We start from the raw sequence: 68,091 nt of genomic DNA, 5'->3' as shown, positions 1-68,091 counted from the left end.
AGTGCTGCCCACAGGAGCTGGGCTGCAGAAAGCGAGATTTTCTGTCCCTCCTGACTCCAGTAAGAGTCCTTTCTGTTTTGAGGGCTGAATGGGTTAATATTCTTAATTCCTTCTCTCCTGTGTGAGTGTTTTTCCAGTGCATTAATTGATATCTATTACGGCCTGCTAACATTCAGCTCTAGACTGCGGTGCCTTCCCTCGGTCTGCCACTCTCAGCCCCTACCCATGCAGCTGGTACGCCCAGCAGCGTCACAGCAGCCACGTGCTGGAAGGAGCTGGAAGAAGAGAGCACTGGAGGCTGCGGGGACTGCCTTGCTGATGGGCAAAGCTTGGCAAAGTGTTGGCCAAGAGCTGAAGAGGAAGTGAAACCCTGCATGAGCATCTGCAAGGGTGTGATGCCAAGAGGGGGAAGAGAATTGTTTAGTTTCAGGCTTTAGTACAACTGTGCGCTCCTGAAGTCAAAAAAAAGAGAAGTTGAGGCTGAAGTTCAGCTCTAGAAGAGGGATGCTATGCTGTGCAGTGCAGCACAGCGCAGGGATGCTCGAGATGGCAGAAACCTCTCTGGATGCAGCTGCGCAACCTTCGGATTGCATCAGCCTGGTGCCAGGCCATGGCAGCGAGGGCGAAGGGAGGCTCAGGGCTGACGCTCAGAAGTGCAGTGTGCTGGAGCATCTCAGGCTGTGGTTCGTGCTAGCTGAGCACTCTGTGGGTTGTGAGCCAGTGTAGTTGTTAGTCAGAGGTGGGAAGCCCTTAATAGAAGCTCATTCCAGTTCTTCTCTCACCTCTTAAATCTGGGCTGGTTTTCTGCACAGTGGCACTAGCTGACAGCAGTAACAGCCGGTGCCAAGACTGAAGTGCTCACCCTGAAGTTAGCTGATGGGGAGAGGGGAACAGCACGGTCGCTGAGCTATCCCTGTGTGCCACTGCGTTGGCTGTCTGCATAACTGCTTGGAGCCAAAGAGCAGGAGAGCTGAGGTCCTTTGCTTGCCAGCTTTGTTCAGCTCAGCTCTTTGCTCTTCCTGGGAACTTTGGGAGTGCCCTGTTTGTTTTGAAGCTTGTTATCAAGTGTGTCCAGGGTGTGTGTATGGAGCTGGGATGGCCTGTTTCTGCCTGACCCTGCCTGTGGCAGCTGGTGCCGTTCTCCCAGAAGGACTCCTGGCAGGGGGAACCAGGAGCTGGGAGCGCAGGCTGAGCAAATAAACCGCAGGATCGTGAGCGCTAGCTCCTGGAGACTGGCCATGGGGAGCGAGCCCATCCCACTGACCTCTAGACATTCTCAGTGCAGAAGCAAGGGAGGGGAAAAAAGATCCACTCAGCTTGTGGGAAAAGAGGCTCCAAGGGCTTAACGTCTTCCTTCTGCTTTCTGTGAGGCAAAGCCCATGGCGGTACAGATGTGGTCGGGGCTCCAGTGACTATGTTTCGTTTTTCCCTGCAGACCCCTGGTGCTTGGAGATGTGTGAACACATGAGAGTGCAGGCCAGGCCTTTTACTGCTTTAGTTTGTATTGCAATTATTTTTAAGATTGCTTCCCAGGCAAGTCACTTCATTTTCAGCCTTTGTAATTTCTCCTGGCTATTTCCTCAGTGTGAGAACTATTCTAATCCTGCCTGCCGCGCTGAGCTCATTCTTGCTGTGATACGTACACACACGAAGTCTCTTTAGATCCTGCAGCCTTACATCCCCTTTTATTTTCAAATAAATTACATACTACATAAATTATATATTCGGGTGAAATATGAGTCACAAAGGCATCTGCTATCTCCCTGTCCTACCTACATCGTCCCCTTGGCTGTGCTTTCTTTGTAGTTCAAAGCTCTCCTGAGTCTCTGTATTAAGTTGTGTGAAGTCCTGGAAATGTAGATGAGCAGTATTGGAAATGCCCATCTGGACCAGTGGTAATCTCCCTCTGCCCAAGGCCTGCTGTAAAAAATGTCAGGGAGGTTTATGGCTTTTAGGATTCCATCAATGCTTAGAGGCTCCGGCTGCTCAGAGGAGCTGATGCCAGCTGGGACCAGACAGTAATGGAAGAAGCATCAGAGCCTTCAGGAGCTGGTATTTGCCCTGTTTTGTAGGCAGTGGGCTGAATCAAGGCAGCAGGGGTTAAATGCCAAGTGATGCAGCTGGCCTGCAGCAAAGCCTTGCTGCTGTGATTGCACAGCGCTGCGATGAGCAGGAGTGTGTCATCATGACAGCCAGAGAGGTGCTCTCTGAGATGATCTCTCGGCTCCCGGCGGCTGCGCTTGCAGTCCCGACTTTGTGTAGATGGGTTCTGCGACACGGCTGGAACAGTGCTCTGGAGCCCTTAGCTGGAGCACGTGGAAGGGAAACTGCTCGCGTCTCACTCCCGAGATTAATATCTTTGCTGTTCATCTGCTTACTTTAAAGAGCTCTCCTCCCCTTGAAAGGAGCCCTTGGCAGAGCATGTATTTATGAGGGAACTGGATATCAGAGAGGACAGTTATTTAACAAGACTTGGTGCTTTTTCTGGGCGGTTAATCCAGGCGCATGCTTGGGAAGGACTCCAGGTCTACTGAGCAGCTGAACGCTCTGGATCTGCTCTAGTCTGCCGGCAGCCCTGGGGCTGACACTTCAGAAGCTCAGACCAGGCCCACAGAGACGAGCAAGTCAGAGGTATGTTTTCTGTGTACACTCCAGCACTGTCACATTGATATGTTTGGGATCCTGCTAACCATCACTGTGCAGCAGGAGCGTGTCCTCTTGTCACTTGGGTAAGACTCGTCTGCCCTGCCCCACCACACTCGGCTCACAGCAGGTTCACAGCATTTGACTTCAGAGCAATTTAAACAAACCAGAAGTGACTGGATGGGGCCCAGCGTTCCTCTTCCTCAGTGCCTGCTCTGTTCAGCCTGCTGGTCCTCGAACAGAAAGGCTGCATGCCATCTCATAGCTGTGTGATGGCATTATTTTCAGCAGCTCTCATTAATGTCGGTGAAAGCCTTTCTGTTTGAGGTGGTAGGGCCAGTCCTCAGCAGCTGCTCAGAGGCTCCGGCCGGTGCCAGGCATTTCTCTGCCTGGTTTGAATGGCCAGTGTCATCTGAACATCTCCCTTCTCCTCCCGTGGTCACACTGTCATGGGCAGGTGTCAGTCAATAGCAGAATTGTTCTCTTGGTAAACAAGTGATGGCGTTATTGGAGCTGCCCTTCATGTAGCAGCAGCGCAGTGGGTGCCTGGGGTTGCTAACGAGGGATATATCATGGGGCTTGTTAGTCTGAAAGCTTAATGAACCATCCTATGCTTCTTTGCAAAGCGTGTGGACGCTTCTTGACGTGTACTGTTCCTGTGCTGTGTCTTGCACTTGGCCGTGTTTGGTACTGAAGCGTGTCCCTGCAAGGTAGAGCTCACAGCAGAGATGCGGGTGTTTTGGGGGACTCGGATCCCATCTATCACGACATGAATGACAGTGGACATCCAGGAAATGTCTGGGTGAGACCCCTGCTCTTGCTTCCTCAGACACCCTGCGTACACCCAAGGGCTGAGCTAATTTGTGGCAGCAGTGAATCCGTGTGTATTGGGCACCCAGACCCTGTCCCCTAGGGGTTTAGGGCTTTCCCTTCATGACAAATAACTATTTTTCTTTCTTATTTTTCAAAAAATAAAATAATTAGGGCATCCACCCACCTCTTGGCTGGCATCCTGCAGTAATAGGCCAGCATGTGTTTTTTCCGGTGAGGAAAGCAGGTCTTGCTTTGTATTTGTAAGGCAATGGTTTATAAATGAGCCTGAAAAGAAAACTGATTTCCCTACTTATGGCAAAATTACATCAGGAAAGAGTCACATCAAAATTTCTTAAAGCTGGGCCATGAATTTGGCCTGATGCTGTTGGTTTGATCACGTACAGTGGGAATAGCGTGTTCCAGGGGTGTGCAGGTGAGGGAGCGTGTTCCCTCTGTGCACAGAAAACCAGACCTCGTCCGTCCTTGCCCTGTCCCTCAGCACTGGAGGTGAGAAATACTCATGTTACAGATTTTTCTTTCCCTTTGTATACACCCTGAGGCTGGAGATAAGAAGGGAAAGAACTTGACTTTGTGTAGTCTGTAGCATGCGAGGCTGCGGTGAGCCGTGGGCAGCCACGTCGGGGCAGAACCGTGCCTCTGGGGTAAGCTGGGTGCGTGTGGGTTGGGGACTTGGAGGGGGGCTGCCGAGCCTGGCCCGTACAGTGTGGCATTTAGCATGGCTGTGAGGGGATGGCACGTTTCTGACAGGCCTGTGAGGGGCAGTGGGCGAGATCCCACAGCAAAACATGACTAGAGAATAAATCCCAGAAAACAAATCCCAAGAGATTACTGTTTGGCTTGGCAAGTCAGAGCCCAGGCTGGGAGCCCAAGAGAATCCCTCCCTGTTCTGCATGTGACGCTGGTTCCTGGATTTGCATGGAGATGGTTAGCCTTGGATTCTTCAGAATGGATGTGAGGGCGATCTGGCTGCGAGATCTGTCACCCCATTGATCGCCAGGGTTGATTTGGCTGATCTGGCTGGCTAGGCGGGTGTCCCCTTCCTCCCTCACTGCTCCATGTGCGTCCCTCCTGAAGCTGTGTGCTCGGTCGAAGAGGACGACCTTCCGGTTCCGATAGAGACGTACCGTTCATCGGTCAAGGGTATACGGTAGCTGCGCTCCCCTGCTAGAACCTCCAAACAAGCTCAAGGTCCATTTGTAGGAGAACATAGGGTAGTCAAGCTTCCAAGGCTGCAGACACATCCAAGTGAGGCACTGCATGGGTCAGTCTGCCATAAAGAAAAAAATATTTTTTTTTTTAGTCTAGTCTACCCTTGATTGGCTTAGAGTAGACTTGGTAGTGTAGGTTAATGGTTGGACTGGATGATCTTAAAGGTCTTTTCCAACCTAAACGATTCTATGATTCTATGAAAAATATAAAGGTTTGACTTGATGCTGTTCTGCAGGTCCCAAGAGCTATTAATGAGTTTCTAATTTGATTTTGCACCCTGTTCTTGTTAAAGGGCTGTGAGTGACAAGTTCCTCTTGGCCTGCTGTGGCTGTCACTTGAGCTGACACTGCATGGGGGTGGTGGCTGTCTGCGAACCTATTGACTGAGCTGAGTGTTCCTCATCCTGCCCTGCTCCTCCTCCTTACCTGTGCGGCTGTTTCCATTTCCTTCGGGTTGCCTTGTAGGAAAGCACAATCTAGTAAATGCAATTTTTCTACTCCATTGCTTCCAAGTTCTTTCTAACATTGGGTATTGCTGTGCCTTGTGAGTCCAACAACCACAGCGTTTACAGTCAAATGACTTTCTGTCTTGTCTAATATCTTCTTTAGTCCAGTTTCATTTCTCTGACTTCCAGAAATCCATTATAATCATTTCCAAGGTGACATTTCCATGAACTCTGGTCTTCCAGTGCCTGCTGTGTTAACATTTCCCATCTTACATCTCGTACACTTTACCATTCTTGTTATTTTCAGGGGGAGCCCAGAAAGAAATCAGTGAAATCAGCAATACCACTAAAAAAATCCACAAGAGCAAGCAGTTTACAATTAGCCGTTCCTTGATCAGGACTGTATTAATGAGTCGTCGTTAGCAGTTTTGCTACAGGGCAAGTAGAGATTATATTGATGACTGTGATCGGATGAACTTTATAGTGGAAATCAAGACTGAAATAGCAGCAAGACCAGTAGCACAGCAATGTTATCTGCAAAGAACAGATGTTATCAAGAACCCAGTTTGTTCAGTGTGATGGGGCTGGTCCCTGAGGCACTGACATTAGTTATTCAGCTTGGGGCACTAAACTTTTGTGATTGCTTTCTCACTTAATTTTTCAGGGGAGAAATTGTTATCTTAAGGTGGAAAGGATTTTAGGAGGAGTGGGGCAATATGATTTAGAATGTGTGTCCTTTAATGACCCTCTGCAAAATTTAGGGCTTCAGTCTCTGTCTCCTGCAATCCAGTTGTGTGCTAAGGTTTGTTCCTAAGGCTGTGATTTTTGACGAGGAGAGAAGAAAAATGGTGCTCTCAAATCAGGTAGCAAACATCATTCCTGAGACTTTGTCAGGACAGTATCCAGGCCTGTCTGGTCAAAGTGGGTTGCCTGGTCTGGCCGCAGTATTTTATACAGAACTGTCACTGGTGAAATTTGCCAACATGGCAGAGTTGGGTTGTAAACCCCACGCCTGTTTTGGGAAGGTCATAACAGCAGCTCCAATGTTCTTGTTCCTAGTGCTAAGCTCAGCGGGGCCTCATGGCGCGATGGCGGGGTGTTTGCACGGTGACGGTATCTGTGAAGCCCTCTCCTGGGCCACAGCCCTGCAGTTTCGCGTTGTGCCAGCCCAGAGCTGCGGGTTGTCCCTGCCCCAAATTGAGCGATCCCACTTGCAGCGTCTCTGAGACTGTGGGCATGTTCTGGATTAACCAAGGACCTGACACGTTCCTCTGGTCTGGGTTGGTGGTGTGGAGATGAAAGACAATAGGATGAAACAGCAGCTTTTCCACAAAGGCCATTGTGCAGTATAGTTATTTTAAAGGCAAATTTTGTAGGCAGTTTGCAACAATACAAACCAAGGGCCCTCCTTCTTTAAATATGAACGAAAGTGCCCAAGTCCTTTGAAACTGAGAGGAGCTAGGCACCTCCTGTATTTTAAAAAATTTGGCTCTGGTGGGCAGCCTCGCCACTGTTCTCCCACCACCACCACTGTAGCTTATTTCAGTTGCTGTCTAGTAAAAGCTCTCACCATCTCCCATGAGCAGGCTGCTGCAGAGGAATTTGCACACCTGGTGCCAGGCTTACAGTTGCCTTTCATGTGCTGTGGTCCATGGATTAGGTCCAGGAAAGGGGCTAGCGAAGGAAAATAACTAGGAAAATACTGCAGGAGGTAGGTTCCAGGCTGCTCTGAATGGCCCTTTCATCTTTGTCTCAAAAAAATCAGCGAGAGCCGTAGCTCTGTGCAGATGGCTTTGAAAGGATACCAGCCATGCTCAGGAGATAGACCCATCTAACATTTTGGTTTCTTTATTGGAACTGAAACTTTTACAATGCTGCTTCTTTTTTAGGGACTTTGTTTGGCAGAGATGCTCCATTGTGGATTAGTGTTTTTAACATCTCATCCCACCTTGTTTCTTTTGAAAATTGTCCTCTTTACCCTTCTCTAAACTCTTCCTTAAACCGCTCCTGTGCGTACTTTGCAGCAGTTAGCTAGTGGGTGGTTGCTGTTTATCACATTAGCTGTGCTACCTTCTGACTGATCTGTGCGCCTGTTAGTTTTCTTGTGTGCTTCCGATTGCAAGCCCTTTGGGGCTGGGATTGCCTTTGCGCTCCGGTTCAGCACCCTGCACATGGGGGTGGGCTCTCCCAGAGCGTGTAGCAGATTGCAACCCCCTCCCTCGATGACATATCCGGGGCTGAAGAGCTAGGCAGTGCTTTTACCCTGAGGCTGGATGCTTCTGCATCCCATGTGCCGGTCTCTGCTTCACCTGCACTCGTCACAGCATGAAAAACTCATGCAGGCTTTGCTATTGCAGGTCTCCTACCTTTTGCGGTGTTGATAATTGAGGCCGTTCTTGCCTGGTTGAACTCCTCCTGTGCCCTGCTCTTTCTGGATGTGCCAGTGACAGCAAGGATGGCAGGGGAAAGAATTTGAGAGCAGTGCAATGAAGCAGCTGTTTGCTGTAGCAAGAACGTCTGTATTGACTGGGCTCCCGGCAGCTTGGGACTGGCTGCTTTCACCTTTAAAATCCAACTCTAAGGCTTTTCGTAAACAGTGAAATAGGATCTGGTCTCAGGGGAACAGTTTATATAGTTAAATCTAAGTATTACTGGAAAAGGAAAATACAAACTTCGTCATCTCTAACTCTGCCAGGGCACTGGTGTCCTTAAGTCTGTGGAATTCCTTTGCACAGAGGAAGCCTGGTTTGCCTGGGAAAAGAGTTTTTTCTTGAATTAGGTTACTTTCTGTTGCTCTTAATATACTAATAATTTCACATCATCTCTTCCATATGCTCAGATCTTGCTGTCCAGAACATTCAACAGACCCTCAGCAGATCTTTCCAGCCTATAGTTTTGGAAAATATAGGGTGTGATTTTTGTATGTTTACCTGTATGTTATCTGCAAGTTCCTCAAACACAGTACAGTCTGATTCTTGTTAAGCTGCCCTCACTGAAGCCTTTGCTTTCATTCTGAATGGCTTTTGCCTGTATATTGAGCAATTTAAAAATAAACCCCAGAAAAACAATAACATACATGAAAACTCTGTGGGAGTGTTGGCGCATGCCTGCTCTCACTTGCAGGATTATTCATGTACAATTGTTTGTGGCAAAAGGCTGTCCATTCTGCACACAAGGAGCAGCTGAGCGCTGGAAGAGTGTGAAGCGTGTATCCCAAGCAGGAGTCTCCTGCAGACGGTGTTGCTGGGGGGGCTGGGGACAGAGAAGGTGGCTCGGAGCTCTCCAGGGTGTCTGGCTGCAGGGTGAAGAGCACAGCCCTTCCCGAATGCCTTCCAGCCCGGGATCCTCGAGCGCTTGGCAGGCATTGCTGGCTCAGCCAGGGCAGCTGTGGGGGTTTGCAGTGAAGTTCTCCCCACTGCTGCTTTAGGGGTGGTAGAACTGAAGCCCAGGACAGAAATGCCTCTAGAATGAGGGGTTATGTCTGGAGGCCGTGATTTTTAGGGATGCACAGCAGCTGCTTTGGTGAAGGAGTGGCTCCGCTCCTCTGTGAGTCAGTCACGCCACAACTGAAGCTTCTCCAAGGCGTTTGAGCCTCAGGAATCCCCTTAGCCCGAATGTTCAACTTCAGACCTGTCCCGTCTGCGTAGCGGTTGGTGTTTCTCGGGGCGGCGGGGTGCGACGCGCGCCCTGCTCACTCCCTGCGGTCGGAGCGCTCCTGTTGGGAGCCTGCGGGCGCTGCCCGGTGGGAGGGCCGGGGTCCGACAGGGCAGCCTCTCTCTTCGACATTTGCTTCCCCGCCAGGTCCTCGCTACATCGATGACTTCTGCTGGCGTCTTACCAAGTTACTGCCGGAACTGGGAGAAGGACGCTGGTGGGAATGCAGCCAGGTGGGAGCAGCCTGCGGCTTCCTCTGCTGAAGCGTGTCTGTCCCGCAGCCTGTTTATTCCTAGGCTGTGCTGAAGAGGAACCACCTGTACAGCCCAGGTCTGTGCCTGGCGCCAGGATTTAAGAGAGGTTCTTTTCACTGGTGCCCGCTGCTTCTAGAAGGGCTGTAGCCCACAAGGAAGAAAGTTCTTGCTTTTATCGAGGTTTTGGCTGGTTGGTATCCAGGGCTGGCCTCTGGAAAGAGGCTGGGCAGCAAAGTGCTCTCCGGGAGAAGCAGTCATGCTGTGCTTCTCCCGCTGTTCAGCCCCAGGGGTGTCGTGTGATTCAGAGAAACTAGCACCGGATTGCCAGTGCACGTGGTCCTGGGTTCCAGTCTTCCATCTGCTTGAAGAAAGTCCTAGAAATATGCAGCATGTGATCTATAGCTGTGCACACAAGCATACTCTTGCCCCTTGTGCTTCTCTATCCATTGAATTTGCAATAGCTCCTGTTATCCCACGGTACTGAGAAGGTATCGTGCCCGGCGTTGCTTTGGCCAGCTGCAGCTGTGGCACACGTGAGGCCAAGGGCATGTGTGTGGGCTGCAGTTGGATTGGGTCCAAACTGTACGGATCGCAGTGGCTGCATTTGCTGACAAAATGGCCCCGTCCAATGGCTGCCATTGCAATGAGACTGGGAATTCTGGAAGAGACCTGCAAAACCTCAGTGCCTTCCTGTGTAGAGCAAAATCTGGGGTGAGGGAAAAAAACATGATGCTGTGGGAGGGAGCTGTGTGACAGCGATGTGTCTTGGCCGTTACCTCTTGAGGCACTGTTGGATACTGCGGTCGGTTCAGTGCTTCCAAGAATGAGACACTGATTCATCTGTGGTCAGTGTGTTTTTAAAATGATGCCGCTAAACGTCAGTCTGGTTTCTGCTGGCCAAGTGTGGCCATTGCAAGGCTCTTTTCCTTAGGACTCCCCTGTGCTGGTGACCTGAATTTCCATCCTCCTTGCTCAGCCTGGTTCCTCAGGCGCTGGATTAAGTACGGCCTGATCCAGATGGGAGAATCCTGCTGCCACCTTGGCCAGCGTGGCCACCTGGACAGCGGGGAATGGGGCTGCGCTGGGGAGGCCACAGGGCTGTGGTGTTGGTGCTCAGTGCTGCGTGCAGAGGATCGGTTGCCAGTACAAACCATTTCCAACACTGTGTGCATGGGGAGAAAGACTTGGGCTGCTGCAGTGCAGGCACTTGAAGGCCAGCGGTTGGAGCTGGGCACACGGTGGAGCGGTGTGGCTGAGCTAATCTGACAGCACCAAGCTGCGATTTCTCCCCACTGCTCTGTTTGGGTTGGATTTGGGGAGCTGGGGGGCGAGTGCAGCCTTGTGCAGCTCATGCACATACCCTGCTATTAATTCAAAGCGGTTCCTGCCAGGTTTGTTCTTGCAGGGGAAGGAGGGAGGGAGGAGGTTCAGATGGCAGCCGACAGGGAGGCAGAGATTAATGAAATGTTGAGCTCTTAATGGGGAACATACTCTGTTGATTTGGGTTTCCCTCCCCACCCATCCCACTCCCTTTAATCTGTGGCACAGTCTCGAGAGCAGCTTGAGAACGGAAGTGATTTCAGACTGGAGGTGACCTCATCCGTCTCCAGCTCCGAGGTGGAGCAGCGTTTGGAGCCACGGCCGCAGCTTATGCCGCTCTCAGAACAACGCAGGCGTGAGGGGCTGAGGCTCTGGGGAGAGCCCCGTGCTTCCTGCTCGTCGGGGTGCTCTTGGTATGTGTGGGGTAGGATCTCACCCCGAGGCCTCCTGCGGTCTGCCAACCCCCCGAGTGTGGGTATTGGTAAGCCGCAGCTCAGCCCTGCGAGGCCCTGGCGTCTCACCCCAATTGTCAGGATTTAGGGCTGCTTGGCAGTGCCTGAGCTGTTGTGCTGCTCTCTCCAATGGCCGTGACCTCTGTGGGGAGAGCACGGTGGGTGCAGTGTAGCCCCTGTTGTGCTGGGGGAGGGAACGGCCCCGTGGAGGAACTGCACCGGTGTTGGGAACCAGCCCTGTGCGTCTGCTGGAGGAAGGGGTGTACCTGGGTGCTGGGCTGCGGCACGGTGCTCCCCAGCCCCACGACTGAGGGGCAGTGCCCCGCTGCCAGGCGGTATGGCTGTGCAAGTGGGGTGGGAAGTGCAGATGGGCTGTGGGGTTTTTCAGCTTTCTGTTTTCACCTTTCTACATGCTAGAGTGGGGGAAAGTAGGAAGGAGAAGACAACAGAGCAGAGTCCAAAAAACACAGCTGGACAAGAGGCGCCTTTCTGGAAATGGCAGATATGGGAGCAGTTTCCTGATGAAAAGTTCATGCCTGTCCTGCAGGGTGCAGAGCCATGTCTGGCTGGAAGACGTGCGCAGTGCGATCGTGTCTTGGTGCAGGAAGGTGCTGAGGGCATGTGCAATGGAAGAGTCCCTGCTGGGATCTTTGTGTCCGAGGGCCCTGTGGATCGGTGGAAAAGGTGATCAGAGCCCTCCTGGAAGCTTTGCTTTCTAGGAGCGGAGATGTCTGTGGGAGTGCTGAGGATCTGGAGCATGGGGTGGGAGCCAGCTGGGGTGTCAGCTCCAGGTCCCAGGCAGTGGCGGGGAGGTCAGGAGACCACAGGCAGATGCTGCTTGCAGAAACTACCAGAGAGTTCTCCCAACATGGCAAAGGGCCCTTCTTCCTCCTGTCTGCTACTCTGAGATGGCCAAGATTTTCTCTTGCACAGTTGGAGCCTGGAGTCTTTGGCTTGTATCAGGAATAGTGTGGCCAGCAGGAGCAGGGCAGGGATCGTCCCCCTGCACTCGGCGCTGGTGAGGCCGCACCTGGAATCCTGTGTCCAGTTTTGGGCCCCTCAATACAAGAAGGACATTGGGGTGCTGGAGCGTGTCCAGGGAAGGGCAGCGGAGCTGGTGAAGGGTCTGGAGCACAGGGCTGGTGGGGAGCGGCTGAGGGAGCTGGGGGTGTTCAGCCTGGAGAAGAGGAGGCTGAGGGGAGACCTCATCGCTCTCTGCAACTGCCTGACAGGAGGGGGCAGTGAGGTGGGTGTTGGTCTCTTCTCCCACGGAGTTAGCAATAGGACGAGAGGAAATGGGCTCAAGCTGCGCCAGGGGAGGTTCAGGTTGGATATTAGGAAAAATTTCTTTACGGAAAGGGTAGTCAAGCATTGGAACAGGCTGCCCAGAGAGGTGGTGGAGTCCCCATCCCTGGAAGTGTTCAAAAAATGGGTAGATGTGGCACTTGGGGACATGGTTTAGTCTAGTCTACCCTTGATTGGTTTAGTGTGGACTTGGTAGTGTAGGTTAATGGTTGGACTGGATGATCTTAAAGGGCTTTTCCAACCTAAACAATTCTATGATTCTGTGACTCTGCCAGTGTCCAGCAAGCCCAGCTCTACTCTGGCTGCTGGAGCTGGTCTGCCAGGCGCAGCTCTGGACTTCGGTACATGACCATGTGCTCCAGTAAGGACAGCTTCCAAGCGCTGTCTCGCAAGCTGTGTGGGGGAGTCCAGCCACTTCCCCTTAAGCCTAGTTGTCTTCTGGCTTGAGCTCAAGCTGAAGAGATGCTGGGCTGTGGCGGGCCATGGGTGGGAAAATAAAAGCAGTCTTTTCTCATGTCCCTGTGGCTGTGTGGCTGCAGGGGAAACTCCCTGTAGCTGGGTAGGCAGTGTTGGAGGGGGATAAGTTCGCTGGAGGAATTTGCTTTTCTCTTGGCCTCATCCCAGGTGGTATCAAGATTCTTGCTTGGAGATAAATCCTCTCCCACCGCTGCTAAATAGGGAGAGTTTAACCATTTGTGGGATCTAGCAAGAGACCTCCCCCAGCCCTCCTGCCCCTCTTCCCTGTTGCACTGGGAGCAGGGACTGGAAACAGATCCCATCGTGACTGTGTCACAGTGAGGACAAGAGTTTACAGTCCCATTTTCCTCCTTCCTGCCTCAGAGTTGTCTCTGTGCCTGTACGTGATGGAACAATCTGAAAGTGCATGGACAGGCAGGGATTTTGCACAAAAATGTCCTTTTTGTCCCCTCTGCTCAGCATCCCACAGCTGTGCCCTCGACACTGGAGTGCAGTGGCAGGTGACTGTGGCTGGCTGGGTGACAGAGGAGCTCTGCCGTGTCTGTGAGAAGGGGTTTGGGTCAGCAGAGCCCAGGGGAGGCTTGTGGTGCTGTCAACAGTGAAGGACACGCAGTGCCAGCGCTCGCTGCTTGGCAGGGCTCAGGACCTTGGCAGTCCCTTGCCATCTGTGGCCTCCTGTGTGTGAGCCCTAGCAGCATCCACGAAAGGGGCCACTGAGCCCTGAGCCCTGCCTGTTGCCGGAGTCAGGAGGGCACAATAAAGATGTGTCCGGCTGGCAGCCTGGAATGGGCTCGTGTGTCGGGAACAAATGAGCCTTTGTGCCAGGCGCTGCCTTCAGCGGGAGGTTTGTCAGCTCTGGAGCTGGGATGCTAATGCGCGGCTCTGTGCCCGGCCTCGCTGCGCTGCTCGGGGCCCCCCCCCCCCGGTTCAGGACTAGCCGTCAGCCTGGTACCAGGGTCGCTGGTTCTGCCTTTGCCGTGGGAGCTCTTTGCAGCAGGTGCTGCTTGCCCGAGCGTGACTTAGCCCGGTGGGCTGGGTAGCTGCAGGAGGCAGGACTCTCCTGGCCTCTCAAGTCCGAGTGTTCAGCAGCCTGGCTGCTCTGTGCCACTTGTGTGGCCTGAAGCTGTGTGCGTACAGGCTGTGTGTGTACAAGGCTGTGTGTGTTCCCTGCAACGCATAAAGTCCCCAGGAGCAGCCTCAGGGTGACTGGGACAGGGCTGTAATGGACTGGGATGGCAATGTCACCATATCTGGGGCTTTGAGCAGAAGTATCTCTTGGGAAGAGTTCAGCAGAGCAGGGCTGAGTGGGACTGCTTGGCAAATGTGACAGCAAAGCAAAGTCAGATTGGAGAAGTGAGGGAGGCTTCTATGCTTGGGCTGCTAGACTAGAGACCCTCATTACAAGAGGATATGCCTTAGAGAAAGCTGTCTTCCCGCTGTTGAGAATGGACTTGAGGTCTGTCCCCTGCAGTTCCTCTCCCCTGGCTGCTCTCCGGTCTCCGCTTGCAGCGTTGGTGCTGCAGTGGTGTGGAGCTGAGCGTGGCTGTGCCTGCCGGGGGATTCCGAGCTGCCCTCTCCAGAGTGGTGTGGTTGGTGGTGGGGTATGCGAAACCACAGGCGGGCCGAGAAGCTGGTGATGGGATTGGGGCAGCAGGAGAAGATCATGTTGGGAAGGATCCCTTCTGTGAAGCTGTGTAGGATGCTCTAGGTTTTTGGTTTTGTGGCAGTTTTGTCCAGCTGGTTGCTGCCACTGCAGTATCACTGCTACTGCGGCTGCATTTTGTTCATGGCATGTCCTGATATTTCATCCTTTCTCAGCTAAGAGCACTGGTCTCCAGGAAAACTCAGTTCAGCGCTCTCCAAGCAAGACTATGAAGATTTTGTTGGGAAGGAAAGGAGAACTTAGTGCATGTTCTGCTGCTCTCTGCCATGGTTGCGAATTCGCCACAGGCACCAGCTCTTCCAAAGGGAGGAACCGCTGAGGGGAATTGCAGGGCCCGGGGAGCAAGCGGGGAGAAGTCTCTTCTGGCTCTGAAAAACGCTCTGTGTGCTCAGAGCGGAAGCGGCAACCACAGGAAAAGGGTAGTTGCCGAACTCAAATTGCCAAGAGTTAAGCAATCTGTTTCAAAGCATGAAACCTCCTGTTGAGCAAGAGGGCTGTTTTCCCTCCTGAGGCAGGTGTGACCAGTAAAACCAGGCGGCACCTCCCGCAGTTTAGCTGCCAGACATGGCCAATGCTTCCTTAGCCCTCCCCACACAGGGTGTCCCCCATTTTTATCCTTTTCCTCCTCCTGCTACCCTTTTCAGAAGCTGCCTAGACACTCCCATGCTACACGCTGCTGTTTTTATCTCCGCCGTGTGCTCTGTGCTTTTGTGCTGGCTAGGACTGCGCAGGCACCGCTGGCACATCTTGCCCCTTTTTGGAACAGGTGGGTATGTGGTTGCCCCAAGCAGTGCGTACGCAAAAATGAATACATGAAAAAGGAGTCTAGGTAAAGATTTCTCCGCACAGCATGATCTCTGCAGGACCCTGATACACAAAGAAAGAGGGCCTGGTAGCCATTAATTTTGGGATCCCAGCTTATCAGTGGCAGATTCTTTTAGGCTTTGTAGAGGGCAGACCAAGAGATGTGGGAACAGCCTCGTCAGCCCCTCCTCCGCTGTGGTGCCATACAGAGCGGTAAGTCAGTGCAGTTGTGCTGTCTGCTGGGAGCAAATTCTCTGTGCCCACAGGGAAGTGGCCTGTGGGTGGGTGTATGACAAAGCTTGATAGCAAAACCAAAGTGGGAGGGCTGCCGTGCCTCCCAGGTGCATACTTTGCACAGAAGGGAGGTACTGGGTTGCTTTGGGGAGGAAAAATTTAGACTGTGTCTGTCCCAACTGGCTGGCTGTTCACTCCCTGTGTGCTCAGGAGAGCAAAGTCTCTCTGGAGTCCTCCTGTAGCCACTCCTGCGAGCCAGCACATAAATGGAAACAGATGGCGTCATCTCAGTGGTTAGTAGGAGTCTCTCGCTGCTGCAAAACTGCTAATGAAGTTTGGGGCTGGACCGAAGCAGACCGAGACTGCTGTGCTGACGGGGCATGCTGGCTCATGGCTTTGTGCTGGGGTGCCTGTTATCTATTGCAGAGCACTGCAGTTGCTGAGCCAACCTCCCAGCCTGGCGAGCTGTGGTGTTCCCTGCAGCAGCCTCGGACAGGGTGGTCATCTAGGGACCACAGAGCCGTCAGGACCTGTCGGTGTCCATCAATCCTTGTAAATAATCCATATGGGCATCCTTACTGGGAGTTCCAGAGCTTGCATATCACACCTGCATTATGGAAGGGCATGGATAGCTCTCTGGTATCCAGCACGATCTCTGCTAAGACTCTGAGCCAAATACTTCTCCATCCAAGGGGGTCTTTTGCTTTGTTTCACTACAAACTCAGACTATTGTCATTTTTTCCCTACTGGTCAGTATTTCTGATAAGGAGAAGCAACACTCAGCAGTTACAATTACTCTTAAGCTTAGAAGAAACTTTGTTTAAATTCCCTTTGACAGCACAATTTGATTTAGATCTTTAGTGATTTTGAAGTTTTCTCCCATCATCACAGCATTCAACAAAATGTGACTCTCCAGTCACGCTGCAGGGCACAGAGAGGCGGCGAGTTGTGCGGCAGAGGTGTAACCAGGCTTGGTGTTTGCTGGAGCAAGTAGATGGGGGAGAAAGGGAAAGAAAGGGGTTGGAGAGCATGTCTTGACTCTCTTTCTGATTATTCTGATGGCATCCTGCCCAGCCACAGCCTCGGTGTCTGTGCTGCAGGGTACGAGTTGCTGGTGTGAAGGCCGGGTGGCTGCACAGCCACTGGGAGCTGCGGAACAGTCCTGGTCCCCAGCCTCCCTCCATTGGCCTGAGCTGCGCGAGCCTTGGGCTGTAAAAATACTTGACGGTCTTTGAAGTGTAGGACTAGCACAGCCATTTGCTGCCTTGCAGCCCTTACCTTTTCTTCTTCTTCCATGCAGCAAGCTGCTAGGCTTTCTATCTGCCTGGCTGGTCGCACAGCTGTGTCGGTGGCCCACAGCCCAGCTGTGCTGGGCACCTCTGCGGGTGAGCAGGGGCTGTGATGCCCTTGGGAGCACTGCGCTGTGCTGCCGCCGTGCAGCAGCAGCGCTGCTCCGGCACGGTCGCTGGTGTGCCTGGTGTGCCAGGCCCTGGAAAGCCTGGCCAGGCCACAAATGGTGGAAGAGGCACCAACTGCTCCATGGCTGCAGTGTCTCGGGCCTTGTGGCCTGTGAGCCTGCCAGTGGCACAGCTGGCTAATGCTCCATCCAGCGCTTGGTGGGCAGCCAGCAACGGGCTGCCACGGATCTGGGGGGGGAGAGTCAGCAGCAAGCTCCTAAAATCTTCCAAAAGTCTTTTCAAAGCCCGCTCTGTGGGGCAGGCAGCAGTTTGGTTTTTGAAGCCCGGCAGAAGTAGAAGCTGCCCAGCCCAGGCAGTGATGTGGAGCTGCTGGAAGTCTCGATGGTTTGCATCGGAGGGCTGTGAGACCCGCAGTGCTCTGCACGGGCTCAGGACATTGCCTGTGGAGAACACAGTATGTTACAGAGTACAAGAGCTCAGAATTGACAGATCATCTCTGAAAACCTCAGTCTGTACATCTCCTGTGAGGGGGCATCTGTGGGGGAGCCATAAATCCCAGCAGGACAACTCCTCCTCTGCTGTGTTCTGTCAGGCGGAGATGGTGTGTCTGTGCCTGGGGATGCTTTTGCAAACATCAGGGCTTCAGAGACCAGCACTGCCTGGTGGCGGGGGAGAAGGACAGACATTCTGTATGCTCTGTGAGGATCTCTGTGGATACTTCATCTGGGCACACGCTCCTGTGACAGAGACAGCTCTGTTGATTTACCCAGATTTCATGGTTGTTCTGTCTCTTCCTCATGTTTTGTTTCCTGCAGGAGAGTGTTATGATCTTTTTCTGAGAGCATCTTACACAGTAGCTGATAATCAGGTGTGCTTTTTTAGTCCCTACCTGAAAGGAGTGTTTTGCACCACTGCTCATAAATTGAGCTGTGCTGCAACCCCAGTGCAGCTGATTGCTTATTCCTGCTGATTAGCTAATTGCTTCCAGTTGCCAACAACATCACACTCATTTTAATCACACTCAGTTTCTGTGCCACTTGGGGAGGAGGGGCAGGGTGCAGGTGTGGGAGGGAAAGCTCTGTTTGCCAGGCTGAAAAGGACAAATGCTTCTGCAACGAAATACTCAAACTGTTGCGCAGTTCACTCTGCTGTTTATATTGAAGCAAGAGCAGCATCCAGGGGAGGAAGGGAGCAGAATTTCCCTCTGACTAATGCTGCTGGATCGTGCAGGGCTGCGGGGGAACTGCCAGCCAGAGAAACCATCAGGAGGAAAGAGGAAATGGAAAGGGAATCTAATTATCCATCTGCAAAGACAGACACTAGTCCCAACACAGGGCCCAGCTGTGGGCAGGCTGATGTGGGCAGCGAGGTTTGCGCAGACTGGTCGCATGGCGGGGCTGGGAAATGGGCTCCCGGGGGTCCCCTCTGGGTTGGCAGACGGTCGAGCACATGTCACAGGGAGCCGGGTGAGACTGGAAGCCATGGAGCTGCGTTTGCTGGGGCCACTGCCCCGTGCTAGGCTCTGAGGGCATGGCTTGCAGCCGGCTATGGCTGTGCTGCATTGAGGTGGAGGTGGAGCGTGGGTAGAGCTGTGCAGGTGCAAAGGGAGGAGGGTGAATGCCTGGCACCGTCTCAGCAGGCTCCTCTCGGTCAGGTGGGCTGGTGGTGCAAACGTGAGGGTGAGGGAGGGAAGGTGGAGGTCCCTGTGTGCCTCTGCCATCTCGGCGAGCGTGCACAAGGACTGTGCTTCGTGTCACTGCAGAGTGACTGCGTGGGGGCAGTTGGCAGCGGGGGGGGTGAGAGACTGGAGCCTGGGGGTCGGGGCGCTGGATGGAGACCCCCTAGGAAGGAGGAGGTGCCTCTACCTGTTTGTCATGGAAAGCAGCAGTCTGTCTGGCCTTGAAGGGTGCAGTCTGCAGAGCTTTTCGGGGTAATTCCTTAAACAGGCTGGGGCTGGCTTTCCTCTCCTGGGGTGCCTTCCAGGACTGAAGGTTGCCTTAGAGAGCTGCCTTTTTTCCCCTTAACTAATGGAATTAAAAATGATCTGGTGAGCTAAGAGTGGGCTCGTTCTCCTCTCTTGTGGGCATCAGCTACTCCTAAAGTTATGTTAATTGTAGCTGGGAGACCCAGACAGGGGTTGGGAGCTGTCCCAAGACAGTTGGCTTGTGTTCTCCCAATACTGTTTTCAGGAGCCTGCTGGGAGGACAGCAGGGTTAAGAAAAACCTCCTTGTACAGCTGGGAGTATCAATGAGATGGGCGTACTGGGGATGAACCAGGAGCATCCCTGCTTGAGCGGAGCATCGCTTTTCCAGCCTTGCGCGTCCACTGCCTTGCTCTCTGTGGTCCCTGCTCGGTGTGCTCTTTGCAGGTGTGGTGCCCCAGCCTGGACTGTCTTCCCCGGCGATGCCCTTGGACTAGCCCCCGCTGGACCAGGCGTGAGTGTCTCAGGATGCTCAGAGCCCGTGATGTCCTCTCCGGTTCGGGATTCAGCCTCTTTGGTAGACAGGCCTGATCCTGCATCCCTTACTCATGTGAGCAGTCGTCTCTATTTCAATGGGACTACTCAGTGAGTAAGGATCGCAGGATTGGGACCACTACCTATAACTTTAAAGTGGACCTTCTGTAGGATCCTGTCCCTAACCTTTTTCTGTTTATGTACGTTAATATGCATCAGGAGCTTCTAAAACTGCTGATGCCCTTGTCATTTGGATGGAGAACCTGAGAGCTGGAGAAGCAGTGCCCTTCCATTTTTGAGGATAAATCACCGTTATTTTCCACCCTCTCCCTCCAAAGGGCTCCCAGCCCAGCCAGTTTCTGTGACATGGAGCTGTGTGTAGCTGTTTATCTCCCAAGCATTCCTCTTCCCAGTTTCCCGGGGCTGGCAGGGCTCTGCTCTGTCTCTCTCTGGTTTTCCCAGCTGTGGCTTTGAGATGAGAGGCAGGGAATCTTTTTAAGCCTGATTTGTGCTGCAGAGCTGGAGGATGAAGCAGAAGGAAAGATGAGCAGTGGTAGTGCTGAGAGACTGCTGCCTTCCTGTGCCGCCTGGTTTCTCCTGTCTGAACAGGCTAAATTTAGAAAGCTGTGTCCTTTCTAAGGTTTTGAATGTGCTCACAATTAGAGGTGTCAGTGCCTGCGACCCTACGAGAGGCAGAAGCAACAAGGGTTGCGGGTTTGATCTGCAAATTGATTTCTGTCTGTCCCTGGCAGGGGAGGCTGCGGTGGGAGCTCCCTGTGCAGACAGTGAGCACAGCCCTGTCCTCCGTGGGTCCTGCTCTTCTGCGGGCCGGCTTCTCCCTCGCGTGGAATGTGCCGGTACCGCACCAGGCTGGAAGTGGCTCCTCCCGTGCTTCTGCGGAGGGGAGAGCAACCGAGCGTTTGGTGGAAGAGTTCCAGCCAGCTCCGCGTTTGCCCAATTTGTTACGTTTTGCAGATTATCCTAAATGATGAGCAGAGGAGCTGGGTGCGACAAGAGCTGTGAACTCGCCTCAGAGGGAGTCACGAATTTGAACAAGCGGGAGGCAATTTATGGTCATTGATCCTTTTTCAGAGCTGGAAGAAGTGGAGGCATCGCGTGAGTCACACAGCGCCTCTTGGGAAGGGTGAGGTACTTCAAGTGGAAGCAGGGAGCACAAATACCTTTAAAATCGAATTTGATAGATTTCTGGATGGATTATATGGCAAAGCAGCAGTGATCCTTGAGCGGAAATTAAAGCTTGACCTGCGGAGTAGGTAAACTAAAAGACAGGAGATCTGGTTGCTGTGTTCATTGTGCTTGTGGTACTGTATGTACAGGAGATTAATCCAGTGTTTTGGGATTTCTGGTCTGCTTTCTTGCTTTTCCGTGAGCATCAAAGCATGAAGCCTGGCTAAAGTGTCAGGACTCCGATACTCCCAGTAACCACATACATAGAGCCTTGCTTGCAAGTTCAAGGTTAAATTGATCATCAGAGTTTAGATGAGCAAGGCATTTTCTCTTGGGTCAGGTAAGCAGGAACATCAGGGTGAGTGTGCAGCACTGCTGGTGATAGAGCAGCAGAGTCCAAACCTTGTGACACCCATGAGATTCACAAGCCTGGAGTCAGCACTGACGTTCCATGCAGTGGGAGAGGAGGCAGCAGGAGGAGAAGGTGGGAACCCAGCCGTGGAGGTTCCCAGCTGTGCACCCACAGGGAAGGTATCTGCAGCTCCTCAGCCTCCATTGCCCTGGTCCAAGCCGGGAACGGGTTTGCTGCCTGCTGCTGCTGCTCCTATTTGACTTGAGCAAACAGCTCCTCTGGAAGTGCCCTTCCTGTCCTGGTAGAAAGTAGCTAGGAACTGAATTTCCCTTCTGTGGGGAATTCTGAAAACAGCTTTGTCTGCTTCAGAGGAAGAAACGTAAATGCTGTCATCACGTGACTGTGCTGATATTGCTGAGGCATGGATATGCAGAGCTTCACCAGTCCTTTGCGCCGGCCAGGCTGGCCGGGTGTGTCCCACAATGGGCCCTACTGCCTGCTTCTCTGCTGCTCAAGAGTGTCCATTGGGCCATGCTGAAGATTTTCCTTCCATGAGATGCTGCTGGTTGTTCACCAAGGATGGAGCCTGAACACTGCAGTCCTTAGGCCATAGCACCTCTGCCAGAAGCCGGCTCCCCTGTGGTGGGGGACCTCTCCTCCAAGCTGGCTGGGGCCCTGTCCCCCCGCACCATGCTGCTTCCCCTGGGTGCTCTGGTTGATGTGGGGGGAGAGCTCGTCGCAGCTGGACCTCTGGGTCTAGCTCCCATTTGTATTCTCTTGGCTGCTCAGAGCTGAGCCTCTCGGCTAAGCCCATGCAAAGGGCTGAGCGTGGAGGCTGCCGAGGCGAGACCCCGCTTCGATGGGAGCTGGGGGCTGCCGGGAGGAGGGGGTGTGGGGCTCTGGTTGTGGCTGGAGCCTGGCCAGGGTGGTGTAAATTCAGCTGAGGACAGAATTTCCTCTCCCTGCCCCCATCCCCATCTCTAGTCTCTCCCCAGCCATCCTCCCGTTGTCTCCGCTCCTTGCTTGTCATGTTGGCAGCTGCCTCTGCCCACCGCACTGAGCTCTGTGTGGCTGATCTCTGCCCGTTGCCGCTGCCAGGTCCTGAGCCCTGGCTGTTTTTCTTAAATGGGTGTATCACTTCCAGCTCCGATGACGGTGCGATAGCACAGCCCTGCATCTGCCTTCAATTAGGGCTGCTGGTGAAGCGTGGCTCCCTGTTCCTTGTTCGCTGGGCTGGTGCTGTGCAGCGCAGCCTGCGGGTTCGCCCCCACCTGCCCTCGCAAGGCTGATGGGCTGCTCTTGGGGAGTGTTTCTGCGCTCCAGCCAGCCGCCCGGTGGTGAATTTCACCTTCTATGAGTTTACATCTAAATACATGGAAAAAAAGTGTTTTCTCTCCTCTTCTCAGAGCCCATCTTCAGGATTGCAGGCTAGAAATCCCCTCTCACAAAGGGAAAAGTAGGACATTGCTCTGTCGCTGCTAGTGCACAGCCACAGCTCTTCCCACACATGCTGCGTCCCCTGCCCAGAGCAGCCCTCAAGGCTGTGCTCGCCCCGAGCCGACTTTTACAAGCCAAAGGAGAGGGATGTTGCAGAAGGATGGGCCTGCACTTTGGCTCTGCCCTGGCTCTGTCGTTAGTAAGCAAGTGCTCAACGCAGCAGCAATGTGGAGGGGCTGGGCTGTGCCAGACAACGCTCATTGATTATTTTTTTGTCTTTCTCTTTTGCTGTCACAGTTTGACAGAGAAGGGCTGGTCCGTGAGGTGGGCTCGGCTTGGCGCACCCCAAGCCTGCCTTTCCCTTGCTGAGTGATCGGTGGGTTGGGGCTGAGCAGAGCTCTGCTCTGACAGTCAGAGACCTGGATTCTGCTGCCAGCTTCACCCCTGAGCTGCTGCTGCTGCTACCACCTGCCTGGGGAGGAGGTTAGAGGTGCCTGTGGCCCACAAGCCAGTGGAAAAAACCACTTTGGTTTTGCTCTAGGTCTTGAAAGGGCAAAGGTGTGCCTCTCCCTGCTGAGCTCTGCTGCACACTGTGTGTGAGATGTCCCGTGTGCTATTTTTCCTCTTTTAAGGGTGTCGTACATCAGATTTCTTGTTGGACGAGCAGGCCAGGTTTACACTGGGCATTTCCAGGGGCTGCGTGGAAAGGGAGGGTGGCAGTCAGGAAGGACAGGGACAAAATAAGGTTGGCTTGGCTGTCTTTGGGAGGTTTGCACACGGACCAACCTGAGCCAGTGGCTCTGGGTGTGTCATGCGGCACATCTGGGGGACACAAACATGTCCCCTCCGTGGCCCATCATTTCTGGTTTGGTGGCTCCGGGTAGGAGAGGAGCCAAGATAAACATCTGTAGGAGAGGCAGAGAAGGCTGAGTATGGGACCAGTTGACCCTCCTTCAGCATTTTGAAAGCCATAGCGCTGGCCACGCAGTCTTAAGATGCTCTCTGTAGCCAAGACCTACCCTTCTGGGTTTCTTTTCCTAGTCTGCTCTCTGCATTCCCAGGCGTGGCCTCCTGGCTGGGGTTCCTCCCTGGCTGCCAGTCCTGAGAGCGAGCGTGATGTGCGAGAGCTCAAGGCGCTCAGGAGACAGTAGCTCCTTGTTCCTCTCTGCGCTGTCAGCACAGCTCCTGCGGCCATGAACAACACTGTGGTTTTGTTGCAACCAAGACATTGTTGACTTCATCTGTGATCCCAGCTCAGAAGAATGCTCTGATTTGGTGCAGTGGGCTCACGGGGACACAGCATGTCTCCATGTACCCATGGAAGATGCTTGTGGTTGGTGGCCATGTGGCCTGTGGTCCCCAGACAAGGGTTTACCAAGCCATGAGAATTCATGGGGGTTGGAGAAGGTTTGCTTGCTGCTACTGTGGTTTATGGTGTGAAAGGACTGGTGAAACCTCTCTGTTATCTCAAGTAAGTTTGGATGCATCTTCCATTTGCTCATTGCAGACAGTGTTGGTACCTTCATTGCTCCTCAGTCATGCACAACCTGCAGACCCCGGTGGTGGAGTCCTCCAGTCAGGAAAGCAGGGATTAGGTATTGTGAATCTGGGAGGACGTTGTAGGATTATCATCTCCCTGAGGAATGGAGCAATGCTGCAAAGCAGGTGCAGAGCCACCGAACAGGGACATGTTCTGAGAGGTGGCAATTCTTGTCACACCTGGATCTCAGTCCAGGCCTTCCACTTGACTGTTACATGCAGAAATGATTGGGAACAAAACCTAGTGGGTGTAATTTAAGGATGCTGCTGGCAGAGCAGGGTGGTTTGGAAAAGGGCTTCATGCATGCAGTATGACAGCTGCCGTGTGGCAGGAGTTTTCCTGCTCTAGGAGTGTTTCCAGTTCTCCTCCATTTATTTTTCTTAGCGTTTAAGACCTTGTGCCTACAACTTCTGAGATCGCCTTCCCTCAGCTTGCAGGGTGGCAGCATAGGTAAAACACTGCTTGTCTTTTTCCTTCTTGCCTTTTTTTTTCAGCGTGTGGTGTGTTTCTGAGACCTTTCTACTCTCACAGCTGCCCCTAGACTTCAGGCCACGGGAGACCTTGCAGTAACTCGGCGCCTTATAGCAGAACCTGGCGTCAGCCACGCTTGGGGTGTGCGGTGGGGGCCCTGGGCTGTGGCCTGAGGGGATCAGGGCAGACCCTGCTGATCAGGTGCTCTCTGGAGCTGCTGCCAGAGACCTGCGGTTCCCAGAGGAACTCTGGCTGGGAGCGAGGCAGGAGCGTGGCAGCAGCCTGCGTCCTTCCCTGTTCGCAAGCAGAAAGCTGCTCAGGAACCCGTGTGGCAAGTGGCAGGTTCCTCCAGCACCACCAGTGTTGCCATCTCATGTGACTTCATTATATGTGCTGTGATATTAACCCCCCAGTTTCTGGAATCCTGTGATTATATGAGATTATCAGCTTTTTTCTGTTTCAGATAAATTCCTGTTCAGTTTCTATGGCTCCGTAGAAAAGCTAGAAAGCAGGTCTTATACGTAGGTTCAGAATCCAAGCTTGAGGTTTGAATGAATTTTCTGTGCATGCTAGGCCGTTGCTGGGATGGGTACTTGTGCTTAACAAATGCAGATACTTCTTTATTTTGAAACGTCTTCAAAGCTTAAGTGGTTGCTCTGAGGTCCAGAATACATCAGCTGCTATTCCAGTTGGGTTCAGAGATGAGGCTGCAATATAGCCTGGACTAGACAACAGATGGACCTGCTCCACGTGGCAGCAGATCCACATCAACCAGGACTAGATTTTGGGGGTTAAGTTCGGACCCAGCTTTTTGGGAGCTTTCCAGACCCTTTAGACCTTTGCACACCCCACCAGACGCAGCACATTTTCGCCAAGAGGGGGTTTCCTTGCAGCAAACCTTTGTCTGGGCTGCATCAGCCAGGGTATCTAAGAAATCCTTCAGCTGAATAAGTCCGTCTGACCAAAGGAGTCAGACTCATAGCTGGAACAGCATCCGATACGTGCACACCCTCTCTGCGGGACACTGGCAGAGCGAGAGAGGTTGCCTCTGGCCTGCGTTGTGGTGGCTTTTGTCCTGTCCTTGCTGGCAGGCTCCTCCCGCAGCACAGGCGGAGGCAGGAAATCCCGGGCAGCTGCCGTGGGACCCGCTCGCCTCTTCTCTCCTCCTCGCCTCTCTGCCTCGCCGGGCCGCCGTGCTGAGTCAAGCCGAGCCAGCCCTGCGTGTGTGTGCATGCGTAGGCGGGGGGCTGCTGCATGGATTTAGCGAAGGCTGGGAGGGAACACATGGGTTGGGTTTTTTTTTCTTGGCCCACAGCGGCTGTCCGTCCTGCCGGCCACAGTTATGGATTCGATCATTATTCAGGAGCGGTTAGTGGAGCGGCTGCTTTCTCCTCGGACGCAGGCACAGCGAAGCCACCCAGCCAAGCTGAAGGTATGGGGGTGTATTTATAGCACCGTGCGAGCCGGGGAGCAGCAGGGACAGGAGCGGGGAGGATGGTGCCTGAGCAGACGTGTGCAGCACACGATGAGACCTCTGAGGAGCAGAGGAGCGGAAAGACCCTGGTAAGGGAGAGGTGGTAGGGACAGAAAGGAGGGGAGCAGCCCCCGCGGGAGCAGGGCCAAGGGGCGTGATGGACAGCTGGGAGACGTGCGTCATATTTTTCTGTGGTTATTTGATGCAGTGATTCCCTCTCTGAATGGCGTGTGTGTGCTTGGGGCGCTCGGGGCAGGAGTTAACGCTCCGTGTGTGCCCAAACGCCGTCTGGTTTGTGTTACCATGTTAACACTGTGCTTTGCTAGCCGTTTTTCTTTCTGCTGGCGCAAACGCTGGTGGGTGAGTGGCTTTGCTGATACTCCCATGCTCAGCCCCAGGCCTGAGGCAATAGATGTACGCAGGAGATGCCCTAGGGGCTGTTTGCTTTATGAATTTACACAGCTTTCTGGCAGTGAAAGGAAGCGGAGGGTCTGCTTCTCCTCTGGGGCTGGGCTGTGCTGGTTCATGCAGACGCGGATGTGGTGGCCGCTGTGCGTGGCCGGAGGGGAACAGCTGGAGGAAGGGCTGCCTGGGAGGGAGCTGGACAGCTTGAGCTGGAGGCTGTAACACCGAGAGGGCCCGCCCCGAAGAAGTGGAGGCAGGGGCACCAGGATCCCAGCACAAGCTCCATCATTTCTGGGGTTTGTTCCAGGCCTGGGGCAGCGGCTATCCTTCAAGTTTTCTGTGGTCCCACGCTGTTTAATTTTAGCCCTTTTGAATATTACCCAGTAAGGCTCCATTTATCTCCAGGCTGAATGGTAAAGTCAGACGAGATCTGGATTGGTTTAAACAGCGTGTCTACCACGGAGGTGAGGAGGGAATTGGGAATGGCAGGAGCGATGGAAGCCATGCTGCGTACCCTCTCTTGGAGGTACAGACAGCCCTGCAAACACCTTGGTAGCGGGGATGGCTTCTCCTCTTATGCAACAGATCCCAAATGTCTCTACCCTGACAGGAACAGGACTGGAACCCACCAGTGCTTTGTTCCTTGGCTTGAACTCCCAGGGGGAGCGCTGCCTGCTAGGGAGCCGTGGCCGCATCAGCCGGGTGGTGGGGGATGTGAAGGCGCAGCGTGTTGCTGTGATGTCCAGTGAACCAGTAAGCGTGTGCCGAGGGAGAGTACAGACATGTTTTGCTTGGCTTGGGGAGCTTTGGTTTGTAACAGGGCCCCAAAGGTCGGCTATATCTCTTGGCCTCCGCTGTGGTGCGCGGGGCACGTTCCCAGGCACGTGGGAGTGGGACGCCAGTGGGAACAAAGGCGGCATGCGGAGGAGGCGGTGGGGACAGGGACTCCTCGTGCCAGAGGCACCGCTGGCCCGGCTGGCTGGGACCCTTTCCCGACAGCTGGGGCTGGCAGGGGAAGCACGGTGCAGCGACCAGCTGTCCCAGCCCGTGTCAGCTTGATGGGAGCTGGCTCGTGAGGGTCAGGAGCATCTGGAGGGGGCTGTGATGCCTCCAGGAGCTCCCTCAGTCCAACTCTTGTCTAACTAACGGGTTTCAGCTTTTCACAACCCAGAAAGCCACCTGCCTCCTTCAGTAGCCCTCCCAGCCCTCTGCACTCTTGCACTCTCCATCCTGTGCATGGTTGCTCTGCAGGTAGTGTCCGTGTTGGGTCATAACAAGGATGGTGAGTGGTGTAGAGCTTTGCGTGAGGCAGACACCAGGCTCAGGAGGCTGCTTGGGCTCCGTAAGTGCGATGTTGATGTCGGCACACTAGCAGAGGCAGTGGCACGTGCCTGTCGTGGTGTCCTGACAGGGCTGGGGTGGGGCCAGGCATTGGTTGTCTTAAAGCTGAGATGAGGAACCATGGGTCTAGGCTGGCCATGGTGCAGGGACCATGGTGTTGTTCCTGAGAGAAGGCTGTTAGAAGAAGGGGATCCCTCTCCACAATTTCCCCTGCGTCTCCTGACTTCCCCTTTACAGACACGTTGGCTCTGGCTCCCAGCAGGCTCTGCAGTGCGTCCGTGGCTGGTCCGAGGGGGCATGACTGGGGACAGGGCTTTTCTCCTTGCAACTCTGGCTGCCTCCCACTGCGAGGGAAGCTCTTCTCTTGCCCTTGTGCTCAGCACTGACCTTCCTTAATGTGAGGGAAATGACCGCATGAGTCATGAGTAAAGGGCAGTGTCCTGCGCCAGCCGGGATTTGCTCATTTCAAGTGTCCTGATTCCACCGAGCTGTGGGGAGGTGATCAGAGGTACAGTAAATCCACACTTTGTTGGTTGGTCTGAACAGAAACGAGAGCAGGTTCAGCCAGTTACACTTGGCTGAGGTAAATGGAGTTGCACCAGAGCTCAGCTCCCCAGTGTCTCCATTGTCAGCCCTTAGTCATGTATGTTAAAAAACAAAGAAAATAAGAGAAGCACACCCGAAGCCTCAGCTATGGTTTTATTAGTGCGTTACTAGTGCTATTTCACATGTCAAGTCACTGGAGAGAGCAGGTGATTGCTGTCTTTCCAAAGATCTTGCCATTACCACATTTCTCACCCTGCTTTGCACGCCTCGTGTTTACCCTTTACTGAGCCTTTTGGGGGCAGTTTGCAGTGTCCTCCCGGCAGGCGTTGCTGTGCCGTGTACAGCTTGTCAGAGCTGCTGTCGCTTTTCACCCTGGGGTCTCACCGCTGCTTGCTGCACTGCTGCTTTGGGATGCCAACACCTTTTAGCTCAGCCATTGGAGCTGCCAGTGGAATGCTTCAGGCACTCTCCAATTCTTCCCACTTCTCTCTAATTTTGTTTGCTCTGTCTCTTCCTGCCTTTCTGGACTGTGGGGTGGAGGAGCAGCGTTACTTCAGCTATGTTCACAAGGGGGTGAGGTGAGGGAGACCGGAGCCTGCAGTCACTCTGTCTGTCAGGGCTGAAGTGACCAAGTCTGAGACCCAGACCAAACCTAAATTTCTAGAAGGCACTCACTGTGCTAAAGAACAGAGTCCTCGGGCCACAGTGGCCATCAGCCACGTCTGTCCTGTCTGAGCGGACAGCTCCAGAGCAGCCATAAATTGGGAGGAGGAGACTCCATGTCCTCCCTGCTGTCTGTCCCCGCCACAGCTCTGCAGCCTGCCCAGCTGAGGACGGCGGAGGATGCTCACGCGGTGACTTGCGGCTAGGGGCTGTAGAGGGCTGCTCGGGAGCTGCATTGCTCTCTTGCAGTATGGAAATAGGTGCGAGTCAGCACTGCCCTAAGCGTGACACGCCAGATTGTAATTTGTGTTTCTTTGAGTGTGTGCCCCAGGAATGTAGATAGTTAAACTTAGGAACAGAGGGCTTCCCTGCTGTGCCTGGAGAACCAGTGCCAGAGAGCTGTGTGGGTGAGGACAGCCATATTCTTGAAGGCATCCATGGCCGGGTGGGTGCTGGGGCTGGTTGTGAGGAACTCTGGCTCTGTGGATTTGCCTGTGGTGTGAATCCCAGGGGTATGTTTATTGTAAGTGATGTTGAAATGCAGAGTCTGTGATGTCTCTAGCTCAGGCATTTGTGAACGGCTCCTTCCCCTTGGGTCTAGCTTGGAAGGTATGCGAGAAGGGAGGTGTTTGCCAGGGTCCGTGCCAACTCTACCTCTGAAACAAGGCCTGGGGAGCGGAACGTGCCGCCATGGGGGTGCGGGCTGTGAAGGCCCAGGGATGCTCAGGAGGCTGGATGGATGGAGCGGCCGGGCTGTGTGGCCCACAGTTACCTGCAGCTGCCTGAGCTGCGAGCAGCAGGCTGTGTGCTGAGCCCAGCCTGGGGGCAGTAGCTGGAGCAGGTCTGTGAATCCCGTAGACGGGCCATGTTTGCCTTTCAGGATGTACCCTGCATGAGCAGGGTGTGTGACCCTGGGACGCAGCGCGGGCTCCGTGTTTGCTTCTGGCTGCGGGATGCGTGCTGTGTGCTTGTGGAACACGCCATTGGTCATGTCATTCCTTGCGTGCACTTAGTGCCCTTGTACAGAGCGTGTGCCATGCTTGTGGGGTGGCTACAGCTTTTACACGGTAAGAGAGCACTCAGTGATGGGGGTCTGCATCTGGGGGGTGGTTAGGCAATAGGTAGCCCTCCAGTAATACCATATGTAATACCCTCACCACAAGCATCTCACCTGTGTTCTCAGTGCTTTTGCATCTTCCCACTTCACGTGCTCCTTGAACTTCTGTCTCTTCAGAAATAACACTAGAGATTATTCAGGATTTCCTCTTACTCAGCCAGGAGTGGCTGTGACACAGCAAGAAATAATCCGCTCTCAGGTCAAGCAGAAGCCAAGCCATCGCAGCTTCCTCTAGACACAGCTCGGGACACCACAAACCCTGGGGTGCTCATTACGGACAGCTCTCCATCATGTCCTGCGCACGCCTCTGGAGGGAGAGATGCAGAAATGGCTCTGAAAGGCCTGGGGAGAGGTGACATTTGGTGACCGTGCTGTGCAGGGAGCCTGTGACTGTGCAGGAGAAGCAGAGTTAGGGCAGTTGTGTGTCAGCAGCAGCCCCAGATGTTCTCTCTGGTGGGAATGGCAGGATGTGCCTTTTCCCTTGCGCTCTCCATGCTGGGAGGCTGCCATGAACTGCCACGTCTGCTGGTGACAGGAGCTGAGCAGGGCTGCAGCTGAAGGGAGGTGGCCCTCTGTGCCCAGCTGCAAGGAAGGGCAGAAGTCCCTGGGCCTAGAGGAGATGTGTGCCCTGCCCTACACTGCTGCCAGGGCAGGGACCGACCTCTCCTCTACCCCTTGGCTCTGCCTCTGGGGCTTTTTGAGTCCAGCTCCCTGTTGCTGTGTGAGGCTTGAGCAGGAAGGGTGGCACACCCTGACCTGCTCCCATCCACCTCTGCCCTGCAGGACCATGAGAAGCAGTACGTGGGCTTTGCCACTCTGCCGAACCAGGTCCACCGGAAATCCGTGAAGAAGGGTTTCGACTTCACCCTGATGGTCGCAGGTGAGACTACCTATGGATGGAGGTGGCTGGGCCGGACAGTGGGTACATGGAAGGGAGCAGCTCTCCTCACTTCCCTTAGGTGCTCCCTTAGCATCTGGATCTTTCCCTCGCTCCGTTCTGGTCCTTGTCTCAGACCTTCTGCTCCCCAGCCTGTGCTGCAGTCGCGCTGTTCCCTCAGGAGGAATGGGCCCCTCCTGACCGCTCGCAGCCCGCTGGAGCAGGCGCTGGGTGTAGCCTCTCCTCCAGCAGTGGCTGGTCTGGGTGGTGAGGGCAGGGGCCGAGGGGAGGGGAGGGGAGGGGAGGGAGGATGGAGGAGGTGGGAGATCACATTTGAAAAGAGATTGAGACATCTTGCAGCTAAAGTCCTCCCACTGCTGGGGAAATGTAATGCCCATAAACAGCTTCTGACAGCTCATCTCTCTCACTTCCTCTGGCTCAGGATTCAAAGCCTTGTTCAGTGTTTCATTTGTAAGTCAATTAGTGGGTCATGTTGCTTGCTTTTCCCTCCTCCCCTTTGCACTCTGTCAATTAGGAGAGTCGGGTCTGGGCAAATCCACGCTGGTGAATAGCCTGTTCCTGACAGACCTCTACAAAGACAAAAAGCTCCTCAACGCTGAGGGTAAGCTGGGGACAAAGGGGGCAAATAGTTCTTGTGCCCACAGGACTAGACTGTCCTGAGGACCAGTACTTAGCTTCCTTGCTTCAGCAGCAGCTGCAGGCTTGGCTGGATCCCAGCCCTGTTGTCTGTTGCTCTGCTCTCCTTTGCTGACCACAGAGGCACCTGTATTTGAGCAAGAAAGGTTTGGCTGTGGGGCTCTTCTGTCCTACAAAGGGAAGACGAGGCTGCAGAGCAGCACTAGCCCTTTGGGTAGAACTGCGGAGATTTGTCTTTTGTTCTTGGGTGCTGGAGTGTGGTAGAGATTCCCCTTACACCACGTGTGGACAAAATGTTCAGAACAGCTGGGCTACAAGCACTTCAGAGGTTTGTGTATCTTCTCAGAGTCTGTCTGCCTGCTGTTGGCCTCCCACAGTACTGCTCCCTTGAGGCTCCTTAGAGGATGATCAGGGTTTTTTGAAACCCATGTTACTCCCTGTACTCAGTGATAAGGAGGGAGCCAGCTTGTCATGGGTGTGAGTGGGGATCCCCAGTTACGGCCTGGCTTTAACTCACATATTCCTGTTCAAAGAGAGAATCAACCAGACAGTGGAGATCGTCAAGCACACAGTGGACATTGAGGAGAAGGGTGTCAAGCTGAAGCTGACGATAGTGGACACACCAGGCTTTGGAGATGCTGTTAACAACACTGAGTGGTGAGCAAGCCACTGCTGCCTTCCTCCTAGTCCTTGGCCATGTCTGTTTTCTATGGCTGCTTCACAGGAAGGGAGTCTGGCAGCGGGAAGGGGATGATACTGCCTCATGGTCCCTAGGAGACAGTGTCCTGTTAAACATGTGATTTTGTTTTGATTGAATTGCCCTTTCCAGCTGGAAGCCCATCACTGACTACATCGACCAGCAGTTTGAACAGTATTTCCGTGATGAGAGCGGCCTGAACCGGAAGAACATCCAGGACAACCGAGTGCATTGCTGCCTCTACTTCATCTCACCCTTCGGGCATGGGTGAGAGCCCCCACTCTGGGGCTGGGGTATGACTCGGTCTGGAGGGAAGACCCTTGTGCCCCAAGATTGCCCTGTAGCGGCTTGCACTTTGGCAGGGCTGTTGGCACAGGAGAGGAGCTGTCTGGCTGCTCTCCCTTAGCTGAGCATCACACCACCTCCCTCCCCCTCACTGGCATGGCAGACTGCCTGTGATCAGGCAGAGTGGATCTCCCTCAGGCCTTAGCGCTTGTTTTGGAAATCAGGAGAAATAATGCCACACAGACTTGTATCTTCCTATCTAGCTAAGCCTGCCTGATGGGTAGGAAAGGGAGTTTTAAGCTGCCTTCAGTCCCTGCCCCGTGCTGGCTCGCGTGCTGGCCGAGCCTGGAGCAGCTGGAGGGGTCATGCTGCCTGCCTGCGGCACGGAGCAGCCGGAGGGAGGCCCCGGGCTGTGGCCTGGGCAGTATTTGGCTCGCAAGGGAGCGAATACCCAGCCTGTGCCTGTGTGAGACATTCAGCAGCTAAAATCTGAGACAGCTTTTCTGAAGATACAGCCCTAGCTGAGGGCTCTCAGTGCTGCCCCAGGTTCTTGTGACAATGCTGTGCTTTTCCCTTCGTGCTCAGTGGGTGGGAGAGGCTGGAGGGGGAGCTGCCCAGTGTGTCCTTGCTAACCACGTCCCTCCTCATGCCTGCTGCAGGCTGAGGCCTGTGGATGTTGAGTTCATGAAGGCTCTGCATGAGAAGGTCAACATTGTGCCCCTGATTGCCAAAGCTGACTGCCTGATCCCCTCCGAGATCCGGAAGCTAAAAGAGAGGGTGAGATGCTCTTTCTCTACAGGGGGGTATACCTGATGTGGTGGCAGGGATGGGCTGAGGAGGGGGGCAGGGAGAGAGAGATGTATGTATATATATATAGCATGTGTGTGTGCATATATACACACACAGTACCTGCAAATCTAATTGCAGCAGTGCTCTGCTGTGAGAAGGGAAGTGGTGTGTGAAAGAAACATCAAATCCTTTCACCATTTGTAGGCTATAGCAAACCCATGGTAGCACAAACAGGGAATAAACCCAGCATTTCTATATTCAGTGTTGCGTCCTTTTGTTTTTGTCTTGCACGGACACAGATCCGGGAAGAGATTGACAAGTTTAGCATTAAAGTGTACCAGTTCCCTGAGTGTGACTCTGATGAAGACGAGGAGTTCAAGCAGCAAGACAGAGAGCTGAAGGTAAGGAACCTGCTCAGCAGGGGACTGGGAAGTCAGGCTCATGGGTATGTCATTTGCTCCAGAAGAAGCCAGAGCTGCCCTCTGTGTGCCAAAGGCCTGTGCTGCTGATACCCAGTGGACAGCCTACATTGGCTCACATGGTAGATGGCCTGGAGAAGGTTCTGATGTCCTTGCTGCTGCCATGAAGTCAAGTGTGGCATGAAGACATGGCACTTCTGCTCTCCCACCAGGCAATGTCAGTCTTTCCTTGGTCTGCCCCAGTTTGTATGTTTAAGGTGAAGGCCAGGTTGTACAACAGCCTTCATCCTATTTCTGAGTGATGCCATCAGCAAGGAGGAGCGATTTGTGAGTGGTGAGGCAGCACTGTGATGCATTATTTGCATGGGGGGAGACAAAATGCTCATACGGGCCTGTCTGGAGGCCCCAGCAGCCCAGGTCTGACCCTCTCCCAGGCTGAGCCAGCCCCGTGTGTGCATGCAGTATGGCCTTGCTTCTCCTGTCAGAGAGGTGCAATGGGCTTTGACTCCCTTTTGAGCAGAGAGGAGCCCAGCCTGTACATCCCTGCCTGGACAAGCTCTTGGCCTACACTGTTCCACTTGCTTGGTGTCCCAGCCTCTCTGCTCTGGCTTCCTTGTAGAGTTTCCCCTCAAAGAAGGGATGCAGGTACCTGCAGAGACACATTTTCCCTCAGGACAGCTGAGAAGGTCAGGCTGGGAATCAGATGCCTGCAGACCACAGTGCCTTAGGCTTCTCTCTGCAGCTGGGTTGTGGTGTCCTGTGCTGTGGCACGTGTGGATGTCCCTGTGCCTTTCCTAGCAGCACCTTCCTCCTCCTGTTCTGCTTCGCCTGAGCTTGGCCCTTGGAGGAGGGATCTGTGGGCAGCCCTGGGCTGAGCTGGGCTTAGCGATGCCTTTCATTCCAGGAGAGCGCTCCCTTTGCTGTCATCGGCAGTAACACTGTGGTGGAGGCAAAAGGCCAGCGCGTCCGTGGACGGCTCTACCCCTGGGGCATTGTGGAAGGTAAGTGTGGTGCCTGGGAGCCGGCACTGTGAGCAAGAGGCAGGCAGGGACGGGGGAAGAACAGGCAGGCACTTGCAACAGGGACGGCAGGGAGAGCTCACCTCCGCATAGCCATGACTGACTGTGCCAGCTTTGGCACATGGCAGGAGACAAGGTAGGGTAGAGACAGAGGCACTGGGACCGGCTCAGGAGGTCTGTTACTGGGGCTGTAGCAATCACCCTGCCTCTGAAGCCATGACAGACTGAAGAAGAGAAGCTCCACTGTGAATGGAAGAATGCCTGGGCTTTAATGCACTAGGATATAGCTTCTTATTAAGGGTGAAGGCTGGGCATTGCCAGTTTAGTTTCTGGGGAGAAGCCATTGCCCTCAGCCAAACTGAATCATAAACCCTCCTGCACCCCTCCTCTGCTGCCGCTCCTGTATGTGCTGGAGTTGCTGGGCTGGAGGCTGTGCTGATGCACAATGTGTTTGTCTCTAACTTCCTTTCTTTCTAAAGGGAGAAATTTCATAAAGCCCGTAGGCACAATAACCCTGGAATGGCTTTTGCTGCTGTTGCTGACTTCCCCGTGCTGGTGCATTGCTTTAAGGTCTTGCAGCTTTAGATCCCAAAAGCTTGTGTGTGCACTCGTGGGCTGGTGCCAGCTGCTTGGGCTGCCCAGCTGCTGGCTCTGCTTTCTTGCTGGCTCCGGAGGGGACTGTGCCTATCGGAGTGCTGGCATTTGGCAGTGGGATCAACTTTGTGAAACCCTGGGCCTGACCCAGCCAGCTTTCCCCAGCCCTGCTGGGGAGGTAAATGGAGATGACCACGGCAGGCACACAGCTACTGAGCACAATGCTTCCTTACAGAGCCCTGCAGCACTACCTGGAGCCTGGCTCCCCATGGTAACAGCTCTTTCAGCTCTCCAGCCCATTGTCTGCTCATGGCTTTGCCCCTTGGGGGCTGATTTTGCGTACAGGGGCCTTTTGATCAGTCCTAAATTCTGAGGAGACGAGCATTTTGCCTCCAGCACCGGCTGCACTCACTGTGGTTATAACAGTGACATCCCGTGTACCTGGGAGCAGCATCCTCTTTCAGGGCTCTGCTGTACACGCTTAATTAATCCTCTTACCTGGGAACGCAGTGACCTCGGCAGCCTGGCCTCGGCGTCAAGAGGCACAGAGCATCATCGAGGCCTGTGCCGGGGCCAGGGGGAGGGCCCCAGGCAGTGGCGGGGGAGAGTGGGGGGAGGTTGAGAAAGGGGCCCTGGGGGCAGTTTTAGTCCAGCCTGGGCAGCGGGAGGTGAGAAGGGGCTCCCTGGAGAGGGCTGGTGAGGTGTGACATCCAAGCACTCTCCTGTTGTTGCTTCTGCAGTGGAAAACCAGGCACACTGTGACTTCGTGAAGCTGCGGAACATGCTGATCCGGACACACATGCATGACCTGAAGGACGTCACTTGCGATGTCCACTATGAGAACTACCGAGCTCAGTGCATCCAGCAAATGACCAGGTGGGTCCCCACCGCTTCAGCCGGAGGTGGCAGGGGTGTGTCACTCTGCGGAGCTGGGGTTGCTCTCAGTATGGCTCGCCCGTCAGGAGGCTGTGCGTCTGCTGCAGACGTGCTGGGCTGCAGCCTGGGGAATGGCACTGGCAAGTAAAAGAGCAAATCTAAGCATGTCTCCCACAGCCTGAATCCATGGTGGGGATTCTTCTGAGAATCCATGTTCCTGTCTTGAGGATTCCCCATGCAGATCTTGGGAAACAGGCCTGGAGATTCTTTTGAAGAGCTATTCCTAGCGCTGGGTGAAATACATCCAGCCTAACGAAACAAGCGATAAACCATCTCTCTGGTGGGTGGTAGCTGTGTGCATTGCCAAAGAGGAAGGCATTCTGCAGTTTGCAGTTCTGTCCAAATGACGGCATGACCCTTGGGATGCTGCTGTTTCTCAGACAACAGAGCCCAGGCAATTAGCAAGACTCTTAACACATTTCCAAAGATTTCTCTGCATTGTCTTCCCATTGGATTTGATTCTCTGTGGTTTTAGTCACAGTGATCAGAAAATAGAAGAGAGAACACTCACAAGCTTCTCATTTGAAACCTCTTTTTTATCTTCTCCCTTCCATGCCTGAAATACAAATTTTAAGTTTAAGTAGGTCTTGGCTCATCTGTTGTAAATCATCCCCTTCACTTCCTGCCTGAACTGGCCGGGTAGCTCTGTGCTGCCACGTTGCAGAGCAGAAAAGGCTGTGTTTCACCAAGGAACAGTCCTGCATGTGTGCAGATGTAGAGGTTGGCACATTCTGCTCACACACAGCATACCTCAGTACTTTTGCATAGCAGACAAGTCTGTCTTTTTCAACAGTGAGGATATGGAGTCCCAAAATAACTATGTTAAATGCTAGAGATCTGTGAGAATTGTCACAGCTGCTATTTAGGTAGGCTATATATCTATTAAAAGAAGAGCGTGATGAAACAGCAATTGCTCAGCTTAAGAAAAGCTTAAGTTTGGTACCATTTTGCACACCGTGGCTAGTTCCAGTGAACAAGTCTCAGAAAACTGTAGCATGGCCATTTCTAGCAATGTGATAAGGGTCCTTGTCTAGAGAGACGTTCTGGGAGGAGATCCCAAGCTCCAGGGCTGGAATTGACTCAATAATGAGCCAACGGTGACTCCAAGTGGTGAACGCCTGCAAGTGGCATCTTGAATTCCTAGTTTCAGCCCAGGCGTCTTCAGCTACTGCCACCCCCTCCTCACGTACATAGAGCTCCTCTGGCTTTCGGAAGAAAGTCACCTCCTTCCTCTGCCCCCTGCCTGCACTCGTGTGCAGTCCCAGCTCTCATCGCAGTGCTGTTGTGCTGTGCCTGTTGTGTCTCATATCTCCCACCTCCTGAATATGAGGGCAGGCTTTGTTATCAGACTTGAGGTGATTAAACTGCTCCCCTGGTTTTATCTTCCTGGAAAAAAAAGGACCATGGTGAGCACGTGGTGCCTTAGGGATGCTGATAGTTTGTGTTCATGCTGTGTATATGTGTAGGCACACGCACAGATGAGCCAAAGGAGACCAGATAAATTGACTGTAAATGTCTCTGCTAAGCTTGCTGGTGCGGTTACAAAAGGTGGTCAGAAACATCAGCCTTTTCTGTGTTTGCTCTCAGTGTAAGCCTGGTTTGGGTTTTCTCTGTTAGCTACCCACAAGCTTCTATTTTGAAAACTTTTACTGACTTTGGTCTCATTCTGCATCCGAGTGCATGCCACACCTCTGGACTAGATTTCCCCATAGCCCCCCCACCTGGGTGGGTGCATGCTGCCACATTGCTGGCACTTCTGCCATCACAAGTGACAGCCATTGTGTCGTGACACTAAAGCCAGCCAACCTGAGCCATGACTGACTGCGTTTCTTCCCTCTCTCCGTCTCTCTAGCAAGCTGACTCAGGACAACAGGATAGAAAGCCCGATTCCTATCCTGCCCCTCCCAACACCGGACACTGAGACAGAGAAGCTGATCAAAATGAAGGATGAGGAGGTGAGACCCTTTTCTGCCTGGGCTTCCTTGGTGTTGGAGCTGGAATCTGAGGAGTTTCTCCAGGATTGCCCCATAGGGGCTGTCCTGGGGCTTCGCACTCCTGCCTCCCACCATCATGTAAAAAGCTGTGGCTGCCTCTGTCAAGGCTTCATTCCACTGCAGGCACAGATGCCTCTGTGCTCAGGCAAGAGTTAATACTCTGAGGGATCCCTTTGTCCGCCCCAAGGGACTGCCCCCAGTGCAGATCACCAGCTCCCAGCCACAACAGGTCCCTTTTTGACTATCTCTTCTCTGTCTCATGCAGTTACGGCGGATGCAGGAGATGCTGCAGAAGATGCAGCAGCAGATGCAGGATCAGTGAGAGGCAGGTACTCGGAGGGCAGAGGGAATCCCCCAGTGACCATCTGAGGCCTGGCAAGAGCTGTGGACGCTTAGAAAAGGTTTCCCGTTGTATAGAGACTTGTGGGCAAGAGCTGCACCCACACCCTCTAATTTATTAGCAGCAATGCTGGCTTTGCAGTCAGCTGGATTGTGGAGGAGGCTGTTCACTTAACGGTTTACTGATGTGTATTTCTTTTTTAATAATTATTCTTTCTTTTCTTTTTTCTTTTTTTTTTTAAAAAAAAAAAAAGAAAATAGCCGGGGAAGTCTCTCAGGCATCCTAAAAAAGAAAAAAAGAAAAGAAAAAGATCTCCCTTTCCCATGTACTAATCTCTTGTTTGGGAATGCTCTGGTATTTAAAGTCCTGGTTTCTCTGGTGTACGAACTTGAAGACTATCTGTGTCAATGCACGTAAATGTTTACTCCCAATTGAGGTGCTGTGCCCCGCTCCCCGTTGCCTCTGTCTGGGGCCAGCACAAGCATTGTAAAGGCAGCCGTACCCTCCTGTGAGTTTGAACTGTGCCACTCGGGCTCCTCAGCCTGGGGCCAGCTATGGCCCAGAGAGCTGGCGCTGGGGGTTTCTCTGTGCACTGACCTCCTCAGGGGTCCTGATGCTTGCCTGGTTTCCTGCCTGGGTTTTTCTGGGTTTTTTTGTTTAGTTGGTTGGTTTTGTTTTTCCTGTCAAGAAACTCCGGCATCTTTGCACTGAGAGCAAGGGACTGAGTCTCTCGAGGTCAGTTTGAAGAAAATGGCTTCTACTGCTCTCAGTTATGTCTTTCTGGCAGAGAGGATGAGTTGCTGACTGTTGCCTGTAAGGAGATGATGGGAGTGAGCACCTTCCCAGCCATGGTTTCCTCCCACAGGAGGCCGGAGGTGTTGGTAGAGGAATCCCAGGCCCTGCAGTAGCTGGGTGAGGGTATCTCATGGTTTAGCTCTGGTCATCCAGCTGCAGTGTGTCTCCAGCATCTGCTCTGAAAAGCACCGTGGCAGCCAGAGTGCTTGGCCAGGACTGCTTTGGAGGGGGCGGAAACCCTAGGGCTGAAATCCAACCCCAAATGCAGAGCTGTGCCCTTCCCCTGGGCTTTGCAGTTCCACAAGCGCATTGCTGGCTCTGAGCTTCTCCTGGGGAAAGGGGCAGTTTTTGTAGGCTTGTACCAGAGATCTGCAAGCCGCCTGTCCAGGCAGGTGTTGGGTCACCGTGGCAGGTGCAGGAGTGTCACTGCATGGGGCTGAGCACAGCCCGGCGGACTTGGCACTTGCTCCCCTGCCCTTCCCCTGGGATGCAGCCCTTCTCCCCCTCCCCGGTCCGAGGCTCTTCCTGTCCCAGTGCTGGGAAGCCTGATGGATCTGCTGGGCAGAGATAAGAGCACTCTTTGGGCAGCAGCTTCTGTCCTGTTCTTGCTTCCTGCAGTATTTTTAACTTTAGTCCAGCCTGAGTAGAGCCCCGGGGTGTGATGTGCCTGACAGGGCAGGCCTCACCAGCAACACTGCCGCGCTCACGGGGAATCCGGGCTCTTGGAGGGAGACACTTGGCTCTTCCCTCTGACTCCAGGGAGTGCTGCCATGGGCTGGGCCCTTCTGCTCCTCTGGCTCCCGACCGGATTCCTCTGTCCCCTTTCCCCCTTTGTATCTGCTCCTCCATCTCTGTCTCCCCCCAGTAGATCTCCCTGGGTAGGAAGCACGGTGTTGGCCAGGAATAGCCAGGCCCTAAATTCTGTTACTAGGCGCTGCGTTTCTCTGATTCCCCCCATGGAGCTCTGGAGTCCTGATCAGGGCTTGCCCAGGTGGTGATCAGATTGGCTTGTCCCAGTTACTCACTGTACAGAGCCTCAGCTTAGCCGGAGCATGGGCTGCAGGGGCAGGGGAGAGACCCTGGCACAGCGTGGAAGGACAAAGCGAGGGTGGCAGCCCCTTGGCAGAAATGCGCAAGCTGGGCAAGAGCAGCATCCAACAGTGGTTTTTGGTTTGGGGTTTTTTTTTTTCCTTTCATTCTCCCCTGTATTGGGCTCATAAGTGACAGTGCCAGCGCCAGCCTAGAAGAGGGGAAGGGTTCAGCTTGTCTTCAATAACACGCAGGACCAAGGTGCTTAAGGAGGAAATACAACCTTTCTTTGTGCAATGTGCTTAATTGAGCAGTGGAGTAGCCTGAAACAGGAGCTTCCTCCAGGTTTTCTGGAGCTGGTTTGCTGCTGTCTGAAGCAGGACGACTGCTGAATTCTCAGCTTTATCCATGCTAGCATAATGGGAAACACCTTGCAGTACCTGTCCCCTATTTTCTTACAGTCGTCTTGTCTGTGAAGAGGATGTTCTGTTGGAAATGAGCCCTGTCCAGCTAGAGATGTTCCTCTTTCAAAAACATTCATTCCTAGAAGGTAAAGGAGACCTTTACCCTTTAGCATGGGCGTAGAGGAGCTGCCAGCTTTTATCCTGGGCTGTGTGTGAAAGTGCTGTGTGAGAGCACAGGGTGCTCTGGTCACAGACGGGCAGGATTGCTGAGGGTGAACCTGCCCGCCCCTCTGGGTGAGGAAGTCTTCATCAGCTCAGTGCATATGGCTCCTACATCAAGTCGATAGTCACAAGTCTGTCCTCTACAGAGAGCTGAAGCCTTTGGCTACTAGCTGGCAAAGATGGTTCAAGTTGCGCTTAGGAAAAAACGCACAGGAGTGAGGCACCAGAGATGGCTTCTGCACAGGGGCGGTGGTACGGCTGAAATCGCGTCTCTGTGTCAGAGGTTCCCTGCCCAGAGCACCAGAGTTTGGGGGCTGCCTGGAAAGGGTTTAGAGATTGACTTCGCGGGGCACCACCAGGAATTCAGATTCTGTCCTGGAATGTAGCATCTGTTTATTAAAAGGAGGAATGTTTTGTACTGCTGCATTGAGCTGCACAGTAAGCAGAGCAGAGACTCCTGAACAAATGTAGCTTGGCCATTTGGCTCTGGCAGTGAGAAGTGTGGATGGGAAAGTAATTTAACACCTCCCCTCATGCAACCCTCCACAGCCTCGTATGCGACCCCTGCACCCCCAGGCACATTCCCACGCCTCTGCCAAGCTTTGCCCTGCTGAGTGAGTCCCTGCAAGGGTGGTGGCCCACCCTGCAGAGCTGTCCCAGGCCGCAGCTGGGGCTGTCAGTACAATGCCTCGGACCCTGTGCCTGGCTGGGGAGGGGGCCGTGGCACGAACTCCTTATGTGCCACTGCTGTGCTGGTCCTGCCTGTGCCGTCCTTGCTGCCTCCCCGCATGCCTGCCCCCAGAGAAGGAGGGGGTCCCGCTCTTTGTGCTCTGCAATGGCGTTCCTTGCTCCTCCTCGCAAACCCTGATGTGCTTTAACGCTGGCTTGCTCCTGCCGTGCAGCTTCCTCACCCCCTGCTCCATTCCTAGGCTCTTTGTTTCCTGTCCATCTCTTGGGTTATTATAATATATATTTTTTTTTGTAAATTTCAGTTTGAACATTTTGTCATTGTGAACAAAGAAAAATGAAACCTTTTAAAACATATCCATTTTATTAAATGATTATTGTTATTATTATTATTAATAATAATGTTTACTACCTGAATTGATCAGTGAAATAAATACATTAAAAAACCCAACCTCTTTCTGTTTAATTTTCAGTCCTGTTGAGCAGCATTGGTGATACGTTGTGGGCAGGAGAGAGCAAAACTGACGCCATTTCTCCTTTTATCCAATTCTGTCAGAGCAGCCTCCAGGCAGGCCTTCCTGCGTGGGATTTCTGGCCTGTGTTTATGTCAGAAGCTAGACAAGATAATCCTGAAGTTCTTCTATCTTTAAGCGTCTCCTAGGAGTGGTGTCTAAATTAGCCATGGGCAGCTGGGCAGGATCCAGTCGCAGGAAATCCATTTTTTAAGTAGCCAAAGGAGCATTGCTGAGTCTGTGCTGCATGCAGAGCCAGGATGGGTCTGGCTCTAGATCAGCTCCATGCCACACCTGGCCTGAACACCTGCCTGTGGATAAACTTAGCACCAAATGCATGAGAGGAGGCTGTTGCTGAGCAAACTTAACCCTGTGGTAGTCAAGCTGCTCCCAAGTGGAAAGCAGGCCCTGCAGGAAAAACTTGGTTCATTTGTTAGCCTAAGATCTCTTTCCTACTCTGCCTGCCTGCCACAGTGAAACAACTGGAATGATCTGCTCCAACTTACTAGACATTTAAAGCTTAATTGTTTTGTTTAGAGCATCAGAGGTTTTCCCTTAGCTAGGGCCAAATTCTGCTGTTGTTTACACCCTAAATTCTCTTTAGCATCAGCACATTCAGGGCGTTCCTCATTTCTGCTCGGTACAATGTGCACAGTACAAGGTAATGGAGAGTTGGGCCCAACGGGGCAACAGTTTTGCAATGTGATTCTGGTGGCCTCATCCTGAGGAGCATAGCCAATGCCTAAAGTCAGGCTGATGGCAGAAAAATGTTTGTGAAGGTGTGATGGCCTTGAGGAGACAAGATTCTACCTAAATGTGGTTTTGACCCTTGGACTTACCTATTCGAGTATTTGCGTAATGCAACTTCTGAATAAAGGACATGGTCAGCCTGTCTTGGTAACTGCAAGCTGCACTTGTCAAGAGCTGCTGACTCGGCTATCAAACGAGCAGTTCCACAGAGGACTATCTTTGCCAGTCTGTCGTCCTTCCTGTGAATCTAACTAGCTTATTTTGATGTAGGCAGTGAAACGCCAAGTTATATTTTATCCCTGTAACAATCATGAGAGAATGCAAGTGCCTGGAGGATCTTCCTCCTTGGCTCAACTATTGACACCAGTGTGGTCGCTGCAAGTCCATTTCTTTCAGCAGATCTTCCACTGCTAATTAGGAGTAGGTTCGTGTCACTGCTTCAAGGGAAACCTCAGGGTCAGCACACTGCAAAGTGCTAGGTCTCACCACTCTGCCAAATGCAGTCTTCCTGAGGAGATGGGAAACCAAAGGCCACAGTGCTCAGGAAGTGTGGTACAAACCAGTAACATCACCTTTCATGTTGAAATGCATTTTGAGCTACTGCTTTGCAATTGAGACTTTGCAATGTTTCTGTTGGGCTGAGCATGTGGGCCCAGAATCACAGTTACCAGTACTGTCAGCATCTCTCCCAGCAAACATGCTCCTGTGAGCAGTGTCAGCTACCATTTCTTGGAAGACTTGTTCCATGAAGCCTCAGCTTCCGGTTATGTGCAGCAAACTTGCAGGAAGACCTCATGTGGGAGGTGTCCCTGGGATGAGCCTGACCCTTATCTTGCCAGCCAGCTGCAAGGGGACTATCCGGGAGCTCAGCTATGCAGCTGCAAACACTCTTGCACTGGCTGGACTGCCTTAAGACCTTCCTCCTGTGTTGTAAAGCCAGCGAGAAAGCAAGGATTGAACTACTCTGGTAAGTCAACAAAGCTACCTTGTGTTCTTTTTTTTTTTTTTTCTTTTTTCTCCTTCTCCTTTTTATTTGGTTGACAGATTGCACAGAAAGGCACTGCCTTGTTGCAGGTATGTGTAGTTGTTCTCCTAAAGGGGTTATAGGAGCTCATGTGTTCAGCAGTGGCATGAGACTGCAATACAAAGGCAGCTCATTGACCCATGTCTCCCAGCACGGTCACAGCTCCAGAAGGAGATTATTCACCTGCTGGAGCAATGTCTAGCATGGAAAACTCCACTGACCTCCACCCTCAGTGGTCAGCACCCTCTCTGCTGGCCAAGGACTGTTCATCGCTTCTTTTGAAAACTGGAAAGTGTATTTTTTACTTGTGGTAATAGTAAATTTATTTCTGCATTTTCTCTTTCAGTTTGCATGAACAATGCTTTGCTTACAGATGTAATTCAGAGCTATGATAAGGCATGAGCAGTTTCATATTCTAATTTTTGATTCTTTGACATAAATTTTCTTGGCTACCCTAGTAATGTGCCTCTAGTAATGCTGAAAATACAAGCAGCTCTTACACACTTTTGAGGACCAGTGAAAATGAATTTGGTGGCTGTAGCTAAGCCTCCCAGTAGTCATCTGTTCATATCCTTCCTCAAATCCAGGGTTGGAAGACCAGGAACATTCCCTCTTCTGTAATGAGACACCAGGAATTTACACGCCTCTGTTAACTCTGTTCTTTTCAGAGCTCTCACATCTCCTGTGAAGGACACCAAATTCATCCAACTTTAGAAACTCTTCCTCAGAACAAACAAACAAAAGACCGGGGCTGTGGTATCAGTCCGAGAGTGCGTGGTGTCTGCTTGCCTGGTCTCCACCTCATCCAGTCTCACCAGGGGAGTGTTTGCAGGTGAAGATGAACAGTGGAATTCTCTTCTTGTCTGTCCTTAGCTTCCTCCCACTCGTGATACCCATATGTCCTGTGCCTTGCAAGTGTGCCACCAACATTATTGACTGCACGTCAAAAGGCCTAACTGTAGCAGAACTACCAGTTGCTTTCCGCCCTTCGGCTGAAATTATCCACCTTAGTTACAACAGGCTCACCTCTGTTCCCAATGGGCTCTTTGACAACCTAAAGAGCCTCCAGGTAGTCTACCTGCAGGGCAACCCTTGGGAATGCAACTGTGACATCCTCTACTTGCGCTCCTGGCTCCAGTGGCAGCAGAACCGGACCTTATACAGGGATGTGAGATGCACCTCCCCAGCTCACCTGCAGGACCGGATCATTGCCTATCTGACAGAAGATGAGATCATCTCCACATGCCAGTACTGGTACTGCAGCCTGGCTCTCTTCTCTCAGCTCTGTCTCTTCATCCTCCTCTTCCTCCAGGGTATCTTGGTTATCTTCATCATTGTCTACCTGCAGAAGTTTCGGAGAATGACCACTGAAGCCCGGAGCACCACCTGAGATCTACACTGGCATGCAGACACCTAGGTATCTCCTTCAAGAAGCCCCTACAACAGTGATTAACATCACAAGACTGATGACCCTCCTCCCCTCCTTGGGTGGTGCTGTGCCAATGTTGTATGGTTTGTGATATCCAGAGGGGACAATTCGATGCAGCATCCGATCCTGACTGCAGTCCAAAACAGGACTTGAACTGATCAGACACTTCCTGTATTTCCAAAAACCTGATACTGTGTTTTTTAATGCTTTAAACTCTTTAGCATTGTCTTGATTGCTTTGCTATAAGCTGGGAGTGGTTCTGGTTTGGTAGACTAAGGAAGTGATAAACTACAGCAACCAGAACTGACTCAGACTGCTCGTGAGCTCCTAGGGGCTACGGTGCTCGATCCCTCCCATGCTAGAGTATCTCAGCCATACTTTCCACAATGCTTGTGGTTGCATTGGGTCAGGTGAGGACAGAGGTGGACAGTCAACAGTTAAGGTACTGGACTAGGACAACAGAGAAAGAGTTTCCTTGGTGCTGCCACAGATCGTCTTAGTCTTCTCCTGCCTCAGTTTCCCATCAGTAAAAGGGAAAGGATGTTTCTTAGTGCTTGATGTATCTTTTCCAATGTTCTTCTGGGGGAGGGAATGTTTAGAAGCCTACCCCTTTACCCTATCTTCATTCCTTTTAATCTACTTATAGTTCTAATACTGACTTCAACATGTACTGAGTCAGACTGGGGCCCTGAATGCTTATGAGAAATTCACCCTCAAGCCATGAGTTGTCGAGATCAGAGGCTCTTTCCGACTGTGCTTCTACAGCACCTGGCACAAGAGATCCGGTCGTCTTAGAGGCTCAAACTGCAAAGCCCACTGATGTGCACCTACTGCTGGTTATGATGTCCCTTAATTATTTTTGGAATGATGCAAAACTGAAATAAAATAATGATGCATGATGATGTAAATGGCTTATTTTTCCATTCCACGCTAGGTATCTTGCACTCTGTCGTGCTGCCCGGCAGCTTCTCACGCTCCCTTACGCTCAAACTTTGTGCCAAGCAGAACGAATACCAACGGCAGGTGAAGATGTTACCAGAAGCGCACCATAGGGTTAAACTTTGGCAGCTGCTGGCTTCCACAATGGGCCAGTCCAAATGTGGAGTGCCACCTGGTTCCCCTGAGCTGCCGCTTATTTTTATCAGGTGCGGGCTGGGAAGAGAAGGGTGTGTCTCGGTGTGGGGCGATGGCCCTGCGGCCGTGGGGGAGCGGCGCCTGTGCCCGCAGTCCCCGGCCCCAGGCAGGGGGGATCCCCTTCTCCTCCGAGGCCCCTCGCCCGGCCGCAGCCCCTCACCCCCCGCCCCTCGCCCGGCCGCAGCCCCTCGCCCGGCCGCAGCCCCTCACCCCTCGCCCCTCGCCCGGCCGCAGCCCCTCGCCCCTCGCCCGGCCGCAGCCCCTCGCCCCTCACCCCCCGCCCCTCGCCCGGCCGCAGCCGGCTGGCAGAGGGTGGCAGCGGTGTCTCGCGCCCGCGCCAGCGGGCGCCAACGGGCGCCAACGGGCGCCAACGGCCGCCGCGCGCCCTCTAAGGGCCCTGAGAGGCGGCTGCCCGCGGTCGGGCGGGAGGCTGCTGGGGGACACCTGGGCGGAGGAGGGGGAAGGAGCTGGTCTGGGCGCTCAGGGGGGCCGCCTGAGGAGGAGAGGAGGGTCCTGGGGCTTCTCTGCCTCAGGTTGCTTCGCCTCGGCTCAGTTCATCGCAGGGGTCCGTGCTAACCCAAAAAGCATGAAGTATTCCAGTGGAATAAGCCCCTGGTGCTTGGGTGGAGGCTGTGCAGGTGGAGCAAGGTGAGAAGATGGGGTCCTCTGTGCAATGGGAATCCCCCTTGCCATGCCGAGGGAGGGCTGGTCTGCAGCGTGGCGGATGGCGTCACCTGCTGAGGAGGACGTTCACCATGCTGCGTGCGCCTGGGCCGCTGGCGTGAGGTAAGTGACACACAGCTCTGCCTCCGCAGGCCTCTTTCCTCCCTTTCCTCTCTCTGCCCCATGTCCCTCCAATACTAACTCCCTGTGGCGTTAGCCTGACTGGATGTTGCAGTGTAGCACCCAAGGAAATGGAGGGCCAGCTCAGATTTGTCTTTTCTTCTGGGGATTGGAGCTTGCTGGACTTTGTAGCCCATGCACCTCTTGCTAGGGGCTGCAATATCCCCTGCAATATCACCAGTGACCGTGGCCTCCAAGGGGGGACACAGCTCTGCCAAGGAGCCTACTCTGTGGAGATGCCCAAATTGATGCTCCATTGAGGCCCCCTGACACTTTCAAATGTCTGATTTTTAAGTACTGCCCCCCCGAGGAACAAACTTTCCATAAGAATAGAGAGCCTATTTTCTGGCTTGTTCTTCCCCGGTGTCCTTTTCCCAGAATCAAGATGCAGATATGTAAGGAAGTAGCCCAACCTGCTATCTTCCCATCTGCTTTCCCAATACTATTGTGAAGTGTGCTAGTGTAGCAGAATAAATCCCTGGTTCTGCTTGCAGATTTTTAGCTGAATTTACCTGGGTTAGATGATGTTGCTAGTGCACGTGGGCAGGTACTGACAGTGCTACAGGCATGGGCTCAGTTGCTGGGAGAGGCTGGCCTGCGAGCAGGCATGATCCCAGCCCTGTGACTGCTTAGCTGCCTGTCAGCACTGCTGTGGGGTGCTGGAAAACCGTCAGGGCTCGGTGTGCCCACAAAGACAGAACAACTGCTGACTTTGGTTTCACTTCCCCTGGGAGGCAGGAGGGGTCCTGACTCTGTGTGATTAAGTCTTGGCACATGAAAGGTAAAAAGCCTTTTTGGCATCATTTGCACCTGTGAAGAATGTGACCAGCCATAGCAATGTGATAATGAATTGCACTGAGCGTGGAGTGATTTGTATGCCATGGCAGCATGTCTAACCCATAAATCTAGAGTCTGCATATCTTGGCTTCTCCTGGCTCAGAAAGCTGCACATCATAGATGCTTTCTTGCTCTGCTGGCCTGTGGAGGATCTGCTGTGCTGCTGCTGAAGGGAGAACTGGCTTTCTCTCTGAAGGGAGGGACTGTCCAAGGCTGCACAGTGGCTTCAAGGGGGAGGCAGTGGTGAAATATGGCAAAGATAAATGCAAGCTATTATGCTGCTTGCAAATCACTTCCTAGTATCAAAGCTGGTCCAACACCTGGGCATGCAGGACTGGGCTGCCAGGCCTGCTGGACAGGCTGCTGCATTGCCAAAGGTTCAGGGTGCTTCCAAACAGCTCCTTTCTCTGAAAGATACCGGTTTAAAAAACCCTGGGAAACTAAAGGAAAGTGTGTTTACAGCCTCCATGATGCAGAGCTCCAAACCTGAGGTGTCTAAAAAGCAGGTCAGCACTTCCTTAGTGAAGGACTAAATGGTTAGTAGATGACATTGAGGAAGGCACCCTGGTTCTTCCTTCTTTCAAATGCCCTGTTTTTCAGTTACCTGTGTGGTGTTTCTTGCATGCTTTACGGAGTAAAAGAAGTCTTGAAAGCAAAGCAAGCAGATTTTGGAGCCTAGAGAATTTTAGCCCCAAAACCCGCAGAGAACCAGTTTCTCAGTCCCTGTACCTTATGGCGATAGTGGTTATGTTTTGCTTCTAGCTTGTTGCAGGTGCTTGTTTACAGATTGTCTGGGTTCATGTGACACCTGGGAACCTTTCCCTGTTGTTTTAAATAGACTTTCATAGTTTCTGCACCGCTGTATGTGGGATGAAAATATCACAATTGTATACATAAAAACCAACTTGTTATCACTCACTGCAGGGCTTGGTCACTGAGACAGGCCAATTCTATGCAACAGTTGGAGATTAAGCAGTGACTGGATATTTTATGGAAGAATGTCCTGCAGAAGCATGGTATATCCCAGTCTCACATAGTTACAGCTGTATGCTCTGTGTGTGCTCAAGTGAGAAGGTTCAATGGATGCCTTGGTGGCAGCCTGATCTGGGATTTGTTACATTGCTTACAAATTGAAAAAGATGTTTTTCATGGTCATTATATGAGGCTACCTGGTCTTCTTCAAACCCCTCATTTCCCTTCAGGATTGAGGTATGCAGGGCATCCCAGAAAGAGTGCCAAGAAAAGCAGTGTTGATTCCACATCATGGGACATCTTGTCTCTCCTATGCTACATGGAAGAAGAACTATTTTAGAAATGTTTAGAAATGGCTTTTACTTTTTTTGTGTATATTTGCATATGAAAACTGTCACGCCCTCAGGCACATAAGCCTGATTTTAGAGGGCTTTAATGGAGAGCACACGGTCTAATTTAACAGGTTTCCGCAAATGATTAGTTATCTTGGATAAATGCCTTGAAAGCAGCAGGTTGCAGTGTTAAGGTTTGTTCTGAAGATAGTATGTGCGTACATGCTGTATGTCTAGATAAAGGTATACGTTCCCTGGGAGGACAGGATAGAGCACTGCTGGAGGACATAAAAGGTTTAAGTGGTTTTAGTAAAAAAGAAAAAAAAAAAAAACAAATCACTCTCTTAAATCTACAAGTAATTTTTTTCCTATTTCTTTACACATCTCATGGTCTGCTTCTGCTCTGAAATGTTTGTGACTATTGAAAACAACATGCTGGGAGGTACTTCTTTACATTTCCATACAGGAGGATTAACCTGAGAGTTATGAAACCAAAATGCCAAGAATGCCCTCTATGGATACCTAATGGTTTAGGCTGCATAGCACTGCTCTGCCGTCCTCATCTGTAATAGCTGATGATCACTTCTAACCTGCCGTGTCACAGCTGTTTGATGCCATACCAGTGTCATTCATTTTGCATGTAAACAGAAGTCTGCTCATTGAATGAAAGACTGTGTCTGGAGCCGCTACCCATACTGACATGTAATTTGGGTTTGCTCGGAAGAGGGCAGCAAATAGCTTTTAATCTCCTGTTTGCTTTTACTAGTCAAATCAACCTGGGCCTTGGGAGAGGTTGAAGGCAAGTGTGATGTGTGTCTGCCCAAAGAGACTGACAATGATGCTCCAAACTTAGTTGCCCAAGCAGCAGACATTGCTTTTTGAACCCGTAACTACTAGTTTAAACAGTCTGTTTCTTGTGGGTGTTCCAAAACATCAGACTGAAACCGAGAGGCAGGGGAAGGTGGGCATCGTGTTGCTATGGCCGTGATGGAAATAGTGTTGGTTCTCTGTGGGGTGTTTAGTCTGATGAGCTTTGGAGGGCTGAAATCCACCCCTTGGCAGGTGGGTGGAAAAGCGGGGGGGGAAAGCTTGCCCATCATCCCCGAGGGGTGAGAGCAGTGGGTTTCTGCTGGTGTGCCTGCTGGAGATGGGAAGGTGCCTGGAGGATGGGTGGGAGGTAGGTGCTCTGAGAATACCCCAGGGCTAGGTGGGATGGAAGTGCAGAACAGCATGAAGTTATTGGGGTTGGTTCTGTGCATCTGTGGGACAGAAAATGCAGATGCTGAACAGGCAAACATGTAAGCACCCAGGGAATTTAAATGCCCCTGCACTGGGCAGGAGCTGTGGGGAGTGGAAGTCTGAAGTACTATGAAACACCAACATCTTCTGTTACAAATCATAGCCCTTAACTTGGTTGTCTCTCATGGGATACGATAAGGGCTGTGCCTATGTTTGGGAGCTTTTTCCACCAGGGGCTTTTACCTCCGGCATTCTCAAGCTCACCAAGAGATGGTGTGGGTGCCCACTCTTGCTCTGCATCTCCATTACCTGATCTTTCAACACAGTGTTAGCAAGCTAATTTTTTTCCCAGGATGAGTCTTTAATTCCCTCTCATTGATCATGGCCAAAGAAGAGAGCTGAAATGGAGATTTTATTCCAGAAACAATGGCCCCCTTATGTGCTGTGTTGTGCTCTCTGTGAATGAACCTGCTGGTGAAATGAAGGCTTTTCCCCAGGCTGTTTTGTACCTTTCTCAGGTGAATCTTCATATTAGATCAGCTGCCTGGATTCCTGCAGGGAGAGAGAGGGGAGGTAAAGGATGAAATCCTTGTTCTGTGGGGACATGAGACAAAATGACAGTCAGTGGGACTTGGGCTTCATATTTAGTTTGCATAAATCCCTATGTGCTGCAGCAAGATTGTCCACATTAAAACCTATGAAGCAGAGGGCAGTTTCCCTGTGCAGCTGTACGTGTTTTTCTGCCTTGTAATGCTTCTATCCAGGTCCAGTCCAAAGCCTCCACCCTGGGCTAGCTGTTCACTTCAAACCAAAGCTGGCATCATCCTTCTTGCCTCATCTTCAGCTCCGCTGTGAGCTGTTCTCTATTCTGTTGGTACCTGCTCTTCCCCACCCTTCCCAGTGCTGTCAGCATTTCTCAAGTTGTATCTAAAATATAGCTTGCTACTTTCCCATGTTTGGTCCTCTGCCGGCTGAGCTGCACCAAAACCATCACACTGATTAATCTAATGATCCAGCACAGAACGCTTTGAAAGCAAGACGTTGGTGTTCTTGATCACTTCCTCCCCTCCTGTCCCCTCTGCCACTATCTGTCAAGAATGGCATTTTAATTGATCCCTTTGCTGCTTTTCCTCTCTGCCTGAGACTTGCAAAAGTGCAAGAGTTGACATTGTCATTTCTGTGCTGCCTGCCCTTAAATGAAGGGAAACTCCCTCCAAGTGCTGTGCCTGAATTTCGGTGTGCAAATTCCCCTGCAGTTTCCTACAGTGCTTCAGGTAGAGTGGTTTATATCTATCCATTGCTAGTTCTTGGCCTGAGCTAAAAAAGAACTGTAATGTTTTCTATTTCTGTGTTGAGTGAGTGAGGCACACAGGGAGGAGGAAAAGAGATATGCTTACATAAGGTAAAGGTGGAGAGAGAGGGAATTGCATCATCTGTAATTTGAAAATATATCATGAGATATATTTTCATGTGTAGGTCTGAGAGAAGGCTCTGCATTAAGTGCAGTGCGTTTTGAACTATGTGGTGGTGTTCACACTCTGGGAGAAATCATGCTTTGGGAAGTCGCTGTGTGTTGCAACAAACCAGTGCCCTAGTTTCTGTTCTAGACACATGGGGAAAAAAGGAAGTGGAGATGCAACTGCTGAAAACGTGTGTAACTTGAAGGCAGTGGAGTGAAATCCTAGCCCTGCTGTGTTCTGCTATTGACTTCAATAAAGCCAGGGTTCACTGAAGGAGCCTTTGGAGTGTGTGCTAGGCTGTGCACACAAACTGCCAAGGTGAATCTCTTATTTAATGAGATCCAATGCAGGAAGGCACAGCTGTGGGGCAAGGGCACTTGATTATGCATATCTTGGTAGTGTCACATTAGTTATCCAGTAAGGCAAGTACTTCTAAAAGCACTGAAAGCATCTGAGTCCTGTCAAAATGAAAGGAAACTGGGATGAAAGTTGGGCACTGTATCCCCTAAACTTGTTCCAGTGGTTAATTAGCTGTGCAAAAATTAGCATGTAATTTCAATCCCTGTTTGTCTGTGAGTTTCCAGCATTCCTACCTTGCCTTGCCTTTATCTGTGGATGTCTGCGGGGCCCCATGTGCTAGGCACTCTACGTTCCCAGGGATGGGAAATTGTGAAATCTATGTGGGATGGGAAATTATCTCAGATGTTTCCCATCTTAGATAGGGGAAAAAGAGTCTATCTTGGAAACGATTCAGCTGAAACCCAGGGCATACAACTGGTGCATTCATTTTCATGCTCACCCTTCTGCCTACTGGCAACCCACTTGACTTCCTAAATGAAAAATTACTCTAATCCAGAAATTGGAGCTTCAGTATTTGTGAACTGGAAAACAGACATCTAAACAAGTCCACTGATTTATATATCTTTTTAATCCATGTTTTAAAAATACATACTTATACCAACTGTTCCTTGGTCTTGCCAAGTTGGGGGTTTCATATTAATAATTCACTGAGTGTATCTTGCACAGTGAAGAGGGTCTGTCTGCTGAAGTCTCTTTCATTGTGTGTGGTGAGGCAGCAGAGGAACGGAACGAGGAAGATGGGGTAAACATAGGACTAGTAGGACTACCAGTGACCTCATGGCCTAGGGGGCTGCTGCTGTTGAGGAGAGTTGGCTTATGGTCCCATCTAGAGCCAAGCTTTTGTGGCATAACTCTTCCTGCAAGAGGCTGGATCCTGCCTAAGTTACAGCTTTATTTTTGCTTTGCTGTGCAAATGGGTCCACCTGATGGAAGCAGCGCAGGCCTGACAGCATTTGGGTTTTCTGCCCTGGAAAGCAGAAGACTTTTGTTGCTCAGAGGCTGGGAGTTTATTAACCACAGTGATCCAGCAGGTCTTGGAAGGACTCCCAGGACCCCTGGAGGTGCTGAGCTGCACATGTTGACACACTGGGAGTCCAGCGTCTGCTGTATGGCTCTTATTTCAAAGGAAATGTCAGTCAGAGAGGGAACCTCTCCCCTATCGGGAAGCAGCTGGAGTGCATATCAAACAGGAGCTTTTGCTGGGGTAGGAGGGCAGGGCAGGAGGCAGCCTCTTGTGTGGAAGGGAAGGGAGCAGGCAGGGATCCCAATGGCTGATCCAGCACAGGTTTGTCCTGGCATTAGTGCAGTCAAGGGCCTTGGGCTCCCTGCCCGCTGTGAGCAGGCTGCAGCCCCAGAGATGCTGGGGTGATGTCTCCTTGGGCTGTGCTGTGGCGGTTGGCAGGGGAAGCGGGTGGGATGCGATGCGGAGCTCGGGTGCTGCACAGTTAACAGCTGCACCCTGCCAGGTCCCTGCATCCCTCTGCATTGACACCAGCAGGGCGTAACATAATGCAGTGCTGAAGTAGGCTGGTACCAAGATGGACATCTGTGCCCAGGACAAGTAGCATGTAAAGCTGAGAGGTTGTGTGGAACTGCTCTCCTTCCCGCTGTTAGAGCCAGCAGGAGCCTTGTGTAAACCATGCTGTGGCTTTAATGACTACCCATTAGAAGAGATAACTTACTACAGTATGGGGCACTATCTTGTACCCTTCTCTGGAGCGCTTCTCCTGAATCCTTGGGCCATGAGTGGATTCATCAGTGTTCCCTGTATTGAATGAGATGGGCTGTTTTCCACCTGGCAGTTGCAGGGTTGGAATGATGCCACAGGAAGTTCGCCAGGGTTGCTGGGGGGCATCATGGTTGGGGTGTCGTCACTAGCTGCCCAGGGTGGCCAGCACTAACCCATCCTCAGAGGTGTTTCCCCTTGAATTCCCTGAGCAAGGAAGGTCTGAGCTGAGCTCTGCAAAGGTGGAGAGGTCCCTGGCAGGCATGTTGGTGCATTCACTGCTGGCTCTTCATTTGCTGTTGTGAGCTGCCTGGAAAAGGTTTCCTTGCCCAGCTAGGGAGGAAGAACCTCACCGCAGGGTTTAGCATCAGTGCTACTGATACTCAAAGCCAGCTGACAGCAAACAGCCCTCAAGATGAAGTCTGTGCAGATCACCAGGAAAACAACCAGGAGTGAGCAGAAACAAGGGCTAGACCTGATGGGCAGTTTCCTGGCAACAGGGAGCTTGATCTGGGCCATTACTGACTATTTACAAATGCTGAAGCAGTTGTTGCCTACTGAGCTGGCCTAGTTGCATCCTCAGCAGTTCCTACAGGTGGAGAATGAGTGGCAAGAATAACAGAGGAGGGAGGATCTGGTTACAGGCTCAGAGAGGAATGCCAGGATTTCCTTGCCTGTCTTGATGCTGGCTTTCTGCTCCTCCTGCCCTGCCTTCCTACCTTACTGGCTAATCCAGCCCTGATTCAGAGTCCAGCACGGCGGGAAAGGGAGGCTCTTCTGTTGGAATTGCTGCACCCAAGTCAGTGTATGCCAAGCTGTACATAAAATAAAACATGAAATACACTGGAACTACTGCATCTAAGCTTTCAATGGAGAGAAAAGTGGTAGAACTTGTGGGCTGCCATGAGGCACCCTGTAGCTTCACAGCAAAGCAGCTTTTGCGGGGACTTTGTGAGAAGAAGGAAAAAGCTGAAGCCTGTTTATTGAGTAGAGTTATCAAGAAACTTAATCTAGAAAGTTAATCTCGGAAGTATGCTAAATTTGAACATCTGTAAGTGCTTGAGATTGGTGAGTGAAAAATGCTGGGCAGAATGAGAGGGTGTATCTGTGGTTCAAAGCAGGGGCAAGGATATACCTCCTGGCTACAGCTTGGCTATGCAATAACTTCTGAAAAACTATTTCTTTGCTTTTGAAGTACATTTGACTGCACTAAGTGGCATGGCGTTCTCAAAATGTTTTCCTTGGCTTGTTCAGTGCCTCCTGGCCTCTATTCCTTCTCTTTTCCTTCCCTATTCCTTGCAAACAATTCAGTTTGAACCTTACTTTACTTTGTTTAGGTTTAGTATTTCCCTCAAATATTTAAGGCTATGATACTTATCTTGAGGAGCAAGCCAAGGAATCACAGAAATTCTGTGTTAATGTCTCACCCTCCTTTTGCTACACAGAGGCTTCCCTAAGCAAATTTGTAAGTTCCCCAGCTGCTGCTTATTTCATCCTAATGCAGCATAGAGGATTTGGTCTGTTACCTTTTGGATGGTGGGACACTTTAAAATAGCTGCAGTCACTGTTCATCCTTTTACCTACCTTGTGATGAACCTGCTGTTTTAGGAAGTGTGGGGAATATACTTAGCAAAATAAAGATATCTGTCTCGTAGATACTTCTCATCAACAGATCTCAGAGGGCTTTGCCAAGCTAGACACCAATTATTACACCTATTGCAAAGATGGAGAACCTGCAGCAGGGAAAGTTTTGGGATGTGCCTGCTCTCACAGAGCGCATCAGCAGCAGAGCTGGAATTGAACACCCCTGCATTTTGCACCAGCTTCTTGGGAAGCAAGAGGGAAGGATGTGCAGCCCAAGGTAGCTATCTTGCATGTAGCTCTTCCTCACTTTCTTCTCAATATTTTGCACACTGCAGAAGGGGGACCATGTTCCCCTGTTCTTCATGGTTAAGTTAATTGTCAAGTTCGCTCTAGGTTTCAGTAACTCTGAGGCTGGAAGAGTTGGCGTTACAGGCTGACACCAGGGTCTTGGGGGCAGTGTCTGTCTGTGGGCCCTGTACTTAGATGGGCAGCTGCTGCCACCTCACAGAAGTCTTGTAAAATGCTGCCATGAGTCTTCTCAAAATATTAAAACCCTCGGTGTTACAGGAATGACAGGGAACAAGGGCATTTTTTGATGTGTGGTGCAGCTGGGAGCTGCTGCACTGGGAAGAGATCTCTCTAACTTTGGTCTTGCTGAGCATGAAATGTATCCTGCAGTCTGGCAAGGTGCAGAACTAGCAGTGGGAACAGAGGTCTCCAGTCCCAAACACACTTCACTCAAGTGTGCACAGAAATATGGGACAGTGTCCTCTTTCAGTGTGCAAGGGAAGCCAAATCCTGCTTTCATCAGGTCTGCATGGCCTTGGAGTAACTTCATTTCTCTCTGCTATGCCGCAGTAAGGCACTTGGCTCCCCTACTTGTGAACCACAACACCCACTGAGGGATGTGTCTTCAAACCCTCAGCCATTTTTCCTGGAGGCTGAGATACAAAGGCACTTGTGATGCTCAGAGAAGGGAGGGCAGAGTGCATGCCTGCCCCATAAGATAATGCGTCTCCACCTACGCCTGGCATGGCTGTGTTTTAATAGCTCTTTTGTGGTTTTGTTGTTCTCCCCTTGCACCCACAAGACCCTGCTCTGGCTATAGCAATTGGCTAAATCTTTCTTGTGTTCCTCCCGCAGGACCCAGACTCAAGCCCAGCCAAGCTTTTCATACATGTCTGCAGATGGACCTTTGCCCCTATGATTTGCCTGCCCCCCTCTTCACCCGTGGACATGCACTCCAGTGCATGAAGTGGACACTTTCCAGCCCTGAGCTGCCAGAGTTAATTAACCTTCTGCTAAGGCCAGGCCAGTCTTTCTGGGAAACTAGATCCACTGGGCTGTGCATTCCACAAGCCTCTCTTTGCCTTGCGTCTTGTGTATCTGTACGGGAAAAATCCCTTTCTTCCTCCATATACTTGTGTTTTGGGATTGGAGGGGGCAGAAGCCTGGGGAAGAGAGAAGGGATCAAGTTCCCCAAGTCTCCCTGCTGTCAGCAGCTGCCAGGAACTTGCCATGGAAGAAAACCAACCCAAAGCTGTTGGAGATGCCTTGGCTCTTCCTGGGCGGAGGATGTACACATGCGTTTTTCCCCATCTCCTCTGAGAAAGAGCCAAGTCTCTCCTTCCTTGCAGCAGAGCTGTCTTTGTATAAGGCAGCAGCCATAGTTTCCTAGGAACTGCTTGGCATGACTGGTCATAACGCTGCTCTCCAGCTTAGCCCTTGTCCTCTCTCTTCCAGCAGGCTTGCCCCACTTTCAGAGGAAAGCACAAGGTTTTCATCTGGGCTCTGTTTAATTTACGTGGTACTACTGGTCAAACCCCTGCAGAATAATGTTGTTAATGCTATTACCCTTTTGGGTCATGGAGCCCAATTCCCTTCTCTGCCTTTAGGTTTCAGAGGTCCTTGAGATACCATTCTCCAAACAGCTTGTGAAGGCAGAGGTCAAGGATTGACTGGACTCTCACTGAAACATGCTGGGCTCCAGTGGCTGAGTTCTTGGGGCAATCTGTAGAGATGAATGTTGAATTCTTCCCTGGCTGATCTTTATCTTAAAACAAAATGCCCCTTTTGCACTGTGCCCAGTGCATCTGTGTGTTTTCAGGCTCATACCACCTGCATCACCGTGCTTCATCTCTCGATGGGTTAGTGCTGGTGCCAGAGGGAACAAATGCTGGGTTGTTCAGTCTCCCAACACATACGTGCCTGACTCCCATCAGTATCGTGCTGTATAAGGCCATTTATCTCCTTGTATGTGGGGCAAACTGCTCCCTTCCAAAAGGCCCTAATCAAGCAGAACGCTGGCCTGACCTGTTCCCGTTAACTGAGCCTGTCTTTCCTTGCAAGAAAAAGAAGTCTAATCGTGCTGTCTTCCAAAAATAATAATTAAAAAGTATAAGCCTGCATGAAAGCGCGTTATGCTCTGGAGAAAGGAAGATAGGGACCTTTTTGACTGGTGCTGGGGGCAGGATACAGAGAGTTGTTTGCTTAATGTGAAAAAAGCCAGAATTTACCTGTATGGTCCACTCCTGTTTGGATAGAGGCTACAAATCCCCCCTCTCCCATCTACTGTGAGTGAGTTGCAGTAAATCAGGACAAGCTGAGAGGTTGTTGGTTTGTTTTTTTTTTTTTTTAAAGGACCTTGATTGTCCAGCTATTTTTCTCCCTTGGTGCCGCTTCACGCCACTTCTGACTTTGATTAATAGGTCTCTGAATAAAATGTTAATCTAACTAGGGGTCTTTGGCCCAGCCCCCCCGCCCTCCATGCCGTGCTCCAGAAATATCAGAGGAAACACACAGAGGTTTTGTCTCCCTGCAGAGCACTTGTAGCTTTTGATTAATGGGTGGAAGGGCCCAGCTCCAGGTTTGTGGCATCTCTCCCGACTGCAGAAAAATAAGCAAAAAGTCACCAAACATGACACAGAGAAGGAAAGTCCCAGGAGCTGCAATGAGAAGAAAGAAAGGGGAGAGAGAGAGCAGCTTATGAGTCAAGATGTACCCCTCTGTAAGCCTTGGTATTTGTGAATCTGAGTTCAGACCCTCATCTCCAGTTTAACCTTTCTTTATAATGAGCTCCAACCACATTGCTGGATTCAGCAGTTTCCAAGCTCTGGGATGTCTTAACTTCTAATATCTGCATTGTGAACTACGCTGCACATTGCCCTGGGCTGACACTTCATGTGCATGTGTTAAGAATGGCTAAGATGGCTTAATAAAAAAATGAGACCTTGCATTTCAAACAGGACACGTGTTTCCCCTCTTCCCCTTCGAACTCTTGCCCATTCTCTGAATCAAACTTCTTTTGGAGCTTCTGAAATGATCAGAAACATGTGTTTCATTCCTGTTTTCTGGCCAGTACTGAACTCAGAAAGGCTGTTCTTGTATTACTTTCATGTGGAAGCCAGAGCTGCTGGAAATTTGCTTGTTCCCTCAAGGTGGATGATTTGGTGGAACTACGTATATAAGAAGCTGCTCATGGAAGGTCTTGTCTACATGGGGCACTTAGGCTTGAGCGGTCGGGAAGTCAAACTGAGCTACGTTAGTCTGAAATAAGAGTATCCAGTGAAGGGGCTCATCAAAAAAGCTATTCTTGAGGCAAGCCTTAAGTAATGGTGTGGGATATGCATAAAGTGTGAAGGAGAGTGATGACTAACATGTACAACCTTACAGCTCCCTTCCCTTGCAACCCTTCTGTCACACAGTCAGTGCCCCACTATGTTCTTCCATTTTGTAATGGAGTAACTGAGGCAAAGCTTGCATCACTTAGCTGCTTGTCACAGAGCTGGAAGAGACAGGCTGGGCTGTAAGGCAGGTGGCATTTTCTTGCATGTGTGCTCAGTGTTACAACGCTCCAACTAGGGAAAGGCTCACACCATTGAGAAAAGAGAAAGAAAAGATCCCTGAATGTTTTGAGCCTGGATTTTTTTATCAGAATATGTAAAGAGCTTTAATTTGTGCAGTTGCAATACTCCCTTGTGCCAAGGAAAAGTTCTGCATCCTCAGCCACTGGAGAAAGCTTTCAGCTAAGCAAAATCAACCCTGATACCAAGAGATTTATGCTTTCTTCACCTGGAAGGAATCTGTGAAGCAGCATGGCCTTTCCTGGCACTGGTGTGGAATCGCGACCGTCGCTGTATGGCCTTTCTTCTCTTCTTGGCATCTCCCTGGAGGCCTCGTCAGTCCTTGACAGGCCTGTCATCCAACTCACTCGACAACTGACATGCCTGGAGGATGCAGCCGTCCCTGCTGACAACAGCTTTGTTTCCCATGTGATGGATGGCTTTGTGGCCCAAGCCTTGCCATTGTCCCCTTGCCTGTGGCCTTGCTTCAGTGATTCTTATCTGTGCCCTGGGCATCCACTCCCTGCAGCAAAGGTGAGCAGTTGCCAGTGCTGCGCCTTCTCCCTAGGTGCCTCTCCAGGACTGGGGTGGGAGGAAGGACAACGGGCATCCCCTCCAGATTGAGCAAAGCCAAGCTGTGCTGTTTACCCGGGCCTGTGTGGCATTCTGCTCTTATCGGAGAGGGGAAGGCAGATACGAGGAGTTCTTTTCCTTAGTCAAACACCCAGTTTGGAAGCGCTTGTGTAATTACCATTCTCTGGCTCTCGCACTCCTATCTTGTAAATCACCAATCCATCACAGCCCTCGTCCTCGTATTGTTCTATAATTAACTGGACAAACTACAGGAGCATTGTCGTAGCTCCCCATTTACAGAGGACAGACAAAGACTTGAAGGAAGATTTCATTCCCCTTCAGCTTTTTTCTTCCTCTCTTGAACTCTTTTTTTCTCTATCTTCTGATCCATCTTATGACTCTAAAGATGTCTCACCTGCTTCTCTGAATGAGCACTTACTTGCAAACCTACAATCAACACAGGAGTGGCCACAAAAGGACAGACCCAAGTGTTTTAACCCTTCTTGTTCCACTACAGACGTGTGTACGCATGCTCGCTCACTCACTCCCTAATGCAAGGAGAAGCTCAATTCTAAACAGGCTTTGGACCCTCTGCTAATGAAAACGGGCTGCAGTTGCCTCATCCATTCCTTCATGGTAATATGCTGAGGATTTAGCTCCTAGCAAACAGTCTGCTTATGAATTAGATGCTCCCTGAGGCTGGATTATGAGCTAAGAGGGAGATGGAAGATTTCCAAAGGGTGGGTAGTGCAAAGATTTGGGGAGTTACTGATACTTTGGTGTTATTGACCCAGGAAGGTAGATAATGTATTTCAAGGTTCCATGTGGCTCTGAAGGCTATAAAAAAGTTTGATGTGGGCTCTGTCATGTGGAAAGAACTGGCAACAATTTGGGGTAGTAAAGCTGGTTTCTTTTCTGTAGACCACATGAGGGAGGCGCTGTGCTGATGGGCAGCATGGAGAGTTGGTTGAACTCTGCAGGAGGTGGAGGCAGAACTTTCCCTAAGTTGGGTCACCTTACTTTGAAAGACTTCGTTCCTGACAGCCTTTGGAGGGGGTATCCTGTTCCATGGACCAGTGAGAGAATACAGGGCCGTGGGTGGATCAGGAGAACTGGGCTAAAGCTCTGCTCTTCTTGCTCTATCTTCTTTCCCTCACTTGCCTACAGGGATTTTGTTGCTTCAGGGCGGGGTGGGGGGGGTTTCTCACTTTGGCTTACAGCACCTGGCATGCTGTGGCCCTGTTCTCAGCTGGAAGCTTTAGACACTAGAGCATTACAAATAGCAATGGTTTATAGACCCTCTGCTCTCTTCCTCTGCAAAGTTTTAGAAAAGGTCACAGTTCTCATGGCTGCTGCTTTGACAGCAGAATTTAGTCCTTTGTGTTGATAGTGTTACGCAGCCAACTTAGCTGACCCCATGGGCATCCCTTGGAGCAGATTTTGGCTCAGAGGCTGAAGATCTACTTTTCTTCCTTATTTGAGGTGTGAGGCAGGTCTGTTGGATGAAATTTATGCCTTTATGTTCTGGTAGGCCAGACCTTATAATAAAACCCAACAACATTGCTTATTTAACCTCCATCTCCAAAATCTTCATTTCCAGCTTGTGAGCTGTAAATTAGACCTGTCCACCGCATGGAAACTCTGGAGAAGCAACCTGAGGCTGACCTCCAAGCCATGGGGCACTTCTTAGTGCTACCTGCAACCCAGTGACCAGGTCATCTGGATTAATATCCAAGCACATTGGATTCCCTCTTGTGAGGCCAGTGAAGCACAGGGTGTCTAAGCTCTGCTGGGAAAAAGGCTTTGCCACTTCAGTACATTTGAATGGAAAGGGGAAGACTCTGTTTATTTTACAACCCCTTTTATTGACTTGATTTATAGCCTGAGGCTGTGAGTTAATTGAGGTCTAGTCCAGGAGAGGGCACCTGGAAAGGGGAGGTGCTGCAGTGCCACCAAAGGGAAAACATGCGGGAAAGTGCTTTTATAAAGCACAGTTTGTTGCAAACTCTGGCCCTTGCCCCATGACAGCAAGCCAAGCTCTTGCCACCAGAACTGGTTGTTCTGGCTCAGGGAACATCCTTACCTCACTGTGGGTGGCAAGGACCAGGAGGGCAGAGGTTAACCAAGAGAAGGTGCTTTTTCTTGGTGTGCCCTTCATTAAAGCATCCTCCTGCCCGTCTCTTATGGGTGAAACCTAGTCGCATGTATACGTGCGACTGTCATCGCCTTCTCTAATGGAGATCTGATAGGGTTTTTCCCATAGCCTGAAAGCAGTTGCCTTTCAGTGCACGCCTCCTGGGCCTGCAGAGCAGATGCCAAGGCCAGCTCTCCTTTTTGGCACCTAAAGTGTGGGATGCAGCAAATGATGCACATTTACATGCAGAGTGCGTGTACTGAGGCAGGCAAGAAAGCAGGGCTCTTACCCAGGTCAGCTGGCTCCAAGGCAGGTCTGAGAAAGGGCTTCTGTCAGCCCAGTGCCACCCTAACAAACAAAGAGGAGATAATATTGCTGTGGGTGGCCAAGGGCTAAGCCTGCCATAAGCTGGAGGGTGGCAGATCGATCTGAAGGGGCTGGTTCACCCTTTTCTGCATGGGCAACGGTGTTGTGGCTGTGGGATTTTGCACAACCTGCTAGTGCAGGTGCTCTGAGCCTGCTCTGGCTGCTGCTGAGCTGTTGGATATGGGGACAGGCTGGAGCTGAAGGGATTGTTCTTCTGAGCTGGTGGATCATGAAACCCCACTGAAGCTGTGCGGAGAGCGTAGTGTTTCTATCCTGTAAACATCACTGATAGGCCAGGGGCAAAGTTACAGCAACTTCTCTTGCTAGGCTGGCTCTGCCACAAACTCATATGCCACTCTCTTTTTAGCTATGTACAGCATGCATGTATCATAAGTAGTACCGTGCAGCCACTACACCCTTCACAGGGAGAACCTTTCTTGCTCTGGGTAATCCTTTTCAGCCTGGTTTGTGCGAGGGAGGGCAAAGGGAGTAATGATGTTGTCAGATGAACTGCAAGGCTTCCTTCCCTTCCCAGGCTTGCATGGAGCAGGTACCACGTCTTCATTCCTAGCACCTAGTCACTCCTTGGATGGCTGGTTCAGTAAATACTAACTGAACGGGATGGAGCAGCTGTGTGCTGCAGGTATGGAAATAAAAAGGTGAGCTTGTTGAATGATGAATATCCCCATGTCCTTGCATCTCAATGTTACTAAAAGGGATTACCTAGCCCATCTCTCTCCTTCCGCATAATGCTATCCTAAAGCTTGGCAAGGAAGGCTGGGTTTCTAGGGAGAGGCAATATCCTTTTTCAGATAAACTGATACAGCCAGGAAAAGCAGAAAAGCTTTGGATGCGTGAACTCTCCTTAAAATCTGAGTACAATCTCAGTAAGCTTTTCCGTCTGTAGGATGTGTGATCTCATTCCTGGGCCTCAGAGGAATAGTTTGGGGATCACTTTCTTTATCTTGCACAAGCTTAGTACTGAGCACTGTAGATCAAATCCCCTTTGCTTCAGGAAGCCCTGCTCTGAAGGAAGACACATCTTGCAAGTTCCCCATGTTCTTTGGGCCCTAGTTGCATTTGCACTACAGCCTTGGGATAAAGTTGTGCCTTAGTTTTTTGTTTGTTTGTTTTAAACTACTTTAGGTTGTTTTCTGAGGAGCACCTTTAGAAAGAGGCCTTGCTGGAAATGAGAACCAATTGCGTAACTTAGATTTTGACTGAATGGTGAAAAGAAATGTTTAGCTCGGCCAGGCCAGAGCGAGCAGAGCATATTGATCTTGGCATATTGCTGCACTGTTCCTTTCCCTAGCCCGGAGGAAAGGTCCAGAGTTCAAAGGCTGGCACACCTTTAGCAAAGAGCCCCTCTTCCTCTCTCCTCATCCCCTTCATCAGCCTTGTGGGGGAAGCTGCCCTGCCAGTTGTAGCAGCAGTCCCCAGGCAGCTCCTGCTTCTTCACCCAGCCCGCAGTGAAAACCCGAGCCCACAGGCAGCTGCGGCAGGATGCTGCTGGACAAGGCAGCCCAATGAGTCCCCGCAGAGCTGAACCTCCCAAATCCTCAGCCTGACAGTTGGCTCACTGGAGCTCTTCGGCAGTGATCCATGTTTCTAACTCATCACCAGCTGATATGAGCAGGAAATAAAAAGAGCAATTTACCCTTCATTTCTCCTGTGCATGAGCCCTTTTCTTTAAGCCATCAACCCCTTTATCTTATGCCGTCAGAGTGGCCGCAGTATAGCTTGTTTTCATCTGTCTCTGGACATCGCTTGAACTTTCAGGGCACTTGTTTAGCCCCAGTCAGATAATGCCCTCTTTCACTCTGAACAAATAGAGTGTTCCTGGGCTGTGCTGCTCTTCCCCTGCCCCATTGTAGTGCAGCAAGAAAGAGGCTGATACACTTCAGTACGTGCTGAGGGGGCTGTTCATTGAAGACGAACCCACAGATATTGATGATTTTTTAAATCCTTCGGCTCAGCCCTGACCATGCTGACTGGAGAGGGGCTGGGAGTGACAGGGATGCTGAGGTTCAGAATGGCACTTGCAGTCATCCCATGTCATGATTTTACGGTGATCACACCGTCCCTTTGCAGATGTGTGGCTGCATGGGGTACCCAGTCAGACTGGGGAGAGGGAAGTCTCCTACGCCAAGGGATGGGCTGTACGTTGTGTTTGTGGCCTTCCGACACAGCCTGGCAGAGGCCCGGGGTCTTCCTCCCCCTTGCTGCTCCCATCAGGCTCATCCTCCTCCCGCGGGTCGGCAGAGGGCACCAGTAACCTGGAGAGAGGCCTTGGGATGCACTTGCTCCGCCACTTCCACTGGCGAGCAGGCGAGGAAAAAGGGACGTCCTGCGCTGGGGCAGATTTCTCTGCCATTTGCACAGAAAGTCTCCCCGCTGGATCTTCCCTCCGGTTGCACACTCCGGGCAACCCGTCTGGGGGAATGGCTCCAGGGGCTGTTCCCACAAAAGGATTCTCTGAATCCCATCGCCTGCCCACAGGGCTCGGACACACAGACGTGACTGTCCCCAGCTCATCTCCTCTGCCGGTGCCCAAAGCAGATGCTGTTGACAGGGTCAGTGGCTGGATCAGATCCTTCTGCATTTCCTTTGCTTCACGCTTCAGGTAGTCTGGAGTTGTTTTACGGGGAACAACACATCCCCGGATCAGGGTGCAGCTCTTCTGTGTTTCCCTGAGTGAATTTCCATTAGAACAAGAGACAGGCAATTTAAGAGTTAGCACTGGCTGTACGAGCACTTCCTAGTTAGCCTTCACTTGGCTTTTTCAAACTCCATCCCAAATCTGACCATCACAGCTCTGCTAGCACTGTTTACTGCTCTTTTCTACAGACACATATGAAAAAAACACATGCAGTGCTGTAAGGGCAGCTTTGAAGCCAGATGTGCTGCACTGACTGGCACTAATGGCATTCCTTATAACCTTCTTACCCTCGTTTTAAAAGCATGTGCTATCTAAAAAGACATTCCTTTTTCCTTGTTTTTGTTACATCTCAAACTCTTACTTCCCTCGTGGCCTGCTGAACTTGTTTTACGGCCTTTTTAATGTAGGATCTGGCTCCACATTACACATAATTAAGCTGCTTCTGCAAAGACAACCCTATTTCCCTTTTCCCTGGACCCTCCTTTGCACTAGATCTAAAACCTGTGTAACTGCAGGGGAAGCTGATAGAAAGCTAAAAAGAAATACATTTTCTTTTTTTCTTCAAATTATTTTCCCAACAGACCAACAGTGGAGAATGAAGCCAGATTCCCTTTTCATTTCAAACTGCTCAGCAGGCGGTGTGTAGACAACCTTGCATCCCTCAGCGTGTGAATGAAGCAGTCCAACTTTCAGAGTCCAAACCAGTTCTGACTGTCAGGCTTCAGTTGTTTATAGCATCTCCCTGTCAGAGGCATGTGTTTCAGTACACCAGCTGCAGTGAAACTAGCGATGATACTGCACGCCTTCTGATTTATTGTCAGAACTACCTTCTAATCTCTGTTTCACGTATATAAGTCTGGAAGAATGGCACTGATTTTAGCAGACTTATTCCAGGTTCACGTGCTACAACTGAGGTTGGGGTCAGGCCAAGACTGATGTCTCAGCTTTTGTTCCTTCGTGGTTTTCTGTCCCATTTTAATTCCATCTGTTGCTTTCCTAATTGTAGTTGATCAAGGATGAGCAATGAGTCATGCAGAAGTCTCACACATCTGCTCATACATGTCACCTAAATCCCAAACCAAATCTGTCAGGTGCTTTTTCATTCATTTCTATGTACTGTGGCATTTTCTAGCTTGAACTAGAAAAGCAACAGGGGCTGGAAGGCTACAATAGAGCCGTTCCTTGGAGGTTTGTTTTTCCACATGGAAATGTGGGAAGGACCTCTATAGGTGGCTATTTCTTTCTAGTTTTCCAGACTCTTCTTCCTCAAACAGTACAAGCATAATGTAACTGACTGAGTTACGTTGGCTGACTAAAACAAGGAAGATTTGGCTCACTGTTGGAAATCACAGGTGAATTTGTAACTGTATTTAATTGTTATTGATACTGGCATGCTATTTAATTTGTGTAAGTAAGGAACCCTTGTACCAGCCAATACAGAAGTGTTTATCTCAAATTTGCTGGTTATGTATAAATGCTGGGCATCTCTAGATGTGTATTTCCAGAATTGAATTAAAGATGCTTCTGCAAACTCCAGAAGACAACAGTGCTTCTGGAAATATATAGAGCCGGTGGGTTGGGAGTAGTGAGCTTTGTAATGTGGTCTATATAGATCTACTGGATGTGGATCAAAGTAGGATGTGTTTGTGGATGGAGAGTCGGGGCACAGAGAACCAATCACAGGTGATTTAGGTTAAGGTAAGTTTCTCTGGCCACGATTTAATTTCATACAAGTTCCTCAAAACAGCTTGCTTTGATTAGGAGAGCAGGTCTTACATATTTGTATCTTCAGTACATCACCAGCAAAGTCTGTCTATACATCTCTTCAACTTTTAGCTTGCTGGTTTTGTTTCTGGAGTCAATTGTCCCAGAATAGTATAGTTCTTCATTACTGCCCTGATTTCTTTCATCTCCACACAGTTGTCACTGACTAGATTGCCTATACTGTGGAAAGTTAAATAATAACCCAGCTTCATGCTTGGATTTGGCTGGTGAAGAGCATGTGAGCTCAGAGCTGATGTTTTCTGTTGGCACCTGCTGTTCATCCACATCTGGCTATTGCTAAAACTCTGACACAGGAAAGTGGTTTCAGTCTTCTGGGTTGGAGTCTATGTTTAGATTGTGCTGTTTCTTCTTCATGGAAAATCTTGGTGCAGGAAACTATTTCCAGGGAACTGTATTACTTCTAGTGCAACCTGGAAAGAAAGACTAGTATATTATCTTTGTGAAAATCGTGTTTCACTCCTAAGTGAGAGTTGGATTCTTCTATAGAAAGTGCCTTTTACAAGGTAAATACTTCCCACGACACAATGCTGTCAAAGCAGATTGTCCTTTGGACACTTGCTGTGGAAGAGACTTAATGGATTCACTAATACATGGTTTAGCGCTCTACATCGGGATCCTGTGAGTAAATTTTTTTAATTAAAGTTTAACGCAAGACCATATAGAAAAGTCAAAGGATGCTTTCTTTAACCATCATCATTTTAAACGCTGAAGGTTGTCTTGATTTTATTACAGTTGCAAATTCTTTTTGGTTTAGGTGTTTTAATTTGGCGGGCTCAAGTGAATGCTAAGGGGAGATAGTGAAAATGCTCTTTTGATGTTCTCATGCCATCCTGTTTGCACAAGTGGCTGTGCCAGGGGTTGGATTTGTTACACAAGAACAAGAGCAAGAGCTAACATATTACATGTTCTGCAGAAACAAGAGACCAAAAAGGATGAATTATCATCTCCTTTGCCCTTGCTAGTGTTTCTTAGGAGTAATCCCAGTTTGTGTGTGTAGTGCAGTCTTAGAGTGGTTATTGTAAAATAGGATTGTATTGTAAGGATTTTTTGTATTGTAAGGATTGTATTGTAAGGCTTTTTCTCC

The 68,091-nt window shown here is 51.3% G+C and overlaps 2 protein-coding genes across 3 annotated transcripts; both read left to right on the top strand.

Moving 5' to 3' along the window:
* The first annotated feature begins 25,498 nt into the window (after window positions 1-25,498).
* SEPTIN5 (septin 5) lies at window positions 25,499-38,521 on the top strand. Of its 2 annotated transcripts, XM_009488253.2 has the most exons (11): window positions 25,499-25,588; window positions 30,486-30,582; window positions 31,115-31,201; window positions 31,770-31,893; window positions 32,066-32,200; window positions 32,878-32,995; window positions 33,307-33,408; window positions 34,331-34,427; window positions 35,780-35,915; window positions 37,828-37,930; window positions 38,235-38,521. In XM_009488253.2, the coding sequence occupies exons 1-11, from the start codon at window positions 25,499-25,501 to the stop codon at window positions 38,289-38,291; spliced, it is 1,146 nt and encodes a 381-aa protein (XP_009486528.1). In that variant the 3' UTR covers window positions 38,292-38,521. The 2 variants fall into 2 exon arrangements, with proteins under 2 accessions (XP_009486528.1, XP_075575291.1); XM_075719176.1 differs by lacking the exons at window positions 25,499-25,588; window positions 37,828-37,930; window positions 38,235-38,521 and adding an exon at window positions 36,865-36,909 and having other exon boundaries at window positions 30,543-30,582; window positions 35,780-35,928.
* Window positions 38,522-43,579: 5,058 nt separating this feature from the next.
* On the top strand, window positions 43,580-46,045 carry GP1BB (glycoprotein Ib platelet subunit beta). Its single transcript, XM_009488254.2, has 2 exons — window positions 43,580-43,675; window positions 44,401-46,045. The coding sequence occupies exon 2, from the start codon at window positions 44,571-44,573 to the stop codon at window positions 45,120-45,122; it is 552 nt and encodes a 183-aa protein (XP_009486529.1). The 5' UTR covers window positions 43,580-43,675; window positions 44,401-44,570; the 3' UTR covers window positions 45,123-46,045.
* Window positions 46,046-68,091: the final 22,046 nt, after the last annotated feature.

Source organism: Pelecanus crispus, chromosome 11, assembly GCF_030463565.1.
Source record: "Pelecanus crispus isolate bPelCri1 chromosome 11, bPelCri1.pri, whole genome shotgun sequence".
Lineage (NCBI taxonomy): Eukaryota > Metazoa > Chordata > Aves > Pelecaniformes > Pelecanidae > Pelecanus > Pelecanus crispus.
Note: the sequence above shows the minus strand (reverse complement) of the source record. Positions and strands in the feature narration are given on the sequence as shown.

Excerpts from the sequence above, each read along its gene's own strand:
- GP1BB (XM_009488254.2), top strand. The coding sequence starts at position 44,571 with ATGAACAGTGGAATTCTCTTCTTGTCTGTCCTTAGCTTCCTCCCACTC.
- SEPTIN5 (XM_009488253.2), top strand. The coding sequence starts at position 25,499 with ATGGATTCGATCATTATTCAGGAGCGGTTAGTGGAGCGGCTGCTTTCT. Across the intron at positions 30,583-31,114 it reads CTTCACCCTGATGGTCGCAG|GAGAGTCGGGTCTGGGCAAA; the intron begins GTGAGACTACCT and ends TCTGTCAATTAG. Across the intron at positions 31,894-32,065 it reads GCTGTTAACAACACTGAGTG|CTGGAAGCCCATCACTGACT; the intron begins GTGAGCAAGCCA and ends TGCCCTTTCCAG.